Raw genomic sequence first — 72,089 nt, forward strand, 5'->3', positions numbered from 1 at the left:
CAGTTACCTCAGGAGTACAGGGGGATAGGAAGAAGCAGCTGTCAGCAGTTACCTCAGGAGTACAGGGGATAGGAAGAAGTACCTGGCGGTAGTTATCTTAGGAGTACAGGGGGATAGGGGGAAGTAGCTGTCAGCAGTTACCTCAGGAGTACAGGGGATAGGAAGAAGTACCTGGCGGTAGTTATCTTAGGAGTACAGGGTGATAGGAAAAAAGAGCTGCCAGCAGCTCTTCCCTGTGTATGGGGCATTGGTAGATATAGCTGCCAGCAGTAACCTCACGGCTTCTCATGTGTATGTGGTCTCTGGAGAACAGCCTTCTCCTATATATGGGCGCCTATATGGTCCCTGCAGGTTGCCCGGCTGCCCAGGTCATCTCTCCAGTCCCCACAGCCCCTCTCCCTTGAACTGTGCAGTTACTGTAGTGGGAGTTGTTGCTCATCAGCTGGTTTCCTCCCCTGTTATAAAGCTTCAGCTCTCTGTTCCTCTCTCTTCTCTTCTGCAGTTCTGCTGATTTCACCTGAAGCCAACAGTAAGTACCTGCATGGTGTGTGCAGTGAGCTCCCCTCCATGCCCGACCCTCAGCATGTGGATGAAGCCATTGTAGCCACATCTTGCAGTTTTACTATAAGTGGGATTGTTCTTGTGACTCCATTATAGCTGCACGTTAGTTCTGGAAGGATTTATTCTGTGCAGACTTTTGTATGATTACTTTTTCTTCTTGCATTCCCCTGCATGGATTATGTCTGGATGAGCTGTAGTGGTGCTAGTGCTCTCTGAGATCAGCTCACTAGAGTGCACCCCCCCTGTAGACTGTAATGTCAGGTGTTGTCCTGTCCCTTTATCCGAGCTCCTCGTTCTTTGGCTGTGAGGTGGGGTGCAGTGATTCAGGATGGTCATTGCGATGGAACGGAGACTTTGCACGTTACCACGGGATTGTCATGCGCTATACCGTAATACGGCTCCATTAACCTCTGAGCTATAACACAGCACCTATAGAATTGGTGCACTATCGTACCTCCAGTTTCATGCAGATTGCCAACTGCAACCGTATATATGGCGGTAGTAAGAAACATTGCTTCCAGGGGAGAATAGTTCTGTAGTAAAAAGTGATCACAAAAGTCGCAAGTACTCCAAAATGGGGCCAATAGAGACTACAGGACGTCCCACAAAAAAGGAGCCCCAATGTCAATGGAAAAATAAAGTTATGGCTGTTAGAAGATGGTGGCAGCAAATAATTTTATTTTTTCGAAAGGTATTTAAAAAGAGAAGAGCTATATGAATTTTGTAACTTCGCTTCCGTATCAAGCCATAGAATAAGATTATCATGTCATTTTTTGCTGCAGTGTACACCGTAAAAGCAAGACGAAAGATTGCGGTATCGCATGTTTTTTGTTTTTTTTTACAACTCATCCCGCAAAACATAACAAGTCCTTAGACAGCAACATGGATGGATAAATAAGAGTTATGACTTTTTGAAAGGGGCAGGAAAAACCGAAAACGATTAGAAAAAAGGGTCAGTCCTTAAGGGGTTAAGCAGAAAACATCAGCCTCTCCCAGTACTACATATGTCTACTGACATGATCCAAGCGGCAGTGAAACCAACATTGCTCCAGGCAGCAGAGGAGATGGCTTACCCAACATACATTAGCACTAACACAGCTAGAATTCGGGTGGTTTTATATTTGCGCTGGGACTCTGGTTTCTTGCTCCATTCAGGAAGATGGAAATGGGAATCCCCGTGTTAAACGGTTCTGTGTCTGTACAGACCGAATTGACTATAATTGGATCCGTCAGCTTTCTGCCCGGCTTTTGGATGGAAGAAAAAGCGCTGCATGCAGTCAGCATAACCCAGGATATAAGCACAATAAAATCTTGATACTACAAATGCCAGCATAAACTACAACTCCGACCGGTTTGTGAGCCTGCACTACTCGCTCTCAGCGGGCCGGGACATGGTGCTGTCCCCGTGTCTGCATATCCTCCACAAGTAAAATTCAAAAGACTGTTATTTGTTGTTCTGATTTTTGGGTACATCGACGCGACACAAGATCGTTTCCTAGTAAGGAGGTTCGTAAACCCCGCCTCCAGGAAGGGATGGATCTGATTGGCTCAGCCGTAGCGCTCGAGAACTAATCAATGCAGCACTGGATGAACCAATGCGATGGCTGTGATTGGTACTTTAAGAAATGCATTGATTGGCTGAGCTGCGGCAGTCAAGAACCAATCAGAGCCACCGCTTCCTGGAGGTGGGGTTTACGAACCCCATTACCAGGAAGCAATATTCTGTCGTTGACTGAGAACTGTAAGCAAACATGCCGAAACTCCGGAGACCAGCAGGAGGACCCGTACTATGCCTAAGTAAGTAGCACACTGATGTTTTTTACCGTGGTGTTACAGAAGGTGAAAGTGAAAATAGCGGCACTCTGCCACTGTATAAGACATCCCCTGGAAATAAGACCCAGTGTCTCTGTTGTGGCAAAAATTAATATAAGACAAGGTCTTATTTTTGTGGAAACACTGTATCAGACATTTATGACATACAGTATACTGTCAATGTGTCATTAAAATCTTAGACCAGATTACGTCTAACGTTTATTGTAGCCTTTGGGTAGTATCTAACAGTGTAACCTTCAACCCAAAGATAATAAACCTTTTACAAACCACATGCAGCATGGCTCTACTTTGTGCTGCAGAGCTGGACTTCACCATAAAGCTTAACACCTGTTGTATATGACCATGGTACTTGAGCCAAGAAAGGTGTTATATATATATATTCTAGAGTTTCATATATCAAATAAAAAACTATGTATCTGTTTTATTGTAAAAGCCAATTACGCAAACATATCTTTTTATGAAAGCAAAGTCTAACTTCAAATTGCTTTATTCCTCCCCGTCCCCCCCTTCTGCTATACTTTCAACCTTGACCTTGAATTCCTCTTAATTCCTCTATGTAAGAGCCAAACCACCCGCATATATGTTTTAGCAGAGAGAGAAAAGTCAAAAATATATATTTGGACAGAAAAAGGTAAGGTGGTGTATGCGTGAGCCTTATGACTTCTCTCACACATGTGACATGAACACTACATGTTAGCAGCCACTAGATGGTGCTCACACTTCCATATCATACACTGATCTTAGTGATCAGTGCAAGATGAGGGAAACAGAGTTGCTTCTAAAGTATGACACTCCATTCTCCACAATTATGTCTTCTGAAGGATGGGGGTATAGAAAAGCTTGGCTGCTCAAAATTGCATTGTGGGTTAGCCACCCCTCACTCAAAGCTGATGCCAAGTTTGAGTAATTATATGATACCCTGCTGCCACTGCTTCACACTATTGGAAGCTCTAAACAGCAAGTGAGGAACCTGCAAGGGTCTAGGAGCCACAAGCGTCTCCTGAGGTTGGTGAACATTGCAATGAAGCAGTAGCCACTGGCAGCTGAGCATGGGCCCGAGGCCAATCTGCTCATTATGGCTGTCTGCCCACTTGGGTGGCTTCTTCAACTGTTGTCTTCTGTCTGCATGATATGAGAGCTTTCGCAGTGAAATGGTTAGCATTAGTATTAGGGGTCTTTCCTATGGGTGCTATCCCACAATGCCGTTACTTGCTGGACCGTTGGTGTTGGTTACATTCCCTAGCGCTCCTATACACATGTTTACAATGGTTTCTAACTTGTTTTCTCTCTTCTTCCTCCCTCTTTAGTGCCTGAATATTGCATAACTTATTTTAATGCTAGAGGTAAGTAGAGATGTTTCTTAAAACAAAAACTTTTAGAGGGGTTTTCCGGGTGAGAGGAAATAACGCCTGGTGACCGTATGTTTAGAAGTGCTCTGCCTGAGGCCTCCCTCACACAGACGTTTTTGTACAGCGTTTAGTGCTGCATTTATAGCGCTGCGCTGTACAGCGCTCCCATTCATTTCAATGGGGCGGCTCACACAAGCGTCAAAACGCTGCGCTTCAAAACTGTGCTTTGACAGCGATGCATGTTCTATTTTAGGCCATCAAAATTGGGATTATTTACTCTAGAAAAAAAGACGGCTAAGGGTTGATCAAATAACTATGTATAAATACATGAGAGGACAATAGAAGGATCTCTCCCATGATCTGTTTATACCCAGGACTGCGACGGTAACAAGAGGGCATCCGCTACGTTTAGAGGAAAGTAGGTTTGATCACCAACATAGAAAAGGGTTATTTACTGTAAGAGCAGTGAGACTGTGGAACTCTCTGCCTGAGGATGTGGTGATGGCAAAATCCATAGAGGAGTTTAAGAGGGACTAGATGTCTTTCTAGAGCGGAAGGACATTATAGGTTATAAATCTAAGGTTATTTGTTAATCCGGGTATACAGGCAGGTAGGAACTATTAGGGGTTGGTCCAGGGAACAGTCTGATTGCCATTAGGGAGTCGGGAAGGAATTTTTTTCCCCAAAAGGGCTAATTGGCTTCTGGTTTGGGGTTTTTTTGCCTTCCTCTGTATCAACAACACAGGAGGCTAAGAGGCTGGACTAGATGGACATTGTCTTCATTCGGCCTTACGAACTATGTTACTATGTTTTTAGCCCTGCTTCACCCATTAAAATGAATGGGCAGCGTTAGCAGTGCTGCCAAAAACATGGCACAACTTGAGTAACACGTTTCTGGCAGCGCTAGCAGCACAAAAAAAAAATTAATTTAATACTTGCCTAACCGGAGCCCTCCAAGACCCTGCCGCAGTGCTCCATCGCTCCAGGCAGACAGCCATCAACTGTCAGCAGTGATGGAACATGTTTCGCTAGTGTTGGGATTTGAAAACCCCGCCTACAGCAAAAGAGTCCTCTGATTGGTCTGTCTCTCTCTCTCCATCCATTCCTCTTTGCATCCATCTGTTAATCCCTCTTTCCTTTTTGCATCCATCCATCCTTCTTTCACTCCATCCATCCATCCCTTTTTCAGTCCCCCTGCTCAGGTTGCTATGCCACCAAGTCTGAGAGTCATTTTTTTCCTTCTTTCCGTCCTTCCCCCTTTGGCTACTGGCTCACACCGTACCAATCCCCCCTTTTTTTCCCATTTCACTGAGTACTAAAAACACTAGTAATTCTGAGCCTGCAGCAGTCATTAAAAGTTTTGTTTTGTGTTTATTATTGTTTAGTGTAAATTCAAAAAAAATGCTCACTATTCCTTTGCGGTTGTTTATTGCTGATTTTCAGTCAGTGAAAGAACAATCACTGGCTTCTTTTTGCGTATAAACGCTCCCGATCAGCACTGCACTTAGAAGGTGAAGCCCTGAGCGAGAAGCCAGCGATGTCTCTCAGTCTAAACGTTCTGCACGAGCGCCGACTACCTTAGGGGTGACATCAGCACTCATACAGCACTCATAAACGATGATGTGAAAGGGCCATTACATCTAAATGTGTGTCATTTGATCTCCTTATCAGGTCGTTGTGAAGCTATGCGAATGCTCATGGCTGACCAGGGAGTGGAATGGAAGGAGGAGATTGTAACGCATGACACTTGGCAGAAGGGAGATCTGAAACGAGATGCGGTAAGATTTACCCCCTTAAGGGTACATTCAAATGAAAAGTCGCGCCCGATATTCTTGGACATCCCGCCATGTACTATTCCCATTGGATGGAAAGAGGCCGTGTGCATGTAGCCTCAGGATACAGACCTTTAAATGTATTCATCTCCTTCCCCAAAAGGCAGTAAGGATGTATCGCTTCTGCATCAGAACCTTTGAAGCTTCCATCACGATCCGGACCAAAATACTGGGAAAAAAAGCGCTGCATGCAGTGGTTTCTCTTCTGTCCACTAGCTGGGTCAAAAGCGGACGGACTCCATTCTAGTCAATGGGTTCATCCGGCGCTGTTCGGTGGTGTTCAGAGATGGAACTGTTTACCCACAGGGATTCACCTTTTCTGCTTCCCGAATGGAGCAGGAAAGCAGAATCGCCAACACGGGTGTAAAACCACCCTAAGGCCTCCCTCACACAGACTTTTTTGTACAGCATTTAGCGCTGCGTTATCACCACTGCGCGAAACGCTGTACAACGCCTCCCATTCATTTCAATGGGGCTGCTCACACAAGCGTCAAAACGTTGCGTCTTCAATGTTGCACTTTGACAGCGTTGCATGTTCTATCTTTGGACGTTTTCAGCCCTGCGTCGCCCATTGAAATGAATGGGCAGCGGTTTCAGTGCTGCCAAAAACAGAGCACAACGTGGTACCATGCTTGGCAGCGCTAAATGCAAGCGCTAGCTGCATGACAAAAAAAAAAGGAATACTCACCTAGCTGGAGCCGTCCGGGTCCCTGCCGCTGTTCTCTGGAGCTCTGTGCAGGCTGCTGGACACTTGTCAAGCTGACAAAGCATCTAATGGTAGTGAAGGGGATTGAAATCCCATATTTATAAGTAAACGGCAAGCCTTGACAAAGACCATACTGGTCAAAATGTTGCCAGACCACTTTTTTAAGTATGGAACAATAAAGACTTAGATTTTATCCATCTACCATCTATGCTGCCATTTACTTATGACTATTGGATTGATCTTGGGGCTTTTTTGGTTAATTGTCCCCACCTACGGGTCTGCATTGTTTTTCCTCCCCACCCTGGCTGGGTTGAAATAGAGTGGGTGCTGCTGGACCCTATACTGGCGCATTGAAATCCCCACCTCCCAGAGAGAGATTGTTCTGATTGGTTCAGGAGCACCGGCTCCGCTAATCAGAACCGGCACTCGATGCACCAATCACAGCCATTCAATGTATGGCTGAGATTGGTGCATCCTGCGCTGGCTGTGATTGGTTAAGCCTTCTGACAGTAAGCGGGCTCACCCTATCAGAGCAATCTCTTGCTGAAGGGGGGGGGGGGGGAGGGTCTTTAAACACCATCACTAGCAAAAGATCCTCTATTGGCGATAACAAGTGTCCAGCAGCCTGCATGGAGCTCTGGAGAACATCGGCAGGGACCAGGACAGCACCAGCTAGGTGAATATTATTATTATTATTTTTTTTTGTTTTCCCCAGCATCCTTGGCTGCATTTTCAGCTCTTCTTTTATTTTCCTTTCTCATTTATTCTCCCCCCCCCCCCCTTTAAAAAATCGTAAGTCTTTTATTTAACCATTGACGTAGATATCTGAGGGCTTTTAAAAAAACTTTTAAAAAATTCAAAGTGGAGTGAAATGGGAAAAAAAGCAAAATTGCACCATCTTTGGATGCGTCTTGTCTATACAGTGCACACACTGCAACAAAAATGACCTGATAACTTTGTTCTATGGTGGCTCAGTCACACGGGTGAAAAATAATAATAGTGAAGCAAAAACAAACAAAAAAAAAACTATATAAGTTTGGTATCGTAGTAATCATACTGACCCAGGGCTCAGTCACACGGGTGCATCCGGGTGCCGATGCGCCCGTGTTACTGCACGAAGAAGACGGCCGCACTGCAGGTGCGGACGACTCTCCGCACCGCCGGAAGAAAGAACACATGACAGGCAATGGAGCCGGTCATGTGTTCTTTCTTCCGGCAGTGCGAAGGGTCGTCCGCACCTGCAGTGCGGCCGTCTTATCCTACAGTAACACGGGCGCATCGGCACCCGGATGCACCCGTGTGACTGAGCCCTGGGTCAGTATGATTACTACGATACCAAACTTATATAGTTTTTTTTTTGTTTGTTTTTGCTTCACTATTATTTTTTTTTCGAAAGCTATTTCATTTTTTAAAATTATTTTCTACCACCTTTTTCTGACAGCTATGACATTTTTTTTATTTTTCCGTCGACACAGTTCTGCGAGGGGTTAATCTTTTGCGGGACATCCTGTAGTTTTTATTGGTATCATTTTAGAATACATAAGACTTTTTGATCGCTTTTTTTCTTGGAGACAGGGTGACCAAAAAAGCGCAATTCTGGCATTGGTTTTTTTGACCATGTGCAGGGTAAATAATACATTACTTTCATATATAGGACTTTTATGGACACAGCGATACCCAATATATATATTTTTTTTTAGATTCTTTTTTTATAAATATGGCAAAAACTTAGGTTTTTTTTGTAAAAAAAAAAAAAAAAAAAAATTACCTTTCATTTTTTTAAACTAACTTTTACAGTTGTTTTTTTTTCTACCAATAAAGGACAAGAAATTGTGACGCTTTGATCGCTCCTGCAGTATGACATAATGCTATAGCATTACATCATGCCGTGATCTGGCATGGCTTGATAGGCACTCTGCAGTGGCAGCCCTGTGGCCTTTCATCTTAACGCGGTGGGCAGTGCAGGACCCCCGAAAATTGATCGGGGCATTTAAATGCCACTGTCAGAATTGACTGTGGCATTTAAAGGGTTAACAGCTCAGATGAGCAGCACAGCTTATCGGAGCTGTTGTGGGCGGGTGTCATTTTATTGAGTGGGATTGCCCCACGATTCCCCTCCATACAAATCCTAAACCTGCAGGATGTAACTGTACATCCTGTAGTGTTAAAGGGTTAAAAATAAAAGGGATCCTCGCCCCCACTGTCGGATCTAGGAGTTTCACCTAAATGCAAGACTGTCCAATTTTCCACGTGCTCCTCACAACCAGGACTATTTGAAACACCTCATGGATTTGTATTCTCTGTTTTACCCCTTTTTATTCACTGTGTGGATCCCTTCAAATATAACTTTTATTAAATAATTTCTAAAATTGTAATGCCTTACAGACACAACAAGGAACAAAAGGACAAAAAAGAGGACAAGATTAAATGAAAACAAAAAACTAAAGCCCACTAAGTGGCAGCCCCTAGCCCGACTGGACGAGCGAAACTAGGGGTATTGAGTTACAGAATTCTCCTGACCACCAAAATCTTTAATGTCCCCGTAACGGATGTATGTTACACTTTTGGAGACCGATTGGGGGGAGAAATTGTAATATATACCCCTAGTTATGCGATTCGGGGTTTGTGACCCAATGATGGTCACCTAAAGGGGCTAATTCACAACAATGACTGACTTGTGGTTAGTCGGTTGGGGCTTTGGTGTTAAAGGGGTTGTCCCGCGCCGAAACGGGTTTTTTTTTTTCAATAGGCCCCCCGTTCGGCGCGAGACAAACCCGATGCAGGGGTAAAAAAAACAAACGGATAGTACTTACCCGAATCCCGCGTTGCGGCGACTTCTTACTTACCTTGCTAAGATGGCCGCCGGGATCTTCACCCACGGTGGACCGCAGGTCTTCTCCCATGGTGCACCGTGGGCTCTGTGCGTTCCGTTGCCGATTCCAGCCTCCTGATTGGCTGGAATCGGCACACGTGACGGGGCGGAGCTACGAGGAGCAGCTCTCCGGCACGAGCGGCCCCATTCAGAAGGGAGAAGACCGGACTGCGCAAGCGCGTCTAATCGGGAGATTAGACGCTGAAATTAGACGGCACCATGGAGACGAGGATGCTAGCAACGGAGCAGGTAAGTGAATAACTTCTGTATGGCTCATATTTAATGCACGATGTATATTACAAAGTGCATTAATATGGCCATACAGAAGTGCTAAACCCCACTTGCTTTCGCGGGACAACCCCTTTAAGTTCACTTACGGTTAGTACACTGACCGTAAAAATGTGAATTTTGCGATGGAATTCCGCACCGTGAGCATTGTGCTCAATAGAACCTAATAGCTGCGGGCAACGCGGCGGATTCTCGCCGCTATTACGCAGCGGAAATGCGTCCGTGTGCAGCTGTCCTTACTCTGAATTTCTTTTCTCCAAACCTCTTCATATTTATATCTCTTTTTTTCTTTATCTCTCTCTCTTCATATGTATATGTCTTTTATTGTTCCTCTACTCACTGTTAAAGCTGCTTCTCCTTCTCTGTTACTCACTGTTTCCCTGATTTTTCTCTTGTTTCTCTTTCTCTTGCTCCTGCTTGTTCGGCTGTCGCTGTGACTGCTGCTCTCTCTCTCTCTCTCTCTCTGCCTCTCCTCTCTCCTGCCTGGCACTTTTTTTCCCCTTACTCTTCTCTTTCTGGTGCTTCACTTTCTTGTCACTACTCTGCCTCCTGTGACCATTGTCCGGCTATTTATTACCTCTGTAACTTGACCAGTTTGTCTGCAACCAATCACAACCTATTTAGTTGCTAGGCTACTTGCATCAGCTGTGTAAAATGACTCAGATTAATAAACCCCTAAGGGCTGGTTATTATATTACCGGTCCCCACAGCTAAACAGCGCTATGTCGTGCCTTTTTTCAGGCCACCACACAAACCCCTCTTTACTCCGCCAGATAACATGCTCCCTGTCCTACTGATTGCGGCTAGCAGGGATTGCAATTAACCGCCCCCTTCCGTCACATTGATTCGGCCACTACACGACTCAATTTGACTATTGTCTATGTGTATAGCATCCCTCACACTCCACCCCGCCATACTGTGCACATCTCCAGGCCTTTACCTTCTGTATCACCCCATTACTTGTAGTATGTAAGCTCGTTGGAGTAGGACCCTCACCTCTACTGTCTCCATCAACTGATTACTATGTAACCGTGGTTTTGTTTCTATTCCCCCTGCTTTGTAAGCGCTGCGGAAGATGTTGGCGCTATATAAATAAAGATTATTATTATCATCATCATGTATATTTTTACCTAAGCACTGCTAATCCTTTTTAGAATAAAGCTTAAAACTTGATTAGTTGTCCTTGGGCTTTAAAAAGTAATCCATAATCCCTGATATGTGTTAATTGTGTGTCGGCTGGTGGAGACCGAGGAGCCTCGTATCTACAAAGTAAGCAGAACCAAGGTGGCTGACTGACCTGCCAGAAATAGTCAGTGGTGGCAGCAAAGTGTTTTGCCGTGTGCCACGCCATGTTGACTTTGATTTGGGCTCCACCTTGCAAGATCTGAGGAGCTGAAAGTAAGTCGACCCTGCGGTCTGCCCCAGGGTCCTATATGTCACAGGTTGGTGATTGTGGGAACCATATAACTCTGTATCAGTGACACCTCACAATACAAAAATTCATCAATAATGGAATGAACGGTAAAAAGTATATAAATCTATCTATAAAGTCATGGACTCTAAAATATTAGATCTTAAAAAACCTAACACAGGATAGATGTATATCTCACCTAGTGGCAAAAAGAATTACTACCTTTAAAACAACTACATAAAAACGTGTGATAAAAATATGCATCCTATAGATCCTAGATCAGGGATGGCGAACCTTTTAGAGACCGAGTGCTCAAACTGCAACCCAAAACCCACATATTTATGGCAAAGTGCCAACATGTCAGGGGGCGGAGCTTATCTCGACATATGATTTTTACCCCCCGTCGTTTTAAAAAGGACAGGGCCGCTTTAAGATAGGCAGCGTGCAGATTTTGACTGCTTTTTGGATGCAGAAATGCTGCAGAATGTCCTCAGCGGAAGTCTCTGTGGAAAATTCAGCAGCATTTCCACATGTAAAAAGCAGTCAAAATCTGCACCCTGTCTATATTGAAACAGCCCTGCCCATTTCTGCCACATGTAAACATACCCCAGTGGTAATAGTGACAACCCCTCAGCAATAATAGTGACCCCCCCACAGCAGCCCCAGTGATAATAGTGACCTTCCCCACAGCGGCCCCCAGTGTGACAGCGACATCCCACAGCGGCCCCGAGTGTGACAGCGACACCCCACAGTGGCCCCCAGTAGTAATAGTGACACCTCCCACCCCCCTTCCCCGAGACCCATATACTTACCCACTCCTCCTCTGCACGGCGTTGCTACTGGCACTGATCCTGGTGCACACTGTGACGTCAGTGTGCTGCCGGACGCCTCCTCCCCCTGCTCTCACGGAACCAAGTAGTAGGAGACGTCGGGGAAGGAGGATCCCGGCTGCACACTGACATCACAGTGTGCTCCGGGATCAGCGCTGCTAGCAGCGCAGCTGAGTGAATGCTGCCAGGGGAGCCGCAGGCCCTGCCAGTATTCACAAGTGGTGAGCAGGCGATGGCGGTGCGTGCCAGCAGGGAGGGCCCTGTGTGCCGCCTCTGGCACGCGTGCCATAGGTTCGCCACCACTGTCCTAGATGAACAGAAAAATACACAGCGTAAAGCTACATTCACACAGGCGAGCTCGTCAACAGGCGTTTTACCTGCGGATGCGAGGCGTTTCATGCAAAGACGATCTGATCCAGACATGTGTTTCACTAGCGATACAAGATCGCAAGTGTTTCACATTGATTTTGATGGGAAACCTCACACTTGCATCCACATCGCACGGCATACACGTGCCACACAATGTATCTAAGGTCCCATCAAAAACAATTGACAATGCGTTCTGAGGAACGTGAAAATATAGAGCGTGCAGCAAATTATTATTTTTATATGTTTTTTCCTCGCAGAATAGCTGTGCGGGGGGAAAAAAACCACGTGTCTGACTCCCTTCAAAAGAATTGAGTTCATATTCAAGCGTCTCGTGAACATGAGCAAAACTAAAGCTGATCCACTCTTACATGAAGTGACCTACAGCAGCCAGAATGACATGAAAAGAGAAGAATTCTTCAATTTTGTATTGCACCCTATGGATGTTTGATGCGGGCGCTGTTGGTGACATTCGACGACCTAAAACTCATCTAGGCTGCAGTGGAATCTACAACACAAGATAAGCTGGACGCGTCTGGGCAGGACTGGAGGACAGACAGCCACGTGTCACCCGTGCTGTTCACAGCGAACCTCTATAACGTGCATTAAAACTTGAAGAATTCTTCTATCTCCGCATGTAATTCTGGCTGGTGCAGATACATTTATGTCTGAAGAAATCGGTTTTACTTTTGCACCATTCTTTTTGAATCGCCCCGTATGTAGAAGAAAAACATATGTAGATCATTATGAAAATGAGAAGCAGTGAATGGACTGTTGCTGTAAGTCTTTTATGTGGAATTGTAAGGGTGCGTTCACATATGCAGTTTGTGATCAGGGTTTTTTATGCAGTTTTTGAAGCCCAGCAGTGGATTAAAAAGAAGTTGTATCCGCCCTTTATTCTTTCTCTCCATAGAATGGTAGAGTTGGAAGGGACTTCCAAGGTCATCTGGTCCAACCCCCTGCTTAATGCAGGAGTCACTAAATCATCCCAGAGAGATATTTGTTCAGCCTCTGTTTGAACACTTCCATTAAAGGAGACCTCACCACCTTCTGTGGTAACCTGTTCCACTCATTGATCACCCTCACAGTCTAATATCTAATTTGTGTCTCCTCTAGAGATGAGCGAGTATACTCGCTAAGGCTAACTACTCGAGCGAGTAGTGCCTTAGCCGAGTATCTCCCCGCTCGTCTGTTAAGATTCGGCTGCCGGTGCGGGTGACAGGTGAGTTGCGGCGGTGAGCGGGGGGGAAGAGAGGGAGAAGGAGATCTCCCCGCCCCTCGACTCTTTAGAGACAAGCGGGAGGATACTCGGCTAAGGCACTACTCGCTCGAGTAGTTAGCCTTAGCGAGGATACTCGCTCATCTCTAGTCTCCTCCCTTTCAGTTTCATCCCATTGCTTCTAGTCTCTCCTTTTTTGATCCTCACTTGGATTTGACATTAAAAAATGTCTTAAAATACCTGCAACCTAATAATTGAACTCAATATCCATAAATTACTTTAACCACTTAGTGACGAAGCCTGTTTGCCCACATAGGCCTCCCACACACAGGCAGGTCTGACCCCGCATGCAGGATTCCAGCAGCGGAGTTCGACCCGTGCCTGATCACTGTCTTCTTCCTGCGCTGCAAATGTGCCGTCACGCAAATGCAGTAGGCGCCGGCACTCGGTGATGGCGCGGATCCCACGGCACTTCAGCAGTGCTCACTGGAAGTGCCGTGGAACGGACAGCTTCCATTGACTTCAATAAAAGCCGCCTGTATGTAGCCCACACAGAATTGCAGCATGCTGCGATTTCTTCCCCGCGAGCGGAAAATTACAATCGATTTCCCCTCCTGGAGATGAAATTTGTTAGAGATGGGGTTTCCACTAGAGGCGCCGGTGTCCGGGTGAGACGGAAAGCTTGTCCTGGAACTGCAGGGGACCAGTCTGGCGGCCGTGTCAGAGTTTCCCCGCTCTGGTGGTTGGTCGGGGCGGTCGGCGCACTTTCCTTTCTGGTTCGACCCGGCCTGTTTCCCGACCTTTCTTTGTTTGCTTATTTGTTTACGTTTTGTCTGCTACACGGTACCCATCTGCAGGTCTCCCTGTCCCTCTTTTTCCTTGGGGTCCCTGTCCCTAGTGCAGTGCAAGGACAGTTGCCCAGGGGGACAAGTAGGTAGGGACTCGGGAGAGGGCTGGCGTAGGGACCCCCTGTCCACCTGTCCTGGCCAGCCGTAACAAAATCGTGATTTGCCATAGCATGCTATAGGGCAGTATTTGCTGTAGAGTCTGGAGGCGGATGACCACCACGGACTCCGCAATGCAAATCCGCCTATGCGCTGCTGGCCTTGTTAACGGAACCAAATTTTGGAAATCTGACATGTCCGTAAAGGTTTTGTATATCCAAGTGATTATGAAATTGTTTTTTGCCACATATTGTAATTCATCTAGGTGGTAAAAATAGACCAATAGAATTTGTGTATATTTATTAAAAATGGCCAAAATTGGGAAAAGTTTTTAGAATTGTAATTTTTTTTCACATTTGCAATTGTAATATCTCAAATATGTGGAAACGTACCATACCAATTATTCATAAGTTATATATTTTCATCTCTTTACTTTATTCTGGATACACATTTATGAAACTTGAGGTTTTTTTGTTTTTTTTAACCATTTACGGGGGTGAGTACTTTTGACTCCCCTCATAGATCCGATCAATAAGTGGAGCTGAATCTTTAACTTTTTTAACCCTTTTATGCGATCACCGGTGGATAGCGGTGATCGCGTGACCGTTATTCTCTGTGTCAGCGCGGGAAGCTGCCGCTCGATGCATTGAGTGGAGCTGCTAAGTAGTCTACCCCTTCTAATTTTATAATGGGAGGACTACTCAGCAGTGCGCGATACATTCCTGTGCAGCTCTTTGAAGTGGGTGGTGACTGTGTAGTAGGAGCTGCTCTCTGCTACACTGATGTATGGGTGCCACCACATCCTTCTCCCTCAACCTCCACCCTTCTCTGCTGGTGAGTGCGGGTCCGTGTCCTCTACAGTGTAAACAATTAGGTGTCAAGTCCCACTTGTTGAGCCAACATATAAATGTCTTAGCATGTCATGTGGTCATTCAACCACATGGTGGCAGTATTTTAATTACAAATTGACAGGACATGCTGAAGCACATATATATTAGATAGAAAAGACAGGACATGCTGAAGCACATATATATTAGATAGAAAAAAAGAAAGCAAAGTCACAAATCTGGAGACCGCAGGATAGATTTACTAATACAGTCTAGGGTCAGTTTAAGGGTGCGTTCACGCGAGCGCATAAACGTTGCGTTTTTGCGCCCAATCGTATATACGTGACCATCTGAGGCGTTGGTTTCCAATGTATTCGTTCGCACGGGCGATTTTACGGCGCGTAAAAACGGCAACCCAAAAAAAAGACGGAACATACGCGACCGAAATACGCGCCAACGCATATTCGATGGCTGAAAAGATAGTTTGCAAAGTAGGAACAAACGATAATACGCTTTCTAGCTCTGGTCATGATTGCCGAAAAACGTTCTTTCCGGCGATTAAACGCTGCGCACATGCGAACGTAAATACGCCTACGCTCGTGTGACCGCACCCTTAGATAGACATATTTTAGCTCCATATTTGGCCAATGTTATAATAAGGAGCTAATATAAACTCTAATAATAATCTTTATTTATAAAGCGCCATTATGTTCCACAGCGCTTACAAGACAAGGGAAATAAAAACTTTATGAATGTATTCACATGGCCTTATTTTTCACATCTTTTTTTTTTTTTTTCATTTCTGCCTCCATATTGCTATTTTGTATTGGGCACATACGGATCAGTAGCAAGTAAAAACAGTATGGAGGCAGATGCTGATAAAAAAAATAATGACTTATAATGTCATCTGTAATGTGTCCGAAATACGGATCCGTATTATGGACATGTTACAAGATACTTATCTGAAGCTGGCCTAATAGTTATGGCAGACGGGATTAACCCTTTTCCAATCCACTGTCTGACGTCTAAAGACATTATGATGTAAGGCTGTACAGCTCTGATGATGGAAGACGTCCGTCGGGGTTCTCTTACTGCATATTGTCAGCCTCTCTGCTGTTGGAGCCTATCCAACGTGTCATCTCATGCAGTACTTGCTTTAGCCAGCAGATAGCGCCGTTGTATTACGGCAGAAAAAGAGTAAGCGCCCTAGGAAAACCAGGATCCAAATTGGATTGGTAAGGGTTAAAATCTGTCACATTTTAGGGCTGTCCAGTCTAACCTTATACCACCTATAATTGGCTTAGTTTATGACAAAAATTGTGCCCTTCTTTGGGCGCAATTTTTGGCACATGGTGTCGCATTTAGGCCACGTCCCCTTTCCTTTGAAGGATTACCATTTTATCGGCTCAACAACGTGTCCAGATTTGTCTAGAACATGTAATAAATGTGGTGCAAAGTACGCTTGACAGTTTTCTGACGGAAAACTGACGCTCTCTTAATAGTAAATCTGCCCCCGTGTCTCGCTATAATATGTTTAGTTTGTCCATCTGCTATGTTATTTATATATTTTTTTATCTTAAGGTACCTTTACCCAGAAACGACGAGTTCGAGCACCGAGCGACAAATCTGTCACCTATCAGTCATTTGGTTTTTAGCTCGCCTGAAAACCAAGCGACTATCGGCCCATGTAAAGGGGCAGTTGTCCATCTATGAACAACTGGGACATTGTATATAATGTATCATATGACCTTTTATGGGGGAGGAGGGGCAGGGTTATATTTTATCACATTTTATTTTTTATTCACTGTTGATGGAACTGCAAGTGCTTGTCTTTTGGACGACGAGCTGTAGTGTTTATTAACCCAAGTGGGTTTTGTGCCCGCTATTTTTGAGTAGTGTTCATTGGCACCATTGTGGGGTATATAAGACTTAAAAGTTTGTTTGATCTCCAGTACAGGTTGTTACGGATAAGGCAATACTAGATATGATTATGTATGTATAATTATTTTTTTAACAAAAAAAATTAACTTAGAAAATGCAAAAAAAAAGCTTGTTTGTTTTTTTTAATGCCTTTTTCAATTTCCCTGTAGAGGACTTGAGCCTTCTATATACTTCAATTGCTCAGGTGATATACTGTATTACCCTTCTCTCTCTGACAGCACCGGCCCTGGCAGACCATTGTCAGGCCTTAAAGGGGTTGTCCCGCGAAAGCAAGCGGGGTTATACACTTCTGTATGGCCATATTAATGCACTTTGTAATGTACATCGTGCATTAAATATGAGCCATACAGAAGTTATTCACTTACCTGTTCCATTGCTAGCATCCCGGTCTCCATGGTGCCGTCTAATTTCAGCGTCTAATCGCCCGATTAGACGCGCTTGCGCAGTCCGGTCTTCTCCCTTCCGAATGGGGCCGCTCGTGCCGGAGAGCTGCTCCTTGTAGCTCCGCCCCGTCACGTGTGCCGATTCCAGCCAATCAGGAGGCTGGAATCGGCAATGGAGCGCACAGAGCCCACGGTGCACCATGGGAGAAGACCCGCGGTGCATCGTGGGTGAAGATCCCGGCGGCCATCTTACTAAGGTAAGTAAGAAGTCGCGGGAGCGCGGGGATTCGGGTAAGTACTGGACTTTTTTTTTTTTACCCCTGCATCGGGTTTGTCTCGCACCGAACGGGGGGGCTATTGAAAAAAAAAAAAACCGTTTCGGCGCGGGACAACCCCTTTAAGTTGCCATGGTAACCCTTTGGCCCTCTGCCATTGGATGGCGGAGGGCTAATGACGTCACAGAGGGAGCTCCCTCCCTCTGTTAACTTTGATTGCAGCATGTAAGAGGTTCTCTCGAGTCCTGGCCATTTAAGCAGGATCCTGGCTGTCCATTGCAGCTGGCTCCTACTGCGGATGGCGCGTGCTCAGCTGCTGACCTGCACCATTTATATGCCGTAAATATACAGCATTCTGTGCTACCCCCTCCTACTGATATACACGTATGTCATGGGGCAGGAAGGAGCCAAACACAAATGTGTCTCAAACAAAAGGTGGCAAGATTAAACAGCCCCGAATGGAACAAAATGTACAGGGGAAATATTCAATGTGTCTACCCACCAATGAATAACTGAGGGGTCCCTTCTATATAGAGGCCTTTCGTTTCGCCAAAAAGACACATTAAACGAATTTGACCTACTAGTTTATTTCAACACAATCCTGAGAAAACTGACATTAAAGGGGTTTTCCAGGCCCTGCCAGCTGGCAGTACTAGGTTACACCAGAATCTGAGGGAAGGCCGCTGCTCTGACCCATGTGTGGTAATGGCAGGCGCAGTTGTCATTGAGACCAATGGGAACCACACTTGTAATTGCAGACTGGGGTCTTAGTGATTTGAGTGAGAGCTGCATCGGCCACTACACAAGGGTCAGAGCAGCGCCTTCTGCTCCGACCCGATGAATTCCTGGCGCTACCTGGAAAATTCTTAAAGTAGAAACTCTGCAATTGCAATGGGAGATCAAAATCAAACTGACATTCAGGTTGATCCCATAGATGAAGGTCCATTATATTTACCAGAATCAATTCTGGCTGAAAACCCAAAGCTGTGTTCAATCCAACGTTTCACAGAAACATATATAATATTTTTTTATTTTTTTTCCTAGCGGGCAGAGATTTTAGGGCAGCGATCAAGGCTTTACTTGTCAAGACAACCTCACAAGTGAGGAAAGGAAAGCATGGCCATCTCTAATGTCCAACTATCACATAATGTCAAGAAGGGAGATAATAGGGTAACTACAGTAATTCAGGACGGAGTAGTATACATTAAAGGGGTTTCCTCACTACCTAAAATTGTCTCCCAGCCACTTTGTCCTTCCTGGTTGCTGCTGACCAGTACATGTGACTGCTGTAGCCAATCATTGGCCACGGCAGTGACCTCCTATCTTTAGGCAGTGATTGGCTACAGCAGTCATATGTCCTGGTCAGCATCAACCAGGAAGTACAAAGTGGCTGTGACTTTAATGAGGCATTATGTATATTGTCAGATGAAAATTATTATGAAGTTTAAGCTACAATTTCCTCCTCCTGGTATACTGAGTTGTTGAAGAACTTGTTTCATGGTGCGGAGTCAAGTTTGATTCGGAGTAAAAAAAGAAAAATACATCACTAATGGAGACGCAGTTTTACTAAATTTGTATCATTTGCAGAAGATCCTTAACGGTTAGGTTAATCTCCCCAGTGGACCGATTACTTGGGGCATTTCTTCCTTAACATACGACGTTAAGCATTATGTAGATGTTCTTCTACAAAAATATGTAAAGCCTTAATTCACATTTTAAAACCTTCACTTTATATTCAGCCATAATGCTGGAGCCTACGGCCGCCAGCTCGCCTCCTGGTGGTCACGCCACACGTCCCGCTCCTTCCTGCAGCAGCTGGAGGGCGCATGTGCTTGTTCTCTTAGGGTTCATTCACATGGGCATCTGTGTACTCATGCCCCAATTTTGTGTATGCAGCTTATTCACCTGAAATACACAGTTGCCTTGTGGGTTTCTGCCTATTGGCAGTTTTTTTACGCCCTCCAAAAAACACCACAGAAAAATGTATGAAATTCCATTGATTTTCTGCATACGTACACAAGGGATACGCAGGTTTCTTGTATATTTTCTGCGTATTTACGGACGCCCATTAAAACGGGCTATTACTGGGTGTAAAACGCACCCAAATAGGACATGCTGCGTTTTGTTTTTCTTCACGTGACCGAAGGTTGCATGAAAAATACACAGTTGTGATTGAAGTCATTGAGCTCCATTCACTGCACATTACACATTTAATGTGCTGTGTATTTACTCTCGTTTAAAAGAGCCCTTCTAATGTAATAAAGCCTACAGGCTTTTTCGTGCACCACACTTTGCCCCCTTTGCGCTACCTTTGGTGGATGATTTTGGTGTCATTAGATTTCTGACATCCTCACCACTGCCGTAAAGTCATAAAATTTGAGTTTGATACATGAGTGTCTCGTCAGGCCGGGTCAAAGTTCCTATGTTAAGTCTAGCGGCGCGGTTGTGAGTCAAGCGTTACTAAGTGACGTTCATACCAACGTGGAAGACAAGTGCTAGGAAATAAAGAGTTTGAGGTGGCCAGAGATCCCGACGGCAACTAAACAAGGTGGAACTTCTGTCCCCCAGAAAGGGGGCGGGGGGGGGGTTAGTGCACAGGTTTGTGCAGGGAGGCTCTTAAAGCCCTAGCCGAGCCCATATAGTACACACCAGCCGAAGGGCCAACACTGCAGTAACGAAGCCCATCAGACGGGATGCCAAGATGTGCCGCAGCGGCTACTTCAGAGGTCACATGACAGCTACTAACACAAGTCCATGAGAAAAGACCGTCACAAGACCAACATCCTCCACCAATAACCACAGTATATAAAAGGGGCAGCTGTAGCAGAGCCAAGGTGGTCACGGCTGTGTGCACCAACTACATGTTACAGGCTGACTTATGACAAGCCAGAGAGCATGGACGCAATGCCTTCAGATCTGCTATATCTGGTGTAGCAGGGCTAAAGTGGTTATTGTCTTAAAGGAATTGTTTACAGTCAGGATTGTTTATATGCGGTCCTATGTAAGACTACAGAAAAGACATCACACTTATCTCTACGCAGGTATATACACTTAGCTCTGCTACACGCAGGTATATACACTTAGCTCTGCTACACGCAGGTATATACACTTAGCTCTGCTACACGCAGGTATATACACTCAGCCAAGACGAATCCTCGGTTCAACATTTGCAACCATCTTACCAAACATTTTATGTTCACGTAGCGAACATGGCATCAATCTAGTTTTACAAGTTCTCCTGCCAGTCATGAAGTACCTTCTGCTATATCAGACCCTTTCCCCCTTATGGAAGAGTTTGTGGTCTTTTGGTCCTGCTTAAGGAACTATTCAACTGTATTCTGATTCTCTGGTTCCTGACTTCATTACTTTCTACATTTAATGTATTGCGTTCTGCTGCGTGGGAGATAACCCCCTGAACAATGCTCGTGTAAGAGCCCTAACAGGTAAAAACTAAAGGTACATTTCTTCCACAGATCACTGCTAGCTCTAGATGTGATCACAACCGGGGCAAGTGATGTAGTAAGAATCAACACAGTTAGGCCGGCTGCACACAAACTAGATGCGGGATCCCGCATGCGAACTATATTGCGGTCGTGCAAACAAAAACGCACGATCAGTTAGGAGTTTTCTCTCCTCTGCACTGCCGCCAATATTTACTGCTAATTGATGATGAGTGCCAGCGGAAACTGCTGCTCCCCTCTCTCCACCAATCAGCTTTTTCCCTTACTGATGTCATTGAATGGCTTTGATTGATTAATCCAGTACCGCCTCTCATTGGCAAAAATTAATATAAGAAAGTGTCTTATTTTCAGGGAAACACGATAATAAGCTACTGAAGAGTTAATGCAGGTGGAGCGGGATACCGCTGCTATAGCTTCGAGAACAATGCAGCTGTTTTGTATTTTCAAACAGCTGCTTTGTTCTTGGGGCTTTCAGCTGGTGTCCCGCTGAGAACTGCCAGCGGGATACCAGCTGAAAGAATGCTATGAGCACCGCCCGCTGAGATATCAGCGTTTGGTGCTGATAAAGCTCATTGCTAATTTCTAGCTGGCTAGAAATGAGAGATGAACGAACAGTGCACGATGACCGTGCGTTTAGACGCAACGATTATCGCTCAAAAGACGGATTTTGAGCGATAAATGTTACATCTAAATGGGCCTTTATGAACTATTTATAGTGAACAGTTTTGCACCAGCTGTTAATTGGATCTCTCCCAAGGGGGAGTACTGACTGATCACGGCACCGGACAGTATAAATTCATTGTATGCAGGGTACTTGACACGTCTACCACCTCTGAAACATGAGAAAGGAGCCCAGAAATGTGGTTGTAGCATCGTTCTAACAGAGGTTCTAGTATAGACTTCTGAGCCAGCTAATTCTTGAAGCCCTCAGCACCAGCATGCGCTGCTCCAGTTATCTGCCTGACAGCCTGAGGAATCTCATCCCAGAAGAAAAATTTAGTCTAGCAGCACACAATCAATCAAAGCAGGTAGTTAGCTGCGGCCATTCCACATATGTCAAAGGACGCCACTGAGAAGCAGAACCAGCACTTCCAATAATTATGAAATGATCATCAAAAGACTGCTTGACAAAGACTGCAGAGGTCGAAACGTTGTGTTATTTATGGAGGGCTAAAAGACTTTTATACTTTTTTGCACCTAACTATGCTGCCACTCTTCTTTTGATGATCATTTCATACGCCAGAGGAAACTCGGCAATCTACATTATTACTTCTGACAAGGTCAGCACCTTCATTTAAAGGATCGTGACCATACATTGGCAGCGCCCTTGTAGTGACCTGGACTGCCACTACTGAATAGAAGTACTTTACCTGCAAGTTAAGAGCAACTTTTCTAACTACTAGTTCATTTAACAAAGGGTAATTATGCTGGACTTCATTTTTAGTAAGAAGAGGGAGTCGATAGAATAAAGAGTTAATGTTGTTTAGGCACCATTGTAAATCAGTTAGTTGGAAATGAGCTGGGACAAGCCCCTGGAGTAAGGAAAAAAACAGGAGGGGGCTTCTTCTGGCCCATTTTGTATTGCGCAGTTAGAAATTTATAATGGGGTTAGAAGATGACAGTCAAGGGGGGGGTATGGAGTGAGTAGAGGATGAGTGTCAGAGAGAGGCCAAGATGGACACAGAGGAAGCTGAGAGCCATGTGAAGCCCTAGCACACAGCTTCTTGCTCTCCTCTGTCCTGCTGTAATTAGAGACCTGCTATGTAAACTTTAAAGCAATCCTGTGTGCAGCAGCTAATAAATCACCTGGACCCTGAGAAACTGTTTGTTTTCCCAAACCTGAAGTCTATTCAAGCCAGCTCTGCTTTCTACCAGACAGTAAGACAGACACAAAGCTTCAGACAAGCAGTAGAGAATCTTCCGAGGAATTTTGTGAGTACTAAATAAAAGTTGAGCACAGTGTTTCATGGTGGCCAATTTACTTCTTAGTCAGAAGAAAGAGGTATTTTCTCATCAGTTTTCTCTGTATATAACTCTCCCTTAGCTCAGATGCTGCCTCCTTAAAGTTTGTTTATCTATGTATAAAGTGTCAAACTATATATATATATGCAATTTCTGGTGCTTGATGTTAAGGCAGACAACTATGTGCCTGAAAGTAAATGGTGTGCCTGTCCTTTACCTACATACGTGTGTTAGCCTTGTTTCACTACCAAGTGCTTTTAATCCAGGCACTGGCGTCACGATCACCTAATTCCATTAGTCGTCCAGATCCTGTTGTATATTTTCCAACGGTGTGCGAGATTACAAAGAGTGTGCTGCACTTATTGCCACTGTGACATGGCTCCTCAGCCACATATTAGAAACCGCTCCTAGATTGCAAGCCTCTTCCCGCTTGTCACACATTGCACCCTTATATAACAGCAGTAAATGTTGGGCCTACTACTCGCACAACCACCTAAGGTAAAACAGTTTGCACTGTATTGGAATTGTGCATCATTTAGCATATTAACCCTCTGAGCGCCTTCTCTTTATAATACTAATCACTGTACGGTGTATGGCCAACATTTATTCTGGGGTGTTTTTTCTTTTAATAAATTTCTCTTTGTGTTTGATAATCCAGAATATCTGATAATCTGCACCTATCGGGTCCTTTTCATGCCCAATTTGAAAGACTTTTGTTGTAGTTAACCATTGCATTCATGAACTTACAATTCTACGGCTTCTTGATTTCTTTGTAGGCGTTTGGCCAAATTCCAAAATTTCAAGATGGAAACTTGACTCTGTATCAATCCAATGCCATTTTGGGCTACCTTGCCAGGAATCACGGTATTACAAATTAAAGCATTACTCCTATTGTCTTACGATGCTCACAAAGAGAAACACATATCCAGCATCCGTAGGCAGTAAAAACAGCTTTACTGTAGTTCCCACTGCAGACCAGTTTGCACAAGCTCACGATGGAGACTTCCCTGCCATGGTGGTAGTGCAGGTTGTAAAGGTTAATTGCTGTATTAGAGGCTGGGATGACCTAAAGTTACTCAGCAGAGAAGCATTTTGGATTTTTATGCTTGGAACATTTGTATGTTTTGAGTTAGATTGCAGACATGATCTTGGGCTAGATTCACACTAGAGTTGAGACTTTCCGTTGTTCCGCTCCACCCTCAAAGCTGAACTAGAAAAAACAGAAATGCCAGATGTGGCTTACTCCAGACTCAGGCGGACCCCATCAACTATTTGCTGCATATCTTCATCCAAGATTTCATGCTGCCTCTGACACACATGTGCATATAGCCTTATTCTGACCTAATAACAATGTCCAGTCTGTATAATCTGTGGTCTGTACTGACAAATCTCGCTATGCACTTGGACTGTTATATTTCATTTGAAAATTCATTGGGACTTGTGTTTTGGGGGTCATGTGACTGGTCCTTATCACCCAATTGGTCAATGTTTCTTTTTTGTGTATTTGTAATGATTTTGGCATAAGATGAAGAGCTGTATCTTCTGTCTTGGGTCTTGCGGGAACTATAATGAAGCCATGATATTACTGCCTCTACATAGAAAAGAAACATGTTTCCAGCATTTCATTTGTGTGCCTCCCTGTACATCCAGGCATCCTTATGAAACTGCAGTGTGCTGACTTTCTTTCTATTAGTAATACATTGTGCTCTGTAGAGAATTATACACTTCTTGTAAAAAATGGTTGGACTGTAGGACTCTATGGAAAGAATCCTCTGGAGGCAACACTCATAGACATGGTGAACGATGGAGTAGATGACCTCCGGGGAAAATATCAGCGACTAATCTACCAGAACTATGTGAGTGGAGCTCATAAATGTGTCCGATAAATGTCTTAAACTTTGCTACAGATTTGATTTGTGATTTCCTTTTTGTTTTGAAGGAAAATGGAAAAGATGATTACATTAAGGCTCTGGCCACTGAGCTTGGTCACTTTGAGCGTCTGCTTGCCTCCAATAAAGAGGGACAAGGTTTCATGGTAGGAGATGAGGTGAGAACCATGCCAGTGGTCTACTGGGATTGTACTGTGGAGCTCTACTACGGCCTTGGCAGGGGCGGATTGGGAATTTAGAATGGACCTGGGAAAAAAAATCTAAAAAAGGGGCCTTATCATGTAGGTGGATCCAAAGTACTAGCAGAGGAAGCCAACACTAGAATTACCTGATGAGGATCTGTGCTTTGAGATATCATCCATTTGTTGCTTATTTCTCTGGGTCTAAATGAGCCAATTGCACAATTGCACCAGCTCAGCTCTTTATTTTGTCAAAAAGAAAGCAGAGAGGGATGTTTTATATTAGAAGGGAGGCCGCAGCAGCCTGACGACTACACAGGCGCTAGCACCTCCTCCATGCTACACAGCCACACTGCCTTCTGTAATAAAAGTTCCCCCGCTGCAGCTGGCTTGCAGCTCCCTGGGCCCCCTGAAACAGCAGGTGAGCAGGTTCTGTAGCCTATGCTCCATCTTTTATCAACCTTGATTCAGCAAATTGAATCAGAGCTTTCACAGATGAGTGATGATCACTCAGTGAATGGAGGCGAAGCAGGACATAGATCTCTTCCATCCCGCCCCGCTCTCTTCAGAGTAAACAGGCAGTTTTTCATAAACAAACAACTGCCTGTTTTACAGTCTGATTGTGGTATTCGTTTTATGTCTGCAGAAACTGAATGACAAATGAATTATAATTTATCATTGAGTCGCTGCCAGCATTTCCACTTAGCAATCATTATTCAGATTCCCACGATTCAGTGAGAATCTGAATGATTATTGTTCAGCGTAAAAGGCCCTTATCCTATAGCACTGTAAAAACACGGCACTGTATAATAAGGCCCTTTAATGCCACAGGACGTAAGTTTACGTCCTGGCAGGGTGGTAGTTATTGCAACAGGATATAAACTTGCGCCCTGTGTGTGGCATTAGCCTCAGAAGTGAGCCAGCATCACCCCACAGTGGCAGCCAGCTGTGACTGATAATTGGTCTACATTAGCAGGGATTGATGAGAATACTGATCCCCCATGATCAATGTACATCGTGGCATATACAGTAAATGGTTCACATATAGAGGCGCACTGCCTCTATATCAGCATCAGCCCACCACGATTACATTGCAGAGGGCCAATTGAATGCCATACACTTCAATATTCAGCAATAACACAGAAATCCAGTGCAAACACATCAGCCGCTGGCAGCACATACACTTAAAGCTATGAAAATAACAAAATGTGATTGTGCCTAGCAAGAGAAACCACATAATCTTGTAGATATGATACCTTTTTACTGGCTAACAAAAATACATGATGTTATAGCGAGCTATTGGACCTTTCAGGGTTCTTCCTCAGGCTAAGGAAGAATGCCTGAGGAAGAATCCTGAGAGGCCCGATAGCTCGCTGTAACATCATGTATTTTTGTTGGCCATTAAAAGGTATCCTATCTACAAGATTACTTGGTTTCTCTTGCTGGGAACCATCACCGTTTTCTCTAGTAGCTAACATGGTACCAAACCTTTTTCATTATGAAAATAACAAACACTTGCCCGTCAAGGCGCTAACTTTACTGTACTTCTCTCACTCACTAGCGTCACTAACTATACCCAATAGGGTGTCACTCTGGAGACGTCCTTTCCCCGTCAGGCTGGTTACGTTACCACAGCCTGGTCTCACACAGACGTCAGGCTTTCAGCCTCCTCTTAGCCTTCCACTCAGAGAGTAGCTCCAGTTCTCTCTCAGAGCCTGGCACAGCACAGCCCCCTGCAGGCCTTTCTATGTATAGCCTTGCCATAATACGTACTTCATGCAGATGTTGTCCATAACATTGTTCAACAACAAAATTGTAAATTGAACAAAAGTAGCTAATTAGTACTGAATTGATGGTGCTAAAAATGAAAGACAAAATTTATAATTAGCTCTAGTATTTACTTATGTAAAGAAAAGTTATTGCTCTTCTATTGCAATTGCAGTTGGGATATGTCAAGTATTGTTGCTTCATTTGTGAATGGGACAGCAGGGCTAGTGATCTTCATTACATTAACCCCTTAGTGACCAAGCCTGTTTGCGCCTTAATGACCAGGCCAAAAGTTTTGCATATCCAAGCGATTCTGACATAGCTTTTTCGCCACATGTTGTACTTTATTTAGGCGGAAAAATTAGACCGATATAATTTGTGTTTATTTATTAAAAGCGCCAAAATTGGGAAAATTTTGAAAAAAATCATCATTTTTTCACATTTCCAACTGCAATATCTTAAATATGTGCAAACATAATATAGAAATGTTTGCTAAGATTTATATTTCCACCCGTTTACTTTATTTTGGGCGCACATTGGAAAAACTTTCGTTTTTTTTTTAACCATTTAGGAGACGTACAAATTTAACATTACTTTGTAGCATTTTGAGAAACACTTTGTTTTCCTACACCAAGCCAAGATTGGAAAGGCTCATGAGTGTCAGAATAATAGATACCCCCACAAATGACCCCATTTTAAAAACGACACCCCTTAGTGTATCCACTGAGGGGTTTCTTGAGTATTTTGACCACACCGTTTTTTTTTCAGGAATTAATTCAATTTAGAGGAGAAAAAGTAAAATTTCATATTTTTGCAAATCTATCATTTTAAAGACATATTTCTTCCTATAGTTTACATGAAAATGAGGATTTACACCCCAAAATGGATAACCCTGTTTCTCCCGTGTTCAGAAATATACCCATTGTGGCCCTAATGTTATATCTGAGTCCACAACGGGGCCCAAAATGAAAGGAGTAGTAAGTGAGCACACATGTAGAGTTCTTGAGCGCCCAAAACCATAGAAAACCCCCACAAATGACCCCATTTTGAAAACTAGACCCCTTAAGGAATTTATCTAGGGGTGTACTGCATATTTTGACCACACAGTTTTTGAATGAATTCAAGCCAACCAGAAGGAAAAAATTGTGATTTTCGTTTTTTTGGCAATTCTGTCATTTTAAAAACAGGTTTTTTTGTACAGCACACATATGAATGAAGACTTGCACCCAAAAATGGATACCCCTGTTTGTCCCGTGTTCAGAGACATACCCATTGTGGCCCTAATCCTATGTCTGGATGCACAACAGGGCCCAAAATGAAAGGAGTAGTCAGTGGCTTTCAGAACATAGATTTTGCTTGAAGTCCTTTTAGGCCCCATTGCCCACTTGTAGAGTTCTTGAGCGCCCAAAACCATATAGAACCCCCATAAATGACCCCATTTTGAAAACTAGACTCCTTAACGAATTTATCTAGGGGTGTATTGTGTATTTTGACCCCACAGTTTTTGAATAAATTCAAGCAAAGCAAAAGGAAAAAATTAGAATTTTCATTTTTTTGGCAATTCTGTCATTTTAAAAACAGCTTTTTTCATACAGCACACATATGAAGGAAGACTTGCACCCCAAAATGGATACCCCTATTTGTGCTGTTTTCAAAAATTTACCCATTGTGGCCCTAATCTTATGTCCGCATGCACAACGGGGCCCAAAATGAAAGGAGTAGTCGGTGGCTTTCAGAACATAGATTTTGCTTGAAGTCCTTTTAGGCCCCATTGCCCACTTGTAGAGTTCTTGAGCGCCCAAAACCATAGAGAACCCCCACAAATTACCCCATTTTGAAAACTAGACCCCTTAACGAATTTATCTAGGGGTGTACTGTGTATTTTAACCCTACAATTTTTGAATAGATCTAAGCAAAGCAGTAAGAAAAAATTATGATTTTCATTTTTTGGGCTATTGCGTCAATTTAAAAACAGTTTTTTTTGTACAGCACACATATAAATGAAGACTTTCACCCCAAAATGTATACCCCTGTTTGTCCCGTGTTCAGAAACATACCCATTGTGACCCTAATAGACTTACAGGACACATGGCTAGGCCTACAATGAAAGGAATACCCGTTGGATTTCAGGGTACAACTGAATAAATTCCAGGCCCAATTGCCCACTTATAGAGCTATTGAGCGGCCAAAACTATAAAGAACCCCCTCAAATGACCCCATTTTGAAAACTAGACCCCTTAACAAATTCATCTAGGGGTGTACTGTGTATTTTGACCCCACAGTATTTGAATGAATCTAAGCAAAGCAGAAGGAAAAAGTTACGATTTTCAATTTTTTTGTCAATTTTTTAAAATTTAAAAACAGTTTTTTTGTACAGTGCACATAGGAATGAAGACATTCACCCCCAAATGGATACCCCGTTTGTCCCGAGTTCAGAAACATACCCATTGTGGCCCTAATTTACTTACAGGACCCATGGCAAGGCCTATAAAGGAGGGAACACCCGTTGGATTTCAGGGCACAACTGAATAAATCCCAGGCCCCATTGCTTATTTGTACGGAATAAAAATTGACTCCCTAAAAATCCCCCCCCCCCGCACCCTTTTTGGTGTTCGCAAATCTTAGATAAAAGTAATAATGTGAACTGTGTGGTATTTCTGAAGACAGGGGTAATTACGGAGGCTGGTTGTAATGGGCCTATGGGGCAATAAAACCATGTATCCTCCTCTCATGCTTTTTTGGGGTATTTCGTGACCTTAGTGGCTGGGACGGGGTGTGAAAAGTGGCGTTCCGTGAGTCTCCGTAAGCTTGATGAGGTGCGGCGGTCTCGCAAAGAAAGGCGCTCAACAAGCTGCTCCTGGAACTGCATGAAGGCGAGCGTTCCTGGGGCTTCTTGTAAAATACGTATTACAGGTAGCGGTCTGAATAACGCCGGGCTCACGCAGCCATAGGTGGAATCTGCTTGCGGAGGCCCACAGCGGATCCCATCTGTGAGCCCAGCTGTGACCCTGCATACGGCCGCGTAATGCACTGCGCATAACTGCGTACTTACACGGGCGGTCATGCGCAGTCACCTTTTTTTTGTTTGTATTTCCTGCACCGTCGTTTAGCGATGACGGGGGTACCCGCAGCCCGTATACAACGTAGTTGCGAATGGGCAGCGGGTATATCTGCGACCATGGAGCACAATGGGCTCTATGTTGCGGATATCCACGGTAAAATAGAACCTGCTGCGTTCTGTTTTCTGCGAGTGGATTACACAATTCCGAGCCGCTAATGTGAGCGAAATTGTGTAATCCAATGCGATTGATCCGCGTATTAGCGCGGATCAAACGCATGCGGAATCCGTAATTCCTATCCAGTCATGTGAGACCGACCAATGTTAGAGCGCTACTTTTTTATTACGTGACCAGGGACCGCTCAACGAGGCCACCCGTCACTGCTCCAGGCTTTCGGCGACCGTTGGTCGCCGAGAGCAAGGAGTTTTTAAGTTTCCTGGGCTCCCCGACTCCTGCGCATGTGTCCGATATTTTGCCGGCGGTCTCATGTGCAGAATCCGGGGAAGTTCACGGATGAGGATCGCGTCGGGGTGCAAATACGGAGGCCTCCGGTAAAAAGTTTCATCTCCGCTCACCGATCACATAGGTGAGGGGAGATGAAACTTCAATTTTTTTAAAAAACTTTTACGTGATCGCCATTATCCATTGTATAACGGCGAACACGTGACCAGGAACCACTCACCGCGGCCCCCCGTGAAATCTCCAGGCTCTTGGCTCAGTTTTGTAGCCAGGGGCAGGGAGAATTTCAATTATCCTGGCAATCCACAGCTTTTGTGCATGCGTCCGCCATTTTGGCGATGGGCGTGTGCGCAGAAGCTGGGGTAAGGTCCGCGGATAAATCTGGGGGCCTTATGTACGTACTTTCATCCTCCCTTATGGATATGATCCGTGAGGGGGGATGAAACATACGCTTTTTAAACTTTTTAAAAACTTTTTTACACTTTTTTTAACTTTATTCTTTTTTACTTTTTTTTTACTTTATATGATCACTGTCATCCATTGGATGACAGTGATCATGTTCCCAGTGACATCCCTCTGCTCTTGGCTACACATGGCAGCCAGGAGCAGAGGGATTTTGAATTTCCCGGGGCTCGAGCCCCTCTGTGTGCGCGCCCTATGTCAATCATCGGGCGCGCATGCGCAGAGGGGGACTTTGGGTCTTGGGACACTGGGGACATTGTGGGACCTGAGGTGAGTATTTTCACCTCCCCTCATGTATCCGATCCATGAGGGGAGGTGAAACTAGCACTTTTTAAAAACTTTTTCGCGATCGACGCTATCCAGTGGATAGCTGCGATCGCGGGCCCGGGGACCGCTCACCGCGGTCCCCGGTAACACCTCCTGGCTCCCGGCTACCTTCAGGAGCCAGGAGATTTTGAATCTGCCGGGGGCTCCCGGGCTTCTGCGCGTGACGTCATCGTCTGGCGCGCATGCACAGAAGAGTGGCGGCGGGTCCGGGAGGACCCTGATGGATCCGATCCATCAGGGCAGCTGAAACTTTAACTTTTTGGGCACTTTTCTTTACTTTTTTGCGATCGGCGCTATCCACTGGATAGCGCCGATCGCAATGCCGGGGGGGGGGGGGTCCCCGCAGCTCGGGATGACAGCTCCATGCTGTCGGCTACTATGGGCTGGTCGTTAAGGGGTTAAAAAAGACTGCACTGCAAGAGAAACACTTCAACCTGGTACATAAAATGTACAAAATGAACCATTGGTTGATTCTAAGAAGATTTTACTCCCTCTGCAGCGTCTGAGGAGCGGGCCCCAGCCTAGGAGACAGCGGGATAGAGTTTGGGCCTTGTCACAGTGGCTCTACTGTCTACCACTCGGAGGGTAACCAGGGAGACGTCCAAGGGGCCGAGGACCGGCTATTAAAGGGAGGTTAACCTAATTACGGTTTACCTTAGTCTCTTGTCACATGTAACGCCACCATTCCGTCCTCTGCAGTGAATTCCAGTAGATGCAATAAAGAGTTCACGCACACAGAGGTTGCTTTTAAAAGGCTGAACCGAGAACGTTCGGTAAAACCATTTACTTGGAAAATAAACCTGTACAAAGTAGAAACCGTCCAAAACAAATTACAGCCACAGCCAGGACACTGGTGCAGGAGCATTGTGGTGTGACAGGGAGGAAAACACGGGAGAGCAGATGAATCCACAGACTAGTTACCGTATCTGTGGGGATCTGTTCCCGGACACTCTTTTTCTCACTTTCTCAGAACTCTCTACCAGTGCACTCTCACGGTTTAGGAACTGCACTCAGCGCTACAAGGTGAACTCAGACGGGCTCTTGGTGTTCAGCATAAAGGCCTGGGTAGGTTAGGCCCAGAACACACACTGCATCCTCTCTGCCTCTTCCATCTTCTAGGCCCACAGACGGAAGGTGTCTATGTGCCAACAGGCTCCCAGAAAGCAGAAGAACACTCAGTAGGAGATGGGACAGGAAAAGAAGACCCCGTCATGCACCTTACAAACACATTTGTATGTCATGTGACCTTGTCATATATAAGATACATTTCCAGACATAACCGAGACAGTAACCCATTCAGTGCTGCAGCTATGCAATACACATCATATTCACTCACATTGAAGACACTGACAACACATAGGCACAAGACAAACATAGACCATTCAGAAACATCTAGAAAGTTTTGTAGATTGACTTCTGTGCACTACACCTCTGATACACATCAAACTAGGAAATGGTGAAAAAGTTTGTAAAGAGCCTGAAACAAGAAAGTGAAGGTTTCAAGTTGTTGGCCCACAGAAGGGAGCTTTTCAAACAAAATATGTTCCATGTCATTCTTCAGGCTGACGAGAAGGCAGTGTGGAATAGTTTTAAGAGTGTTTGTTCAGGATTTGGGGGAAACAAGTGTGTGTCCAATTACAAAGAACTGGTGGATGAGATGCTTATGTGCTACCACAAGATTGGGGTTTACATGTCTCTGAACTGTTTCCATTGTTACAGACTTTCCCTATCTAGTTTGAATTTGCAGTAATACCTACTTTTTGTCACATACTTCCTCCTAAACTACTGAATTTAAGGGACAAAGGGAAGAGTGTCACAGCAGGACCAAACTACATGGAGTTTGTTTGCCATTTGCTACCAGGAAACTAAAGTTGGCGTGAAGTGTAATATAGTAATGCAAATCCAAGTAACTGATGTCTATTTCTGATAACTGCATTGTTCCTCTATTGCTTTGCAGATTTCCTTTGTTGATTATAACTTGCTGGATCTTCTGCGCATCCATCTTGTTCTAGCACCAGACTGCCTTTCGGGCTGCCCACTCCTTTCTGCCTACATCAAGCGCCTTAGTAGCCGTCCCAAAATTGAAGCATTTCTTTGCAGCGCTGCCCATAAGAACAGACCGATCAACGGCAATGGCAAGCAATGAGCAAAGAAAAAAGGCCAAGAAGAGAATAGCATCAGAAGCTAGGAGTGAATGTGGAAGGGCCTGTTGCTATCCCTCTTCTTGCATTCATGTCACCTGCTGATACCTTTTATTGGCACCTCTGATAGCTTTGTTATGTTGCTACTGCCTCTGTTCTTTGTGTATATCTAGGTCCTAACTAGATGTAAAGCCTAGGAATAGTTAATACAGAATTCTGACCATGTTTTTTTAAAAATAAAATATTTTAACAAAAGTTGTGTTTCTTACCCTCTGATGTATGATGGTCCCCTGGAGTGACTTCCCCTCTGCTGGATAGGAAATCTGTATGGATAAAAAGATACACCTGTTCAGACACCAATTGAGGTTTCCAGAATTCTGGATGACACAACTTGCAGAATTTCAACAGGTCTCTCATATCAACAAGAGGTTGAGTTCAATTCTGATGAATTTTGGTTGGAACATAAATTTAAAAGGATTGCGTCTGCCCCCTTCAGAGAAGTGTGTGGTTTTTGGACTGTACGATTTAGATATTTATTCTGCCATTCAGAAAGATTTAGACTCTGAAAAGGAGTCCAATACAATCTCTTTTGGGCTAGGGCTACCCGGAGACTTTGGCTATGACACAGGTCACATTGCCAAAGATTGCAGTTTAACCTTGTGATCTACTAATCTTATTGAAGTCTACGTGGATTGCGCTGCGACTTGCAAGGTGTTGTGATTTACAGATCCCACAAAAATCCGACCTTGCTGGAGTTTTTGCGACCTGTGGATCACGGGGACTTGTGAGTTACAATGAGACCTGCATTGTCTTCTATTAAGATTAGTAGATCCCAGGGCTACATGATCTGTTTCCTGGTCAAAGTCGCTGTGTTGCCCTATCAAAGTGGGCCTGAAATCACAAGATCATTTGGCGGATAGTGGCTGAATGGGGATCTTCCTATGTAGATCTATTTGCCATTAGGGAGAACAGAGCAGGAGATTTTTCTTCCTAAAGACCAAAGATCGTCCAGACATATTAGATGCTGTAGCTCATTGCTGGAGTCCGGAGGAAAGCTATGCATTTCCCATTCTGACAAAGGTAATAAGATCATGGAAGACCAAGCCTGCATCGCCTTCTGGCCAAAGATCAAAGTGTCAGCTTACAAGCCATGGATCCTTCCAAACACACTAGATATCCTGTTTCAAGGCCCACTGTTTGATCCTCAGGCATCTAACTTTCATCTCACAACCTGGAAACTATAATGGTATTACTTAAGCCAGGGTTTTCTTAGTCTCATTTCTATGCAATAAGTCAGTGGGAAACAAGTCATCTTGATATCTACTGGCATATATGGAAGACCTTTACTAGGTTTGCAGAACTTCATCAGGATCCCTTCAGGATCACCCAATATTGCATTGATTCTAGAATTCTTTCAAGCAGACCTAGATAAAAGTCTAAGCCAGCACTCGTAATGTCCAGGTGTATACCTAGATCATCTTTTTTTTTATTTTTAGGTTGGCAAATCATCCTTGGGCTAAGAGACTTATTAGTGTCCTCTAGACTGAGATATTAACTTAGATCTAATATTCCACCTTGGCCCTGAAAACCGCACTCTTGGCCATGACAGGTCCTCCCTTTCAAGCTATTAGATTCCATTTCTATCTCTTTCTTGACTTTCGAGGTGACTTTCTTGCTGGCTACTGGCTGTAGGACTGGAGAAATTTGGAATCTGTCCACTTTCCCTTCTCAATGTTGCATTCTACATGATAGTGAAGAAGATAAAAAAAAATGCGGAGAATTGGAGATATAGAATATCGGTTAGTGAATGTAGCTTGGTTAGATAATGAATGTATGCTCACATACATATTCAGAGGGAGGAAATTTGTCTCTTATCTCTATTTATCCTGATGAAGGGGACATTTTTTCCCAAAACATGTTGAGCTTTTGTTTGGAACCTTTACTGAAGAGGCTGCTCACCCATTGAAATTTATGGTCACTCGCTCTTGGACAAGTGTAAAACCCTAGATACATCCTTAAGATAGGATAAAGTGTAAAACAATTTCCAGCACTGCAAGGAGTACAAGTAGCTAATTTAGTCCACAATATGAGAAAAAACAATTCACTTCAGAGGAGGCCATGGAATGCAACAGGTCTCCTCAGTGTCCAGGTTCACCTTACAAAGAATCGCGTCGTTGTCCTTTCCACATGATCACGGCAAAGGTCATTTTCTTCCAGCCTGTTGCTACATGACCGTATGATGGCAGCACTCTACTTCTGGCCGAATGAAGTAGCCCAAAGAGGGCAGCCACGTTCTTCTGGTGAGTGCAGACCAATTAGCTGTGCCACCATTTCCACACTCGCTTTCATTCTTTTAATAAATTCTTCACAGCGCCTGGTTTCTTATCCCTAGAAGTACTTGATAAAGGAGGCCCAGACCTCTGAAACGCGTTGTACAGCTGAGGTGTCTTTCCACTGTGTATGTAACTGATGCATTTAAGGAATAAAGTTTCCAAGAATATTTCTCCAACAGCCTCTTGGCGATTCTTTGTAAGATGAACGTAGACACTGAGGAGACCTATTGCATCCCATGGTCTCCTCTGAAGTAAGTAAATTGTTTTTCTCTCTTATCGGGAACTAAATTAGCTACTTGTACTCCTTGCAGCGCGGGAAATTATTTTACACTCTTATTTCTACGACCGAGGTATCCTGTACCCTGGGCCATTCCGACGACACTCTCCACATGTATCTGGAACAATACAGGGCTTATTTGCATTTAGCAGCATCCCATTGAAGGCACACCAGGGCAAGTGTGAGACCCAGTTGTTCTGACGACCCCACACCAGCTGAGTCCATCCCGTATCTCTTTTTGTCTTTTCTACTGTTATACAATTATCCATCTTTGGAGCACAGCCGCACACATTATTTTTTTTCTCTGTTTTCACAGTTCTTAATGCAAGGTAACCAGTATTACTTTTATGGCCCTACAAACCAAAATGGAACAATTGAGGAAATGGCAAACTCTCCCTGAAAGGTTGGCCAAATCTATCCAGCTGACTGTCAACTTGCAGATGCTCTTTGAGGATGATCCGAAAATGGCAAACTTGTGACTCAATTTTTCCATCTCCATCAGCTATGAAACAAGAAGTGAAGGATTATATGAAGTCCCTGTGATGCCATACCCTTGACTGGCTATTTTTACATATATATATATATATATATATATATATATATATATATATATATATATATATATATATAAAAAACTTAGCGCCACGGGGCCTGAGGATCCCTATTTGATCTGCATTTCTAAGTCACCCGTTATTTACAGGGGAATGGGACTTGAAGCTGGGAACAATTTCAAATCTAATCTTTGAAAAATTAAGCTCTAAACGTAAAACATTAACCTCTCCTTATCTAAAGTAATTACAAATCCCACGTACTGTGATACTGACACTGTAAAATTTGTTCTTGGCTATACGTACTCCTTAGAATTAGATATAATTTTTAGAAAAATTAGAAAACTCATGAGATATAGAAGGCTATCAAAAACAACTAAAGTTTCTTTGTGAATATAAGAAGGTCAAACAACATTCTACCCTCCCGCTTTAATTCTACTAACCACTCCTATCCACATATTCAAGCTCATCCAACATGGACAGGTCAAACCAAAAACTTCTTAGTCACTTTCTAACTAATCACTCTTCAAAGACTTCCACTTAACCATTTGCTTCAATTTCTACCAGTTTATCACAGCCACTTCCATCTGTTTCCTCCTCCAATACTTCCCAACCATCAACTATTTTCCCTTCCTTCTGTTGACCAACTTCAGGTCTCGAATATTTCAATAGACATTCCTCCTACGGACAATAACTCTCTTCGCTTTCCTCCTTCTCATGTATCATGTTCTCTCACCTTTATTCCTTGTTCTAACACTTCCCCTTCAACTGCTATTATTATCAATACTGCTGAACTGATGGCTTTTTTAGAACAAAGCACCAAAAGCCAAAACCCTCCTATCAAAACCACAATTAAGTTCCCTGAAGTCCTTGAAACCAACATTCACGCTTACTTCACCTATCCTCCCCCCTTCCTTTTGAAAAATCACACACTTTTTCCAAACCAAGCCTATCAATACCAAAGAAAACACTACACGGAGAAGAAGAGGCAAACAAGGGGAAAAAACAAAACAAGTAAAGCCAAATATCCATCAGAGATAGTGTCCAGTGAGGAAGGCATCTTCAACCTTTCTGACCATTTATTGAAAACACAAGAAATAGATCTATTGAGTTAAAGGGGTTTTCCAGTGAGAATACTATTGATCGGCTGGGGTACGTTGCTCGAGACCCTAAATCAACCAGCTGAGTGGGCGCATGCTGTCAGCGCCGCAAATACACAGAGGTCAGAATAGAAGTAGTGGAAGTCTCCACGCCGACCTCTGTGTAGTGGCCAGCGCTTGTAACTGCAGGCAAGGCTCCCATTGATATTGTTCAAATTCCCATGGGAGCGAGGGAATGTGAACAACTCTGAATGATAATCGTCCCATGTAAATGGGCCATTACACTACAAAGACACTTTGCAATAAGAAATCTCGAGGGTCTCTCACTCACAGAGTAAGTCCCCAGAACCCCACCCAACCAGTATCCCGAGGGTGAGAACCTTGTTCATTTATTTCTTCAGTAGCCCCTTGTGATCCACCTTAAACCTCAAAGCTTCTTTTACCCAGTAGAACATAGGGGACCATTTTACCAAAACATTTTACAGCAAAGTAATAAATTACTTTAGTCTAACTATGTTGAAACATGGGCCTTCCAACAATCTGAAGAAAACCCAGAAACTCACTTTAAAACGTTATCGAAGAACAACCTAATCCATTTAGCAGCATACGATTGAAGGCACACCAGGACAAGTGGTGTGAGACCCAGTTGTTCTGACGACCCCACAACAGCTGAGTCTATCCCGTATCTCTTTTTGTCTTCTACTACTGTTATACAATTATCCATCTTTGGAGCACGGTCGCACACATTATTTTTTTTTCTCTGTCTTCACAGTCCTTAATCTATGGCACGTGTGTCAGAGACGGCATGCAGAGCCCTCTCTGCTGGCACACGCATTGGCAACTGCTCACCACGGTAGTAAATACCGGCCGGGGTGCCGTGGCATGGTCGCATCCTTTTGTGTTGTGTGCTGTGGCCGGGGAATCCACACTGGAGCGCCGGCTTTGCCGCAACAGATTGGCCATCCCGTGTGGATAAGATTTTTGACAAATCTCTTTCACACAGCTAGCTAACGCCGAGATTAGTGGCTACAGGCGGATTTGCCGCACAGAATTTCCGCGGCAAATCCGCCCTGTGTGAACCAAGCCTAAAACTACATATAGTATAAAATGAATCTAAATTAACATGTACCAATATGAAAAATTATATACATAATGCTAGGATTACAAATGTTTAAACATTGCAGGCAAAACAATATATTTAGGTTTTTAAGGTACATGCTTAAAAATTAAAATTAGATAGAATTATGAGGTATGAAATTGTAAAAGATATATATATATATATACACACACACACACACACAGTATATAAATATAATATATATATATATATATGAAGTATAAGATATAAATGGTGTCAAAAATAAGTATGTAATATTGTGCATATAATATGAAGAGAAGATATGAGTAAAATATGTCTGACAAGAGCTTTGTGGGAGAGTCCAGAAGAGGTTGGTTGAGTAATCAGAAAAAAAGCATATTAAAAAAAAATGTTTAAAAGTTTTCAAGAACCCCTGGAGGGAAACAAAAGGAACCCATATGCTATTTTATACTCCAAATATAATGTAAACCCTGATAAACGGACACCAAGGTGTTGTCGGTTTGCTTAAGACAGTAATTGGTTCTGTTTGTTTCCATTCGAGGGTTCTGCCATAATGCTGTTTTGTGCAGCTGTAACATAACCCTCAGATGAAATCTCAGTCTAGTGAAAAGCTCCGTGGGAACACTCCCTTACTGATGCAAACACTATTTAGTCATGAGACAGTTTTGAGTTACTCCTCTTGAAATGCTTACGGGCTGCATAAATGTCCATCTGAAGATCAGACATAATTCTACAAACACATTACCACCCCCAAAGTAATGAATGTTTATCACCATTTGGCCAGTCTCACATGAGCGTAATACTGCCGCGTATTACGCGTGCATTGTCCGTGCGTGTGATATGCAGTAATTCACAGGCAATCAAATAGATTGTCTTTAGCTGTCTAGCTCAAATATGCATGTAAGCATTGCGTAATACGCAAGCACAAAAAGAGAACACAGCATGTTCTAGTTTGACACGTATTACGCATGAGAGAGCTCATTGTACTCAGCATGTAATCAACTCCCGGGATTATTTAAGAACGTAAAAGTCTAAGTTGCCTGAGTGGAGAGACCCCGATAACCTGGAGGACTTCATACAGTTATGCATCCGGATTGACCACAGACTTTCAGAGGGGTGAAGGGAGAGATTGCGGGGTTCAAGCACCAGCATCCCATACTCTTTTAGTCAACCCACATTTAATGCCCACCCAAGAACTGAAGCCACCCCCGAACCCATGCAGGTGGACGTCATCCGCGCATCACGGAAAAAGAAAGGCGCCGAGCTGAAAATCTGTGGGAACTCGGGACATTATGCCCTAAACTGTCCAAGCAAGCCCCAAAAGACTCTCCCCTTGGCCCACGCCAAGCCAATGGCCAATCCAGCCATCACAAAACAAGGGGATGCAGTCCAACACACCTTTGTACCAGTAATTCAGGACGGTGTGACAACCCTTCCCCCACTCCTCCATTTTGTCCACTCAATTGAGATTATAATGGGTGATCAGAAGATATAGTGCTCAGTGATGTAGGACTTGGGAGCGGAGGGGGAAACTTCATGCACTTAACATTCGCTTGTGACAAAGACATTACAACCAGATCCATACCGATAGATATGGAAACCGTGGATGGGTTACCTTTGTCTTCAGGTCCCATCAGACAGAAGACAATTAAATCGAAGCTCCACATAAACCCGGACCACCACGAGATAATAAGCTTCCAGCTCATCTTATCCCCCAAGTTTCCAGTCATTCTCGGGATCCCTTGGTTTTCTACCCATAATCCCTCTATCAACAGGGAAACCAGGACCATTGCCTTCCCCTCAGAATACCATAAGGAAAACTGCCAGATGGCACTATCCAACCCTAAACCAGTAGAGGACCTCGAGGATGAGCAACAGGACTTAGAGAAATTACCAGTACACTAGCGCATGTTCAAGGATGTTTGCAGTAAGAAGAAGGCTGACCGGTTGCCACCTCACCGGCCGTATGACTGTCCAATTGAGCTGCTCTCGGGATCTTCTATTCCCTTTGAACGTATCTTCAACCTCGCCGAACCTGAGTTAGGGGCCCTTTGGGAACATTTTGGTGAAAATCCAAGAAAGGGCTTCATTCGGCCTTCTTCCTCTCCGGCAGGAGCACCCATTTTCTTTGTTAAGAAGAAGAATTTGACTCTTCGGCCGTACATCGACTACCGAGAGCTAAACAAGATCACCATTAAGAATTGCTACCCTCTCCCATTAATCCCAGAACTGCTATAGATGCTTTGGGCAGCCAAGGTCTTTACAAAACTGGACCTGCGAGGAGCATAGAATCTGGTGTGGATCCGGCCTGAACACGAGTGGCAGACAGCCTTGAGGATAAGATATGGACACTTATAATCTCTAGTGATGCCATTTGGTCTTTGCAAGGCTTACATTACAAAACGCAATCCTATGCACACAGCCGCCATTTTTCTCCGCATGAAAACACGCGTGAAAAACAAATCGCGGCATGTTCTATTTCTGTGCAGGTCTCGCAGAGGCCCGCACAGAAATGTCAGTAGTGACAGCCTGGCTCCGCTCTGCACATGCGCCGGCTGGCTGGCAGCCGGCGCATAGCAGAGACAGAAGACGCCAGGAGCGGGTAAGCCACAGGCCTCTGCAGGGGCATGGGTCCGCATCTCGGTGTGAGAATTCTCGCAGCGGGATCCGACCAGGCCGTCTGCAGGCGGCCTTTGAGAGAGAAACTTATCAAGGCACGGACAGAATAGCGCATGTGACCCTCCACTCAATAACTGTGTGTGGCTAAAGGAGTAAAACAGAATCTGACTGTTAAAACCAGAGGGGTGATGAGTTTCCACCACTCCCCCCCTTTCTTTTTGAGTGTTTACAAAAAAACACTGGGTTCGGGCTCATGCACGCTTTGTAGCTAGTCATTATGGGGGGGAGGGGGGGGTGTCACGGGAAGGATAGGCCCAAATGGGAATAGCAGACCACCTCAGGTCCTCCTCCATGTCTCCCTTCTCTTGCAAGGCTCTCCTCCCTGGAACTCCCCAGCTTCTCCTTTCTGAGACCGAAACCCCTAGAACTCTCTGGGCTCCCACTTGACTACACTTTTATATGACACACAAGATAAAACGATACATTTTCCAGACATGACTAGACATTAACCCATTCATACCTGCAAACATCCAATACACATATATCTGATGCATACCTCATACAAGACACTGCACAATACAAACATAAAACATATCTTTTGAGGTGCTGGAGGGGACCCCTAACTCTTGGCCACTACACCATCTCATTTGCAGAGGATAAATGTCACTATAGACTGTATCCCTTCTGAACAAAGTGTGAGTGAGTGAAAGTTCCAAATCCCGGGACAACATATCACGTTTTTTTTCTTTAGGTCCCACTAATATGTATGACAACCTATATTATTATCCGTCTCATCTTCTGCTGTATTCCACTTATTTTTAAGAGCCACCAAGCCCCTGTGGCAAGAGAGTATATAAATCTCTTGCGTATTTTTGTTCCTAAGAATAGAGAATACGCTAACCTTGCATAAGATATTCCTCTCTAACGTGTGTAGATTGTGATACACTTCATGTCACAGACTTCCAAAATACATAGGAGCATTCCAGGAGACTAGGGAAAGATAAGGCGGCATGGCCCTCTCTAACATCAAGGGACATCTCCATGGCAAAGGTATAAGAAACGCCTATTTTAGAAGTAGAGACAGACCGTACTTCTGGATACTGAAGTGCTCACAAAGGGGGGGGGGGGGAATGTAAGATATGGCAAAAGGGGGATGATTTAAACTTTTGTTACTTTTTTCTTTTTTTTACAACTAAAATAACCTGTATTGCTCTTTTTTTCACTTTACTTTTAAGTCCCCCTGGGGGACTACAACATGCGATGCTTTGATCGCTCATGCAGTATGACGTAATGATATAGCATTATGTCATACTGCATACTGACAGGCAGCCTATCAAGCCACCCAACGGGGATGGCTTGATAGGCAGTCTCTCAAGGCAGCCCTGGGGACTTTCAGAAGGCCCCCGGCAGCCATGACACCTGCACGGCTTCCCCGATCTCACCGCGGGCGTGGGGGCAGAATTGACAGCGGGATTTAAAGGGTTAATAGCTGCAATCAGCTAAATGGCCGATCGCGGCTATTGCCCGCAGGTGTCAGCTGTACTAAACAGCTGACACCCGCGCTGTATGAAGAGAGGTCGCCCTGTGACCTCTCTTCATACATACCCCGACGCTCCAGGACGTAAATGTATGTCCTGGAGCGGGAAGGGGTTAAGGCGGGCTTCACATGGGCGAGAAAATTATGCCACATTTGTGCGTGGCAAGACAAATATGAACTCCATTCTTTTGAATGGGTCATACACATGAGTGGTACGATGCGAAAAACAAATCGCGGCACGTCCTATCTTTGTGTCTTCCATTGTTTTCAATAAGGCCGGCTGCAGCATTGCATCATGTGATAGGTGCACATGATGCGATGTCTCCCCATTGAAAACAATGGGAGAAACTCCATGGTAGTCAGCCGCAGCGGAGGATCGTGACTTCCCCGGAGTGATGTGAGGCGGTGTTGAGAGAAAAAACATCTTGTATCAACAGAGAAAATGCACGTTGGCAAGCGCCATATCGGGTTGTGTTTCACGGCCCAATATCGCGCTCGCCCCTGTGTGAAGTTAGCCCAAGTGTGATCATATCAAAAACCTTGTGATTTTACATAACAAGAGCGTTCCAGACATATTTTAGTTTTGCAGAAGTGGTGGGAATAACTGTTGGTGATTAAGCAACTTGTTACAAGTAAGTCCGGGAACCTGATGAGGGAAGTGATGACCAGTTCTGCAAGACAAGAGACATATTTTATTTGTACATGTTTCACAACTATATGATTACTATATGGTAGAACTATACATGTTTACATACACTACTGTTTTAGACCACATCATGGCTGCTCAGGGGGGATGTATCAGATAATAGGACCTACCTGTTGCCCACAGAGATAGGGTTGCCGTGGAATGACGTATAACTACATCCCATAGATGGCTCAGTAATTAAGCTGGCTGTGACTGACAGATGGCCCCCAGCCACAACAGCAGGAATCCATGAGAACATCAATCCCCACTGTTAACCGCTTACATGCTGCTAGCAACTTTGATTGTGGCATGTATTGTGGCTTATGTCCCCCCCATTACTCCTGAGGTAACTGCTGACAGCTACTTCTTCCTATCCCACTGTACTCCTGAGGTAACCGCCGACAGCTCCTTCTTCCTATCCCTCTGTACTCCTGAGGTAACTGCTGACAGCTACTTCTTCCTATCCCCCTGCACCCATGAAGTAACTGCCGACAGCTACTTCTTCCTATCCCCCTGAGGTAACTGCCGACAGCTACTTCCTCCTATCCCCCTGTACTCCTGAGGTAACCGCGGACAGCTCCTTCTTCCTATCCCCCTGTACTCCTGAGGTAACTGCCGACAGCTACTTCTTCCTATCCCCCTGAGGTAACTGCCGACAGCTACTTCCTCCTATCCCCCTGTACTCCTAAGGTAACTGCTGACAGCTACTTCCTTCTATCCCCCTGTACTCCTGAGGTAACTGCCGACAGCTACTTCCTCCTATCCCCCTGTACTCCTGAGGTAACTGCTGACAGCTACTTCCTCCTATCCCCCTGTACTCCTAAGGTAACTGCCAACAGCTACTTCCTCCTATCCCCCTGTACTCCTGAGGTAACTGCCGACAGCTACTTCCTCCTATCCCCCTGTACTCCTGAGGTAACTGCCAACAGCTACTTCCTCCTATCCCCCTGTACTCATGATGTAACTGCTGACAGCTACTTCTTCCTATCCCCCTGTACTCCTAAGGTAACTGCCGACAGCTACTTCCAACTATCCCCCTGTACTCCTGAGGTAAGTGCTGACAGCTACTTCTTCCTATCCCCCTGCACTCCTGAGGTAACTGTCGACAGCTACCTCTTCCTATTCCCCTGTACTCCTGAGGTAACTGCTGACAGCTACTTCTTCCTATCCCCCTGCACTCCTGAGGTAACTGTCGACAGCTACCTCTTCCTATTCCCCTGTACCCGAGGTAACTGCTGACAGCTACTTCTTCCTATCCCCCTGTACTCCTGAGGTAAGTGCTGACAGCTACTTCTTCCTATCCCCCTGTACTCCTGGGGTAACTGCTGACAGCTGTTTATTCCTATCCCCCTGCACTCCTGAGGTAACTGCCGACAGCTACTTCTTCCTATCCCCCTGTACTCCTGGGGTAACTGCTGACAGCTGTTTATTCCTATCCCCCTGCACTCCTGAGGTAACTGTCGACAGCTACTTCTTCCTATCCCCCTGTACTCCTGAGGTAACTGCTGACAGCTACCTCTTCCTATCCCCCTGTACTCCTGAGGTAACTGCTGACAGCTACTTCTTCCTATCCTCCTGAGGTAACTGCTTACAGCTACTTCTTCCTATCCTCCTGAGGTAACTGCCGACAGCTACTTCTTCCTATCCCCCTGTACTCCTGGGGTAACTGCTGACAGCTGTTTATTCCTATCCCCTTGCACTCCTGAGGTAACTGTCGACAGCTACTTCTTCCTATCACCCTGTACTCCTGAGGTAACTGCTGACAGCTACCTCTTCCTATCCCCCTGTACTCCTGAGGTAACTACCGACAGCTACTTCTTCCTATCCCCCTGTACTCCTGAGGTAACTGCTGACAGCTACCTCTTCCTATCCCCCTGTACTCCTGAGGTAACTATCGACAGCTACTTCTTCCTATCCCCCTGTACTCCTGAGGTAACTACCGACAGCTACTTCTTCCTATCCCCCTGTACTCCTGAGGTAACTACCGACAGCTACTTCTTCCTATCCCCTGTACTCCTGAGGTAACTGCTGACAGCTACTTCTTCCTATCCCCCTGCACTCCTGAGGTAACTGTCGACAGCTACCTCTTCCTATTCCCCTGTACTCGAGGTAACTGCTGACAGCTACTTCTTCCTATCCCCCTGTACTCCTGAGGTAAGTGCTGACAGCTACTTCTTCCTATCCCCCTGTACTCCTGGGGTAACTGCTGACAGCTGTTTATTCCTATCCCCCTGCACTCCTGAGGTAACTGCCGACAGCTACTTCTTCCTATCCCCCTGTACTCCTGGGGTAACTGCTGACAGCTGTTTATTCCTATCCCCCTGCACTCCTGAGGTAACTGTCGACAGCTACTTCTTCCTATCCCCCTGTACTCCTGAGGTAACTGCTGACAGCTACCTCTTCCTATCCCCCTGTACTCCTGAGGTAACTGCTGACAGCTACTTCTTCCTATCCTCCTGAGGTAACTGCTTACAGCTACTTCTTCCTATCCTCCTGAGGTAACTGCCGACAGCTACTTCTTCCTATCCCCCTGTACTCCTGGGGTAACTGCTGACAGCTGTTTATTCCTATCCCCTTGCACTCCTGAGGTAACTGTCGACAGCTACTTCTTCCTATCACCCTGTACTCCTGAGGTAACTGCTGACAGCTACCTCTTCCTATCCCCCTGTACTCCTGAGGTAACTACCGACAGCTACTTCTTCCTATCCCCCTGTACTCCTGAGGTAACTGCTGACAGCTACCTCTTCCTATCCCCCTGTACTCCTGAGGTAACTATCGACAGCTACTTCTTCCTATCCCCCTGTACTCCTGAGGTAACTACCGACAGCTACTTCTTCCTATCCCCCTGTACTCCTGAGGTAACTACCGACAGCTACTTCTTCCTATCCCCCTGTACTCCTGAGGTAACTGCTGACAGCTACTTCTTCCTATCCCCCTGTACTCCTGAGGTAACTATCGACAGCTACTTCTTCCTATCCCCCTGTACTCCTGAGGTAACTACCGACAGCTACTTCTTCCTATCCCCCTGTACTCCTGAGGTAACTGCTGACAGCTGTTTCTTCCTATCCCCCTGTACTCCTGAGGAAACTGTCGACAGCTACTTCTTCCTATCCCCCTGTACTCCTTAGGTAACTGCTGGCAACTCCTTCTTCCTATCCCTCTGTACTCCTGAGGTAACTGTCGACAGCTACTTCTTCCTATCCCCTTGTACTCCTGGGGTAACTGCTGACAGCTGTTTATTCCTATCCCCCTGTACTCCTGAGGTAACTGTCGTTAGCTACCTCTTCCTATCCCCCTGCACTCCTGAGGTAACTGTCGACAGCTACTTCCTCCTATCCCCCTGCACTCCTGAGGTAACTGCCGACAGCTACCTCTTCCTATCCCCCTGTACTCCTGAGGTAACTGCTGACAGCTACTTCTTCCTATCCCCCTGTACTCCTGAGGTAACTGCTGACAGCTACTTCCTCCTATCCCCCTGCACTCCTGAGGTAACTGCCGACAGCTACCTCTTCCTATCCCCCTGCACTCCTGAGGTAACTGCTGACAGCTACTTCTTCCTATCCCCCTGTACTCCTGAGGTAACTGCTGACAGCTACTTCTTCCTATCCCCTGTACTCCTGAGGTAAGTGCTGACAGCTGTTTATTCCTATCCCCCATATGGTTCCGTGTATTTGGGCTCTGGAGAGCAGCCGTCTTCTGTATATGAGTGCTTCATACTTTACACGGTCCCTGCAGGTTGCCAGGCAGCCGCCACACGTCATCCCTCCAGTCCCAGCAGCCCCTCACCCTTGAACTGTGCAGTTGCTGTAGGAGGAGTTGTTGCTCATCAGCTGGTTTCCTCCCTCCTCATAAAGCTTTGGGCCTCAGTTCCTCCCGCTCTCTCTTCTCTTCTGCAGTTCTGCTGATTTCACCTGAAGCCAACAGTAAGTACCTGCATGGTGTGTGCAGTGAGCTCCCCTCCATGCCCGACCCTCAGCATGTTAATGAAGCCATTGTAGCCACATCTTGCAGCTTTATTATCAGTGGGATTGTTCTTGTGACTCCATTATAGCTGCACGTTAGTTCTGGAAGGATTTATTCTGTGCAGACTTTTGTATGATTACTTTTTCTTCTTGCATTCCCCTGCATGGATTATGTCTGGATGAGCTGTAGTGGTGCTAGTGCTCTCTGAGATCAGCTCACTAGAGTGCACCCCCCTGTAGACTGTAATGTCAGGTGTTGTCCTGTCCCTTTTTATCTGAGCTCCCTGTTCTTTGGCTGTGAGTGGGGTTGCAGGGATTCAGGATGGCCGTTGGGATAGAACGGAGATTTCGCCTGTCACCACGGGATTGTCACGTGCTATACCGTAATACGGCTCCATTAACCTCTGAGCTATAACGCAGCACCTATAGAATTTGGTGCAGTACTGTACCTTAGCTCACTGCAGATTGCCAACTGGCAGTAGTAAGAAGCATTGCCTCCAGGGGTATATAGCTCTGTGGTAAAAAGTGAGCAAAAAGTTGTAAATACTTCAAAATGGGGCCAATAGAAACTACAGGACGTCACACGAAAAACGAGCCCCCACACAACTATGCTGATGGAAAAATATAAAAGTTACGGCTGTCAGAAGATGGTGGCTGAAAACAATTTTATTTTTTCCAAACATAGATTTTATAAAATAAATACATTTTTATATATATACTTAAAACTGCCGTTTGCGCTCCCGTTCAGAAGGCCCGGGCCCAGTGCGTATGTGCTGCTAAACTTCGAGAGGACAGCGTTTAGTACGGAGCCCGGATCTGCACCGAGCGGGGGATTGGGGGGAAAAAGTCACACTGATGTCAGGATCCCGGGCACGTGCAGTACCTATTGCAGCCCTACGCAATTTCTGCCGACACAGCGTAGGCGATGAGTAGGAAAGTCTATCTAGGATACAAGCGCAATAAAATCTTGATCCTACAACTCCGACCGGTTTCTGAGCCTGCACTACTCTCTCTCAGCGGGTCTGGACATGATGCAGTGCCCATGTCAGCGTCTCATGCCCAAGTGAAACTGTAAATTGTTGTGGCTGACCGTTTTGGTAGCAATCCAGAACTCTGACCTATAACTAGACATATTTATAGTCTGGCGTTATATGCTAATTTGTGAACCTGTTGCGCAACATTATGAACTTGTATGTGCAGCCAAGTTCCCAAACCTTTCTTGGCTCGAGCACCATGGTCACATACAACGGGTATTGTTAGGCTGCGTGCACACGGCCGGGTCGGATCCCGCAGCAGAATCCGACACTGTGCCCGACCAGGGCCCCCTGCGTACCTGTCCGGATTCTTGTTATCTGGGCTGCAGACGTGCCAGGCTGGTGCACATGTGCATTGCAGATAATGTCGTGCAATCGCTAGGCGATGACACTGATCCCGCTGCCTTTCTGCAGTGATTGTAGAAGGGCTATGGGTCAGACAGCTTCCATTGACTTCAATGGAAGCCATCATCCACATGAAATCCTGCAATTGATTTCCGCTCGTGGGCATAAAAACCCGCTTTTACATTGCATGCTTATGGCAGGTATTTGCTGCAGAATCCGGAAGCGGACGCCCACTTCAGATCCCACAATGCAAATCTGGCCGTATGAAGTCCAGCTCTGCAGCACAAAGTAGAGCCATGCTGCATGTGGTTTGGAAAAGGTTTATCATCTTTGGGCTAAAGGTTACACTGTTAGATTCTGCCACTCCCAAAGGCTGCAATAAAAGTTAGAGGTAATCTGGTCTAAGATGTTTATGGCATATTGACAGCATACTGTATGTCATAAATGTCTGATAGCTAGGGATTGAAACCACCTAATGGCGTTTTTCCCTCCTCTCCTGTTCATTGCTCCAATGTAAGGGCTTATTTACACAAGCGTATATTGGCCGCCGTTTTCACGGACGGCCGATATACACTACCATCTGATGCAGTGGATTCCAGTGCATTAGATCACACGGGCACATTCCCGCAGTGTAAAAGTGCCCAGCCGGCCAAGATGGGTAACTTCGGCTAGGCGCTTTTACGCCAACTAGAAAAGATAGTTCAGGAACTATCTTTCCTGGCCAGAATACGGTCGCTGCCATAGACTCCTATGAAAGACATTGGTCCCATCTTGGAGTATTTACAACTTTTTGCTGTGATTGGATCAAGCGCCAGCCAATTAGAGCCGGCACTCAATCATTGACATCATTTAATGTCTGTGATTGGGTCATCGAGCGCCGTCTCTAATTGGCTGAGACAGCGGCGCTCCTGATCCAATCGCAACACTCGCTTGCTGGAGGCGGGGTATTTAAAGCCACATTACCAGAAAGTGTGTGACAGGTCAGCGCAGAGGACATGGCAGCCTTTGCCTCTTTTGGGGCAAAAATTAACATAAGACAGTGTCTTATTTTCAGGGAAACATGGTACTAATAGAAACTACAGGACATCCCACAAAAAAGAAGACCTCACATAACTTATGTCCACAGAAAAATAAATTTAACGAAGATGTCCACAGAAAATAATTAAAAAAAAATTTTCTTTGGAAAATAAAAGTAGTATAGCGAAAAAAACCTAGTGACCCATAAAATAAAGTTATGTCATTTTTGTTGCAGTGTGTACGCTGTAGAAACAAGATGCACGAAAATATGGCAGAATTTAGTTTATTTCTTTTTCCATTTCACTCCAATTAGAGTTTGTAAAGTTTTATTTTTTAGTACATTATATGGTACCATTGAGAAATGCAACCCGTCCTTTCCTTTTGTAAATGTCCCCCCCCCCCCCCCCTACATGTACATCGATGGTTAAATAAGTTATGATTTTTTTTGAAAAAGTAGGAGGAAAAAACGTAAGTAGGGGTGGGGGGAGGGGGGGATGGCGTGACGTTAAGGGATTAGTTATTTGCTGGGCTGAGCCTACACTGGCAATTATCATGAAAGTGCAGGTGGTGGTGACATCCGCCCCTATAATTGTGCCCTGCATGAGTTTACTATGATTTCTAACTTGTTTTCTCTTCTCCCTCCCTCTTTAGTGCCTGAATATTGCATAACCTATTTTAATGTCAGAGGTAAGTAGAGATTTTTCTTAAAACAAAAACCTTCTAAGGGTTAAGGGGGTTTTCTGGGTGAGGGGAAACGACTAGTGATGAGCGAGCGTACTCGGAAAAGCACTACTCGCTCGAGTAATGTGCTTTATCTGAGTATCGCTGTGCTCGTCCCTGAAGATTCGGGTGCCGCTGCGGCTGACAGGTGAGTCGCAGGGGAGAGCGGGCGGGAGAGAGGGAGAGAAAAATCTCCCCTCCGTTCCTCCCTGCTCTCCCCTGCAGCTCCCCGCTCCGTGCCGGCACCCGAATCTTCAGGGACGAGCACAGCGATACTCAGATAAAGCAAATTACTCGAGCGAGTAGTGCTTTTCCGAGTACGCTCGCTCATCTCTAGAAAGGACGTTTGTTGTCCCGAGTGCTGCGCTAACCATGGTACAACACTATGATTGATCTTAATGGTGCTTCTCAGACCGGCGCTCAAATTTCTAACACCACGATTTTTGAGCGTTGAGTGTTCTATTTTCACGCTGTTTAATACCTCTCATCACCCATCACAATGATGGGTTGCGTATAAAGCACTGTCAAATGCCGCCAAAAAATCGCAGTAAGAATGCCCTGATTTCTGAACGCATGTATGAAAGCGGCCGTAGAGTGTTTTTGGAGCGTGGGAGGAAACCATACAAACTTCATTCATATGTTGCCCTTGAACTTGGGACCCCAGTGCTACAAGGCAACACAGATAACCACTGAGCCACCTTTCAGAAGTGGTAAAGCTACTTCTTAGCTCATCTACCTCTCCCCATTAACCCCCATACACATGTATGCTTGGCTTGGTTGAGAGGTGACAAAGGGCGGGGAGCAGCAATTTGTACCAGTGATAAAACCGGGTGTGTCTCCGTGAACCAATGACGGGATGGGGTGTGTCTCAGACTACTTCAGACTTATATATACTGTAGTCCCAGATTACAGCTCTGGACTAATGTGGCTGAGCTAAAAAGCAGCCAAAGGATAAGATCAATGGCAGGTAAGAATCTTTTGTATGTGGATGATTGTTCAGATTTCCATGATCTAACAAGAATCTGAACAATAATCCTTCAGTGTAAATGCTGCCAGCGACAGACAAACAACAATTCGTTTGTTCATCATTTGTCGTTCAGTTTCAGCAAGTATAAAAGTCAAGCAAAGATCAGCCCGTGTAAACAGGCAGTCATTAATCTATGGACAACTGCCTGTTTATGGTGAATGGAGGCAGGTGGCTGGAACCATCCTACTGACTGCTTTGCCTCTATTCACTGAGGCATCCTTCCTCCTGTGTGAAAGCACTGGAGCAAATATCTCTAGGACAACTCAAAAACCCTCAAGTGACTGCAAAAGAACTTCAGCAACATTTGGTGACTGCAGCACTTCAGTTTCCATTCGCAGCGTAAGATGCATACCAAAAACTGAAGGTCTTCATGCCTGAACTCCAAGATGTACTCCTCTAGTATCCCCAAAACACAAGAAAAGCCATCTCTAATATCCTCAAAACCACAACCGTTTTGGAATTCTGCTATTTGGAGCAATGAAACAAAACTTGCAAGGTGTCACTTCCTCCTTTGGTTGCAAACCTAAAGGGCAGATCCTTACATTCTTAAATTGGGGCACAAGAATGGACCGGCTACCTACCCTACCTTCTGAAACATCTTTAGCAATTTTTTTTCCTCAACTGCTCCAATATTTAGTCCAACTGATTTAATGTTATCAACAAGATGACAGTCTTCACCTTTAAAACCAGGAGCAAAACATCCCGTTCTAAAGCTCTCCAAAACTAGCCGAGCCGTCTCCTTGTCGGGAATTATGGTCCATTTACACGGGACGAATGTTGGGCAAACGATGCCTGACTCTCGTCCCTGTGTTTCCTTACTCCCGTGCTCCTGCACAGGAGCTAGCAGAGCTGGCTCTCTCACGGAGTGGCCAGCAGGGGGGCAGTGCAGGAGATTTCTCTCCTCTTGCTCTCTCGCCCCTCTCAATTGAGATAACCTAGCGGCTGTTCGCTACTGAATGGCCGCTGTTTAAACTTAACGATGAGCAATGAGCTCATCGTCCATCGTTTATGCTGCTTAAAAAAAGTGGTGACCTCATCGCTCAGTTTAAACAGCGGCCGAATATTAGACAGTGAGGGTGATGAATGAGTGGAACAGGTTGCCATGGGAGGTGGTAAGTTCTCCTTCAATGGAAGTCTTCAAATAGAGGCTGGACAAATATCTGGGATGATTTAGTGAATCCTGCCCTGAGCAGGGGTTGGACCCGATGACCCTGGAGGTCCCTTCCAACTCTACTATTCTATGATTCTTGGAACTTATTTGGGCCTATGGATCAGTGGTATATTTGGAGGAGGAAGAATGGGGCATACACAGAAAAGAGCACCCTGCCTGCACTGAAGCATGGCGGTTGCTCGTTGATGCTTTGGGTTGGCTTTTCTTCTGGCACTGGAAACCTGCAGGATAGAGCCAATCCAGTATCGTGAAATCTTAAAAGAAAACTCCTATGATGAAGCTTGGACATCATTGGACCTTCTAACAGGGCAATTAACCCAAGCATATCTGAGTCCACCAAGGCTTGGTTTCAGAATAAGTCCTGGAAGATTTTGGAAGGGCCATCACAGTTGCCTGATAAAAAATCTTTGGGATTTCAAAAAGCCAGTTGCAGCACACAAACCCAAGAATACTAGTGACCTGGAGGTCATTGTCTATGAGAAATGGGTGAAGACTCCTCAGGACCGTCAGAAGCTGCTGTCTGGCGATGCGTCACATTTGCAGCAGGTCATAACAGTAACCGGTCTCTTAAGTACTAAACAATTTTCATGAAGGGGTTGAATAATTCTGAGACTGCAGGAGTCACTAAAAATGCCATTTTGTGGTGAATTTGGAGAAACCACTGTTGTGTTGAGCTATTTACACTGTTCTTGTTTGTTCTTTTTACAACCAGATGAAAGCTTGTATATTTGGCAAATTAACTTAATTTGCAATTGAGGAAGAATAATTTTGATTGCGACTGTAGATCGTGCCTTGCATGCTTATCACATTTGTGGTCACAACTGGACAGAGAAAAGCTTGTGTTACTTCTAAACGTGTGTCATTTGATCTCCTTATTAGGTCGTTGTGAAGCTATGAGAATGCTCATGGCTGACCAGGGAGCAGAATGGAAGGAGGAGGTCGTAACGCATGACATGTGGCTGAAGGGAGATCTGAAAAAAGACGCGGTAAGATTTACCCCTTTAAGGGCACATGAACAAATAAAAAGTTGTGCCCAAAATTCTCAGGCGCATTTCACATTACACTTTTATGTGTTCGTCTCCCTACTCCAAAAGCAGTAAGGTCTGTTTCACATCTCCTTTGGAAACCTCTGGCCGGAGGATCAATCACGATCCGGCTCAAAATAACGGAAGAGAAAGCTGGGTTGAAGGCGGGTGAACCCCATTATAGTCAGAGGGCCATCTGCCACTGTTCAGTTCCGTTCAGAGACTGAACCGTTCGGCTGCGGGGATACTCCTTTACTGCTTCCTGAACGGAGCAGGAAAGTGGAATTCCCAAGGCAGGTGTGAAACCGCCCTAACTTGTTTAGCATTATTTTTAGTCCTAAATCATGGCATCCTTTACATGCTGAGCCAGATGATGGAAAAAATATATATGCACAATCTTCGTGCAGCTCCCCTTTATCCTGTGCTGTGCTTCCTGACAGATAGTCCAGGTATACCCATACACATGAGATGGTTGCCCTTTTAGCTAACCGCTATCTCTCCCCATTGCATCTTCCATACACTCATACTTGGCACGGCTGAGGGTGCACGCTTGGAGGGGGAAAATGCCGCTTTTGGATCTCAATTGTCAAATCCTTCTTCTTCCAACTACTCAATGCCAACTTCCCCCTGCCATTGGGGACAGCTAGGAAGCTGCCATACACATTAAATGAAGATTTAGGCTCCGCCCCACTCTTCCCGTCGGGTTCAGACAATGATCTGTACTTAATGTAGATTGGTGAGATACCTCAAACTGTCGGCGGACCAATCGATCGGTGCACTCCTGTCTGTTGGCTTGCAGTCTATATTAGAATTGTGATAACACGTTTTTGGGCTCAGAGACCCCTTTCTCAAGGTGCAGAGGTAGTAGACATGTCAAATGCCCTGCATATTAGGAATTTAACCTATTTTGGCATCCGGTGCCATGATCTCTCAGTACTGACCATGGCGGGAATCCAGCTTGACAATTGGTGCAAAAGCAGTCACTATAAATCGTCAATGAGAAAAACCAATGTAGCACTATGATCTGCGATATTTTGGTGGCTTAGGACCGTTGTCTTAAAGGGGTTGTCTCGTGCCAAAACGGGTTTTTTTGTTTGTTTTTTTTTCCCCATAGGCGCAGGACAACCCCAAGGGATGTGTTAAAAAAAAATAAAAAGTATTACTTACCCGAATCCCCGCTCTGCGACGTCTTCCTTCCTTCTTCCTTCACCAAGATGGCCGCCAGGATCTTCACCCACGATGCACCGCGGGTCTTCTCCCATGGTGCACCGTGGGCTCTGTGCGGTCCATTGCCGATTCCAGCCTCCTGATTGGCTGGAATCGGCACACGTGACGGGGCGGAGCTACGATGACCAGCTCTCCGGCACGGGCGGCCCCATTCACCAGGAAGAAGACCGCACACCGCAAGCGCGTCTAAAAAAGCAAGAAGACATCAGAATTAGACGGCTCCATGGCGACGGGGACGCTAGCAACGGAGCAGGTAAGTGAATAACTTCTGTATGGCTCATATTTAATGCACGATGTATATTACAAAGTGCATTAATATGGCCATACAGAAGTGTATAACCCCACTTGCTGCCGCGAGACAACCACTTTAAGATCCTCTTGCAGGCATAGATAATCTTTCAAACGGCTGAAAGATTGAAAGATTCAGGAATGTATTTCCATAAAGGGTTAATGGCTTTAATGGCCATTAATGTTTTAAACCCTTAATGCCACAGGATGTAAGGTTATGTCATGTTGCATTAAGTACCCTGCTGCCGTGATGTTATACGCTATGTGGATAGCGTGGGCTCAGGAGTGAGCCTGTGCCATCTGGCAGCAGGAGCCAGCTGTTACCAATAGCCCTCCTCCCGCTGCAACATCAGGGGTACATGAGGACCGCTATGTGGATTGTGGCATGTAAAGGGTTCACAAAGGGAACGCGCTCCCTCTGACATCGGACTCCCACATTGTAATCACGGAGGGCCGACAGGTTACCATAGCAACAGGATGCCAGATACAGGCATCCTGCTTTGCCACTGCCTATGATCACTATTACTAGCGATAAGGCATTAGAATACATAAGTCCTGCAATGCTTTATCATAGCGATCATAGATGCTATGGCTCTGGTCCGCTACCAGGACATAAACAGTGTAAAATCTAATTGTATAAAAACAGTAAGAAAAACCCTACATATATTTGGTATCATTGTGTCCTCTATGATCTGTACTATAATTTGTGCATACTTTTAATCCTGGGCAGCAAAAACCTAAAAAAAAGAGGCAAAGGCTTATTTTGTCCATTTCACCTCCCAAAAAGTGCACTAAAAGTGATCAGAAAAGCCATATGTACCCCAAAATGGTACAACTAAAAACTACAGATCATGTCCCAAGAAATGAGCCCTCACAGAGCTCCGTCCATGGAAAAATAAAGTTATGGAACTTTGAATGCAGCGATGTAAAAAAATTATAATTTCCAAAAAATGGATTTTCATTGAGCCAAAGTCGAAAAACCTAAAACTATTATTATTTTGGTATTGTAATCGTACCAACATGCAGAAAAAATGTATTGTCACTTATGTTGCATGAATGATGCTGTAAAAAAAAACCCAATGGCATAATTGATGATTTCTCTCCCTGCTCTAAAAAAATAAGTTTTACAGTACATTATATGCACATAAAGATAGTTTTATTAGTACTATCATTCGCCATGTATTTGCTCCTTCTTTCAGCTGCTGAACTATGGATTTTATGCGGTGCTAAAATCCATCGATCAAATGAAAAGTGCACGGTGCCCACTTTTACATGCGACGATTAATGCTCATTTTTGGCCGTTTGCATGAATTGCATGTAAAAGGGCCTTGAGTATATTTCCTGCCAAGCTCCTCAAATTCACAGATAGGCCTTTGATCCTATTTGCTTCTTTTGGGAGCAGCAAGGAAGCCCTTTGTTTCATCATCACTAAATTAGCATGTCACTGGAGATACCATTGTCCTCTTGCACCTTAAGTCACATCCTCACAGACTTGCTGGCTGCGACTTCCCCAAGTACAAAGAAAAAATTACTTGGATTTTGCATAATCTAGGAATTTTAGCCAGATGCCAGGTTTTATCTTCGGGAGCCTTTTCCAAACCTTATGCATCTACTCGTGTTACTGTGTGATTCCCGGGACTCGTGGAATCGTATACCTGACAAACTAATACCTCTGTACATATGGTGTTTGATATCGAAGCGTGGGTAAATTTAATCTATGAAATATGGCATCCATAACTTCACTACAGGAGCAACCCCTAGGGAAACATGGCCAAAAAATATTAAATTGGGTTTCTGAAAGATATGTGCATATACTTAGCTGGCCCTTTAGGTGATGTCACAGAAGGTCAGCGGGGGTGGACCTGGAGGGACTTAAAAACTAAAAGGGATCCCCCCCACCCCATTGTCAGACCTAGGAGTTGCATCTAAATGCAGGTCTGTCCACCTTCCCATGTGCTCCTCGTAAACAGGACTACTTGACACACCTCAGACTTGTATTCTCTATCTTCTTTTTTATATTCATACTGTTTTTTTTTTTTTGGTTTTGCATGTATTTATATGCTGTTTATTTCCTTTTGTATATTTTTACCTAAGCACTGTTAATCCTTTTTAGAATAAAGCTTAAAACTTTATTAGTCGTCCTCGGGCTTTAAAAAGTAATCCATAATCCCCAATGTGTGTTAATTGTGTGTTGGCTGGTGGAGACCGAGGAGCCTCGTATCTACACAGTAAGCAGAACCGAGGTGGCTGACCTACCTGCCAGAAATGGTCAGCGGTGGCAGCAAAGTGTTTTTTGGAGTGTGCGAGGTCATGTTCAGTGTGGTTTTATTTATTTTTTTTGAGGCTCCACCTTGCATGCGTGCAGGATCAGGGGAGCTGGGACTGCAGTGTCTGAGGAGCAGACCCTCAGCTGAGGAGACAGCGGGGTAGAGAGAACTTGTCACAGGGCTCTACCATCTCCTCCCTAAGGGTAGCTCAGGACCCGACCTCGTTACTGATGGGGGGGGGAGATCACCGGAACAGTAACCATGGTTATCTGTAGTCCAACTTGTCACTCATGATGCCAACGTTCCATCCTCTGCAGTGGATTCTTCTGAAGTCAATTCCAGGAAATAAAGTAGTCCACGCACAAAGTACACTCTTCTGAGCAGGAATCGGGAACATTCGGTTCTGCTCATTTACTTAAACACTGTTATCAATGATAACAGTCCAACAATTGTTAGTGGTGATGCAGGGAGGATTCACTGGGTATTTGTAGCTCTACAGTCCGTTATCTGTAGGCATTAACTCACCCAGTAATTTTCTCTCTCCTGCCACTCACTCGCACTTCTCTTGCTTGCTCTTTTCTCCCTCTCCAGACTCATGCAATTTCTATGCATTTCTTCCAGTCCCTGTACCTTCACTTCTTTCAGAAATGAAGGCCAAGAGGAGTTCCTTTGAAAGGCTTGCCCCCAGGCGGGAACCACACACCACCTCTCGGACTCTTCATTTTTCCTACTCTTGCGGTTCTCTCACTCAGGCTGACTGGCTCCTCCACAGACTCTTTCAAACAATGGAAAACACTTGCCGTAACACATGGCTGACCAGAGTGATGGGAGGCATCTGTGGGGACATTGCGATGTCAGGCCCAGTTTCATGGCCCAATATTGCATTTGCCCGTGTGAAACGGGCCTGAGGAAAGACCTCACAGCAACAAGAAGGAAGGAGATCAGCCGCCATCTGACCAGAAGTGTTTCTGATGCTCATGTTCTGTAGCTGCATGTTTTGGATGCCTGTAACCACTAAGCTGATGAAACCAGTAAAGCGTGAGTTATGTTAATCTGCCTGATTCCCTGGACTCTTCTCAAGGGGGGCCACCACACCACGACCTCTCGCGGGAGCGGCAACCAGCTCGGACCATCAGCCGCAACCTTTCACTATAATGTACCCTGATGGGAGTTGTAACTAAACAGCCACCGTGATCCACACCTCCCACTCTGCGACATTCTATATAATATATTGCTTTTTTTTTTTTTTTTCCCACCCTGAACATCCATCCCCACCCAAAAGGAGAAAAAAACAAAACACCTGACTTTTTTTTTCTAGTTTTCGTTTATGGTGTTCACCTAACTTCTTTTTTTCTGCGTGTTTGTACGATTATGCGGATGCCAAAATTATATACTCACATTTATGTTCTTCCATTTTTGCACAGGAAAACACCCCTTTTTATTTTATTTTAAGAGGGGGGGGGGGGGGGGGGAAGTAATTTTGTCTTTGTCATCACTGCATTCAAATACCCATGACTTTTATTTATATTTAAATAGACGACTTGAACCTTCTATTCTGTTATCACTCAGGTAATATACTGCAATGTATTACCCTTATCTCTGACAGCTCCAGCCACGGCAGACCCGGAAACCACTGTCAGGCCTTTAGTTGTCATACTAGGCTCTCTGCGATTTGGAGGGCTGATGATGTCACGGATGGAGATCCTGCCCTCTGTTAACCTCTTACGTGCTGAGCTCAAAGCTATCTCCCATCCTGGCTGTCAGTTGCAGCCGGTTTCTGCTGCAGATGTCGCGGGCTCAACTCCTGAGCCTGGCACCATCTGTATGCCATAAATGTACAGCTTTTGTGCTACCCCCTCCATCCCTTCTGCTGCTAATATACACGTATGTCATGGGGCAGTAAGGGGGTTAAATCCAAATGTGTCTCAAGAACTAGAGGTGGCAAGAGCCCCGAATGGAACAAAATGTACAGGGAAAATATTCAACCTTTCCACGCATCAACTAAATAAAGGTTTTTGTTACATTATTTTTATCTTTTTTTACACTTTTTATGGGGGACTTGCACCATAACTCCTGTGATCGCTATGATAAAGCATTGCAGGACTTCTGTCCTGCAATGCCTTATCTCTTGTATTAGCGATAACATGAATTCGCAAGCAGGGTGCCTGTATCTGGCATCTGCCATGGCAACGCGTCGGGCTTTGTGATTTTATCGCGTGAGTCCAATGATGTCACAGCTGTGAACTCTTTACATGCTGCGCTCTACATAGATCGAGGCAGGGAAGGGGTTGACAGCAGAAGGCTGGCTATCAGTGACAGATAGTTCCCGCGGCCGGATACTGCGGGATCTCTTCTGATCTTGCACTATCCCCAGGACGTAAATGTACATCCTGTTGTGTTAAGTGCCCCGCAGCCAGGACATACATTTACGTCCTGTGGCGGGAAGGGGTTAAGGTAGAAAGCAGGCTGGTCCTTATGGAACTATTCAAGTGTAGTCTAAGTCTGGGTTTCTTGCTTCATTGCGTTCTCCACTCCTGACCCTGGCTTACTTCTGTCTGGACTGGTCTAACACGCTGAACTTGTTCTCTGTGTTTCTTCTGAAGTTGTGCCGCCTGCCCTGACCACGATTGTTTGTACTGCTAGTTGTAGATGCGCTCACAACACCTGCAAGCAATGTAGTAATACTCAATACTGTTATTTCTTTTAGTAACAATTATACAGGGGAGGTGCTTCAGACTTCTTTTTTTTTTTTTTTCTCAATTGTTCATCTTTAACATATTAGTGTTTTTTGCGGATTGCAGTACATCGGTCGCACTATTTTCTCCCTACATACTAGGATAAATATTTGAGTCAGAAACGCTCTCTTCTCCTTAGGGAGAGCAACTATATACTATAAACTAAGTGAGGAGACTCAAATGGCCACGCACGCTCCTCTGGGTAATATGCAAATAAATATTTGAGTAACACAACAAATGGCTACATAGACCTAATATATCAAGACATGGTCTCCAGATCACTGCACCGGACGCCGAACAGTATGCATCATTGTATGCGGGGGACTTGACATGTCTGCTACCTCTGTAACTGCCGAAAGGAGCCCACAAATGTGGTTGTAGCATCCTTCTAACTAAGGTTCTTGTATAGACTTCGGAGCCAGCTAATTGTTAAAGCCCTCAGCACCAGTGTGTGCCACTCGACGTGTTGGCCTGACAGCCTGAGGAATCTTGGCAATCTACATTACTACTTCTAACAAGGTCAGCACCTGCATTTAAAGGAGCGGGACCATACATTGGCAGCGCCCTCATATAACAGCAGTCAATGCTGGGCCTACTAGTACTAGCACCCATGGTAAACCGTTTGCAACTGTATTCGAATTGTGCACCATTTAGCATATTAACCCTCTGAGCGCCTTCTCCATGCCGGTAAGCACTGTACAGTGTATGGCCACCCCAACACTTTGTTCTGGGATGTTTTGTTTTTCTTTTTTAATTTCTATTTGTGTTTGATAATCTACAATATCTGATAATCTACACCTATCGGGTCCTTTTCATGCCCAATTTAAAAGACTTTTGTTGTAGTTAACAATTGCATTCATGTACTTACAATTCTACAACTTCTTGATTCTTTGTAGGCGTTTGGCCAACTTCCAAAATTTCAAGATGGAAACTTGACTCTGTATCAATCCAATGCCATTTTGCGCCACCTTGCCAGGAATCACGGTATTACAAATTAAGGCATTACTCCTATTGTCTTACTACGCTCACAAAGAGAAACACATATCCAGCATCCGTAGGCAGTAAAAACACAGCTTTACTGTAGTTCCCACTGTAGACCAGTTTGCACAAGCTCACGATGGAGACTTCCCTGCCATGGTGATAATGCAGGTTGTAAAGGTTAATTTCTGTATTAGAGGTTGGGGGTCACATAACGTTACTCAGCAGAGGAGCATTTGGGATTTTTATGCTTGGTACTTGCAAAAATATAAAAAAAATGTAAAAAAAATCTTATTCGTATAGCACCAACTTATTCCGCAGCGCTTTCAGGTAATTTATTTATTACCCCAGCAAGCTGGGCACTTGTTTTAACAACCTCGAAACGTTGGAAGACTGAGTCGACCTTGAGCCGACTACCTGAACCAAGCGGGGATTGAACTCGCAACCTTCAGCTCGTGAGCAAGAGTTTAGGACTGCATTTCTGCTGACTTAACACTCTGCACCACACAAGGCTCAAGTACTTGTGTACTTTTTGGGTTAGATTGCAGACATTATCTTAAGCTAGGCTAAGTTCACACTAGAGTTGGCACTTTCTGTTCTGCGCCACCCTCAGAGTTGAACTACAGAAAAACCAGAAGTGCCAGATCTGGTATACACCAGACTCCGGCAGACTCAATCAACTATTTGCTGCATGTCTTCAATCAGGATTTCATGCTGGCTCTGACACACGTGCATATAGCCTTATTCTGAACTATTAACAATTTGCCATCAGTATAATCTGTGGTCTGTACTGACAAATCTCATTATGCTCTTGGGATTGATTGTATTTCATTTTACAATTCCCTGGGACATGAGTCTTGGGGGTCATGTGACTGGTCCTCATCATCCAACTGGTCAATGTTTCCTTTTTGCGTGTTTGTAATTATTTCGGCATAAGACTTGGGTCTTATTGGAGCGGTAATAAAGCCATGATATTACTGCCTATAGATAAATGAGATGCTGGATACACGTTTCTCTTCTGTGTGCCTCCCTGTACATCGGGGCATCCTTATGAAGCCGCAGTGTGCTGACTGTATTAGTAATGCATTGTGCTCTGCAGAGAATTATACACTTATATACTCCTTGTAAACAATGGTTGGACTGTAGGACTCTATGGAAAGAATCCTCTGGAGGCAACACTCATAGACATGGTGAACGATGGAGTAGAAGACGTCCGGGTGAAATATGCGCGGATGATCTACCAGAACTATGTGAGTGGGGCTCAGAAATCTGTCTGATACATGTCTTACTTTTCTACAGATTTGACTTGTGATTTCCTCTTTGTTTTGAAGGAAAATGGAAAAGATGATTACATTAAGGCTCTGGCCACTGAGCTTGGTCACTTTGAGCGTCTGCTTGCCTCCAATAAAGAGGGAAAAGGTTTCATGGTAGGAGATGAGGTGAGAACCATGCCAGTGGTCTACTGAGATTGTACTGTGGAGCTCTACTACGGCCTTGTGCCTCAGGCAGGGGCGGATTGGGAACTTAAAATGGACTTTTGGGGGGGGGGGGGGGGGGGGAGAGAATCTAAAAGGGGTCTTATTTGGTAGGTGGGTCCAAATGCTAGCACAGGTGTTACCTAATGAGTATCTAAGGTTTGAGATCTCATTCATTCCATTCGTTGCTTATTTCTCGGGGCCTGGATGAGCACATCGTAGGGCACAATTGCACCAGCTCCGTTCTTTATCAAGCCAAAAAGGAATGCGAGAGGGATGTTTATATTAGAAGGGAGGCCGCAGCAGTCTGATGACTACACAGGCGTTAGCACCTCCTCCATGTTACACAGCCACACTACTTTCTGTAAAAAAAAAAAAAAAAGTTCCCCTACTGCAGCTGGCTTGCAGCAGCTCCCTGGGCCCCCTGAACCAGCAGGTGAGCAGGTTCTGTAGCCTATGCTCCATCTTTTATCAACCTTGATTCAGCAAATTAATCAGAGCTTTCAGCAGAGCTTTCACAGATGAGTGATGATCACTCAGTGAATGGAGGCGAAGCGGGATGTAGATCTCTTCCATCCTGCCCCGCTCTCTTCAGAGTAAACAGGCTCCATCTTGTATCAACCTTGATTCAGCTGCAGGGAGTCTGCTGGAGTGAAGTGAAAAGATTAGCTTCGATAATGTACAGTGAAGCCACCACATTTCTTTCTTCTCTAGAGGAGAAGAATAATAAACACAAAGCGAATATACATCATGCAGATGTGGTCCATCGGCTGTGAACCTACAACCCCAGTGCTACAAGGCAATACTGCTACTGCTGAGCCACCAAGCTGCTTCCTTCTCCTTCTTATCCTTTTTTTTTTTTTCTGTTCCTACTGCTTCTTCTTCACTTTCTTCTTTTCTATGAAGGAGGAAGAACAAGCATCGATGTCTCTGTTAGCACTCCTGCTTTGTAGTGCTGGAGTTCAAATCCGATGAAGTGTCCATTGCTGGTATTCTCCTTCCTTCAGGAGTGTTAATAGCCTAGCAGGGATCACCGAGCTGTTGCCGAGACTGCATGTGCGGGGTCTTGCTGCAATAGTTTATGAACCCCCGCGGCAAGACAGCGTGTATGTGCAGTTTCAGCAATAAATCGGCATCCCTTTCTAGGCAGTGAACGCTACGTCACTAGTGATGTAACCTACTGACCTGTAGCAAGAACGATGCAGAGAAAGGACGCTCCATAGCAAGAAGAGGATCCGGCCGGCTTGCGGTGACTTGACTTCAGGGACTGGAGAAGATCAGTGAAGAGGAAATGCGGTAAGAAGACTGCCTGGGGAGGAATAGGTAAGTATTTTTTTTTTATTTTTTTTTCTTAATTACAAAACCCCTTAAGCATTCCCAATCTGGTTTTATTTTTCAGTAATGCCTAGTTCTTGTTCACATACGTCCTCCTATGGGACAAGGGGAAGAGTGTCACAGCAGGACCAAACTACATGGAGTTTGTTTGCCGTCTGTTACCATAATATGTTGGCGTGAAGTGTTATATAGTAATGCGAATCTAAGTAACTGATGTCTATTTCCGATAACGGCATTGTTCCTCTGTTGCTTTGCAGATTTCCTTTGTTGATTATAACTTGCTGGATGTTCTGCGTAACCATCTTGTTCTAGCGCCAGACTGCCTCTCGGGCTGCCCACTCCTTTCTGCCTATGTCAAGCGCGTTAGTAGCCGTCCAAAACTCGACGCATTTCTTTCCAGCCCTGCCCATAAGAACAGACCAATTAACGGCAATGGCAAGCAATAAGCAATGAAAAAAGCCCAAGAATGCCGTTCACAAGAAGAGAATGGCATCAGAAGCTAGGAGTGAATATGGAAGGGCCTGTTGCTATCCCTCTTCTTGCATTCATGTCACCTGCTGAGACCTTTATTGGGACCTCTGATAGTTTTGTTATAATGTTGCCACTGCCTTTGTTTATGTATTTCTAGGTCATAACTAGATGTAAAGCCTAGGAATAGTTATTGCTAAATTCCGACCACCCTTTGTCTATTGAAAAATAAATGTTTGAAGAAAAGTTTTTGGTTTTTTTTTTTTGTGTTTTTCTCTCCCTTTTTCCCCACATATGATGTTTCTCCAGAGGGACTTCTCTGTTGGATAAGAAATTTGCGGAGATAGAAAGACATACCTGTTCAGATCCCAAGTTTGTTTCCTTGACTCCGTATGGGATAATCTGTCTATCTAGGGCAGAGGTCACATTGCCAAAGATTGCAGTACAGCCTTGTGATCTATAACTTTATGAAGTTAATGCGGATTGCGTTGTGACTTGCAAGTTGCCATGACATACAGATCACAAAAAAAATCCCACCTTGCTGGAGTTTTTGCGACCTGCAAGATCACAGAAATTTTGTGAGTCACAATGAGACCTGCATTGACTTCTATTAAGATGCGTAGCTTGCAGGACTACATTTCTCTTTGGTCACATGACCAGTTTCATGGTCCAAGTCACTGTATTGCCCTAGCTTTAGAGAGGTGATGTCCATTCTTGGCGTTCTGCTGTCATGTATTCAAGTGGTAAAGTAAGTTCAATAATTGGTGTATAGGGACATGTAAAAAAATACTTTACTTTGCAGAACAGCATCTTTTACCCCTCTTCAGCAATTTCACCTCCAGGGACAAGGGTAACCAGGACTGAAATCGCAAGGTCATTTAGATGATAGTGGCTGAATGGGCATCTTCCTATGTAGATCTATTTGCCATTACAGAGAACAGAGCTGGAGATTTTTCTTCCTAAAGACCAAAGATTGTCCAGAAGCATTAGATGTTGTAGCTTTATGCTGGAGTCAGGAGGAAAGTTATTCATTTTCCATTCTGCCAAAGATAAGATCAGGAAAGACCGATCCTCCATCCTTGGCCTCCCCTTCTGGCCAAAGAGAATTGGCTCAAAGGTGTCTACTCGTCAGCCATGAATCCCTACAAACACGCCGGATCTCCTGTTCCAAGGCCCACTGTTTCATCCCCAGGCATCTAACTTTCAGCTGATGTCCTGGAAACTAAAAAGGGTAATACTTAGGCCAGGAGTTTGCTGTCCGATTTCTAGCCTATAAGGCCTCATGGCCACGGGCGGATCAGACTTCGCATGCGGGAGCCTGCAGTGGAATCAAACCCTGCCCACAGCCAAGGTCATTGCAGGTGTTCTACCTACCCGTCCAAGTCTTCATTTTCTTCACTGCGGAAGTCCGCAGTGGAGTTTTTAAATTTTTTTTATTTTTTTTTAACTCCTGCTTTTCCATGGAATTTGCGACCCGTCCTTGAATAGGAAGCTGTCTGTACAGAAACCGCACTGAAATGGAGAATGCTGCATTTTATTTTTTTTCTGGACCAAAAGATCCGCAAATCAAATCTGCATGCTTTTATTTCATTTGCTGTTGCCCATGATCCCTATGGGTGGCTTGATTTGGGGATCTTCTGCATTGGGCCTAAGTCAGTAGGAAACAAGTTGCCTTGATATCCACTGGCATATCTGGAAGACCTTCAGGAAACTCAATATTGCAGTAGAATTATTTGAAGCCGACCCTATTTAAAAATCTAAAGCAGCACTCAACATCCAGATGTGCATCCAAAAGATTTTTGTTTTTAGGTTGGCAAATCGTTCTTGGTCTAAGAGACTCTTAGGAGCGTCCTCTAGACTTGCATGTTAAATTAGATCTAATATTCCACCTTTTGGCCCTGAATACATCACTCTTGACCATGACACGTTCTCCTCTTTGAGCGATTAGATTCCATCTCTATCTTGACCCTCAAGGTGACTTTCTTGCTGGCTTTTTGGCTGTAGAATTGGAGAAATTTAGAATCTGACCGCTTTCCCTTCTCATTGCTGCGTTGTAGACGATAGCGAGGAAGGTAAAATAAAAGGCAAAGAACTGGTGTGCAGAAAGGTATAGCACAATGATCGGTGAATGTAGCTTGGTTAGATAATGTTCACATATCCAGGAGGGTGCAATTTGTCTCTTAACTTGATTTTTCCTGATGTAGGCGTCTGACATTTTCCCCCAAAATTATGTTAAGCTTTTGTTTGAGACCTATTAAAGAGGCTACTCACCCATTGAAGGTTATGGTCATTTGCCCTTGGAGAAGTGTAAAACCCTAGATACATCTTTAAGGTAGGATAAAGTGTAAAACTATTTCCAATCACGGCAAAGAGTACAAATACGGTAGCTTATTTAGTCCCCGATATGAGAGAAAAAACAACTTTCTTACTACAGAGGAGACCATGTGATGAAATGGGTCTCCTCAGTATCTAGGTTCATCTTATGAAGAATCGCCAAGCGGCTGTTGGAGAAATCTTCTTGGGAACTTGTTATTTAGGGAGTAATGAGTCAGGTTGTTATGAGACTGGGTCAATTCACTCATTTTGTTCTCGATGTGACTAACTCCCCCAAATCGGTCATGGAGGTGCTGAGAGGTCAAAAGCTTATGTAGGTCACTTTGGATAGACCCTTTGAATGCCAGCACCATTTCCTTTGCTCAAGAGTAAATTTGCAGATCTTGAAGATTGTAAGAAGAGGACTAACTTGAAAATTTAGATATATCCCTTAAAGTATCACCCCAGCAGAACTTAAAAGGGGTTGTTCCGCGAAAGCAAGTGGGGTTAAGCACTTCTGTATGGCCATATTAATGCACTTTGTAATATACATCGTGCATTAAATATTGGCCATACAGAAGTTATACACTTACCCCCTCCGTTGTTGGCGTCCCCGTCTCCATGGCGCCGACCGAAGCCGCATTCTGCCTGGATTAGACGCGCTTGCGCAGTCTGCCCTCTTCTGTCCCGCTCTGGCATGCTCGCGCCGCACAGGTCTTCTGCGCATGTGCAGAAGACCTGTGCGGCGCGAGCACGCCGGAGCGGCCCCTTCAGCGGGACAGAAGAAGCAGACAGCGCAAGCGCGTCTAATCCAGGCAGAATAAGGCTTCGGTCGGCGCCATGGAGACGGGGACGCCAACACTAGAGGGGGGGGGTAAGTGTATAACTTCTGTATGGCCAATATTTAAAGGGGTTGTCTCGCGAAAGCAAGTGGGGTTAAGCACTTCTGAATGGCCATATTAATGCACTTTGTAATATACATCGTGCATTAAATATGAGCCATACAGAAGTTATTCACTTACCTGCTCCGTTGCTGGCGTCCCCGTCTCCATGGCTCCGTCTAATTTCGGTGTCTTCTTGCTTTTTTTAGACGCGCTTGCGCAGATGGGTCTTCTCCCTTCGGCTCGGCACCATTGGCGTTTTGGCTCCGCCCCCTTGTACGCGTCATCGCGTAGCTCCGCCCCGTCACATGTGCAGATTCCAGCCAATCAGGAGGCTGGAATCGGCACATGTGACGGGGCGGAGCCAAAACGCCAGTGGTGCCGAGCCGATGGGAGAAGACCCATCTGCGCAAGCGTGTCTAAAAAAGCAAGAAGACACCAAAATTAGACAGAGCCAGGGAGACGGGGACGCCAGCAACGGAGCAGGTAAGTGAATAACTTCTGTATGGCTCATAATTAATGCACGATGTATATTACAAAGTGCATTAATATGGCCATACAGAAGTACTTAACCCCACTTGCTTTCGCGAGACAACCCCTTTAATGCACGATGTATATTACAAAGTGCATTAATATGGCCATACAGAAGTGCTTAACCCCACTTGCTTTCGCGGGACAACGCCTTTAAGGACTTCCTGCCTCAACCGAAGAAGACCTAATTCCTTTCAAACTCGCATCATGAGCTTACTATTGACCACTAACGAAGCCAAAACATCTTTCTAATATCATGCCACGTGATGTTATCAAAAGGATAGCTCTACATGTGTCACCAAGAAAGCTGAAGATAGCAACATGCTGCTATCCTCATGGGGTATACATGTTACAGATCAACAATCCACCCATCGAAGCTCCACAAAAAATGGTCTCAGAAAACCGCTGCCTGCTGAGGTTTTATTTCTCATCTACTCAATGAGGAGAATATCCCTTTCCAGGTGAACTTTTTACCCCAAAGAAAAAGCGGGTTTACTTAGTATCCCTGCCATCTTTCTATTTCTCTGTTCTTATGTGTTCTAGTTGCTCTCACTTTTAGAGATGATGCTTGAGTTAGCGTTTATGAATTTGTGAGCAACAAATATTTTCTTATTTTCGGTGGTTCATTTTTATGCCAATAACTTATGTCTTCAAGGGTCCTTCTCATATGCTTTTTGATATTTTTGTTTCATGTATCTTAGAATTCTTTCACTTAATACGAAAGGGCTTAATTCCCCATTCAAAAGATCTCTTGTATGGAAGGAGGCTACAGCTAACAAAACTGATGTCCTCTGCATACAAAAGACACACTTTTCCTCACTCGCCTCTCCTAACTTCTCACGCAAAAAATATCCAAAGATCTATAAGGCATGTTTGGATAGAAAGAAAGCAGGAGCTCTGGTAGCTAGCCATGAATGTGTCGCTTTCCTTCTTACTGAATCGGCAATTGATCCCAGAGGCAGATTTATTATTTTGATTGGATCCATAAGCAAAGTCCCTTTTATTATTGCTAACATTTATGCCGCAAATTCTTCTCACAGCCGGTTTTAAACAAATTAATTAAAAAGATCCGTAATCTCCACTCGAGCAAACTTATTACGGTGAATGTGGAGACTTCAACATTGTCACTGACAGAGATTTAGACTCAACAGGTTATAGAGTTAGGACATCTCCCTATTTATCTCCCTGGCTTCATAGAGAGGCCCTATATAATACCTTTCGCTATCTAAATGCCTTTTCCAGAGAATATACGTTTTATTCCACTCAGTACAAATCTTTTTTTACTAATAGACTTATTTTTGGTTGATAGAGGGACACTCCCCTCGATCACCTCCTCTTCATTTGGCACCTCTACCTGTCTGATCATTCGCTTACTTCATTAACCATATCATTAGACACTGCACTAAATTATGTTCGCTCCTGGAGAAATAATATCCTCCTTATGAAAATTCCCCACTATAATAAATTGATAACTGAGAAACTTAACCCTTTCCAATCCACTGTCTGACGTCTGAAGACATTACGATTTAAGGCTGTACAGCTCCGATGTTGGAAGATGTGCGTCGGGGTTCTCTTACTGTATATTGCCAGCCTCTCTGCTGTCGGAGCCTATCCAACTTGTCACCTCATGCAGTACTGGCTTAAGCCAGCAGATAGTGCCATTGTGTAACGGCACAAAAAGAGTAAGCCCCCTAGGAAAACCAGGATACAAATTGGATTGGAATGGGTTAAAGAATATTTCCTATTTAATTACCTTTTTTAAGACTGATTCGTTTTCAATTTGGAGTGCTCCCAAGGCTTTCATACGTTATATTTTGGTCAAAGTTAGCTCACAACATAAGAAACTAAAGTAAGCCCGTATTAGTCACCTTCTTATGCAAATGAACAAAATCGAACGAGTTGCACATTTTTCTGGCCACAATGAACTTCTTGCACTACGTAGGAGCTTGGAAAGTTACTTTTAGAAGACTGCAAAAAATATTTAAAAATCTTTCGGGCCTCATTCTATTCCTCTTATAAGAAACCCTCAAAATTTTTGGTGACTACAGTAAAAATTCCATATCTTTACAAAGGTGGGAGTTCAGTTATTAAGCTCACTCATCCCCAGCATATTGCAAATGAATTCAGCAACTTCTACTCTAAACTGTATAATTTGAAAAACGACCTCGCTACTCCCCAACCTACACATTCTCTGATTAACGAATTTCTGCAAAAATCAAATTCCCTATTATTCCCCTAAATCGACTGACACAGTTGAATGTTCGCATTCTCACCTTAGAAGTTTCCAAAATAATTAGTTCTTTTAAAATTCCCACAAAACTGCATGTCCAGATTGATTCGCTAACAAGTGCTAGAAAATACTCTCCTATAATTTCCCCGCATCTAGCTAAAACTCTTAATAAAGCAGTTTCTGGTGGTCGTCTACCAGAGCGATGCTCCATGCAACCATAGTTAGAATCTCTAAATTGGGTGAATCATTAGACTCCCCATCTAACTTCAGACCAATATCTCTGCTCAACTGTATACAAAAATTTACACTTCTAGTAGTACTTCCTGATTTAATTCACAATGATTAGGTGAGGTTTATGAAAGGAAGATAGACCCCGGACGCCACTAGGAGAGTGATAAATTTAATTTCAGCGGGCAGTCGCTCATGCTTGCCTTTCCTGCTCCTGCCTTTGCCACTCTACATAAATTTGGCTTTTACGGCAATATCTTTAAGAAGATTCAGGCTCTATATGGTGTCCCAATGGCCAGGTGCTGGTAGATGGTGGGGTTTCCAAGTCCTTAAAAATCCCTAATGACACATGGCAAGGATGCCCCTTATTTCCTTTATTCCTCTCCTTAATAATAGAGCCTCTTTCAGAAATCATCAGGTCAAGCGCCAACATTAATAAGATAGTGGCTGGTCTTAGGCAGCATAAAATAAACCTGTTTGTGGATGATGTACTTCTGATTCTTTCAGATCCCCTTCCCTCTTTAAGAGGGTAGCATGTAATTTTCTGATTTATTTTAGCCAAATCTCCTACTATAAACTTAATATTAATAAAATCACTAATTTTTGGTATCAATATTACAGAAGAACTTAAAGGGGTTGTCCCGTGGCAGCAAGTGGGGTTATACACTTCTGTATGGCCATATTAATGCACTTTGTAATATACATTGTGCATTAAATATGAGCCATACAGAAGTTATTCACTTACCTGCTCCGTTGCTGGCGTCCCCGTCGCCATGGTGCCGTCTAGTTTCAGCGTCTAATCGCCGGATTAGACGCGCTTGCGCAGATGGGTCTTTTACCTTCGGCTCCCTCCGGCAGCAGCGGCGTTTTGGCTCCGCCCCCTTGTACGCGTCATCCCGTAGCTCCGCCCCCGTCACATGTGCCGATTCCAGCCTCCAACATGTTACATTGGCTGGAATCGGCACGTGTGACGGGGGCGGAGCCAAAACGCCACTGCTGCCGGAGGGAGCCGAAGGTAAAAGACCCATCTGCGCAAGCGCGTCTAATCCGGCGATTAGACGCTGAAACTAGACGGCACCATGGCGACGGGGACGCCAGCAACGGAGCAGGTAAGTGAATAACTTCTGTATGGCTCATATTTAATGCACGATGTATATTACAAAGTGCATTAATATGGCCATACGGAAGTGCTGAACCCCACTTGCTATCGCGGGACAACCCCTTTAAAAATATATTCAGCTTAAATTTCTCTTCATTTGGCAACAAGATAATATCCCGTACTTGGGGATTA

General features: G+C 44.7%; 2 protein-coding genes across 4 annotated transcripts; both read left to right on the forward strand.

Annotated features, from left to right (window-relative positions):
• Positions 1-460: 460 nt before the first annotated feature.
• Positions 461-33,598, forward strand: LOC136587992 (glutathione S-transferase P 1-like). 3 transcript variants are annotated; one of them, XM_066586858.1, is made up of 7 exons: positions 461-529; positions 3,702-3,737; positions 5,415-5,521; positions 23,837-23,924; positions 24,774-24,916; positions 25,000-25,107; positions 33,160-33,598. In XM_066586858.1, coding segments are annotated over exons 1-7 (672 nt in total). In that variant the 5' UTR covers positions 461-528; the 3' UTR covers positions 33,349-33,598. The 3 variants fall into 3 exon arrangements, with proteins under 3 accessions (XP_066442955.1, XP_066442952.1, XP_066442954.1); XM_066586855.1 differs by lacking the exon at positions 461-529 and adding an exon at positions 2,298-2,358; XM_066586857.1 differs by lacking the exon at positions 461-529 and adding an exon at positions 2,298-2,358 and having other exon boundaries at positions 24,813-24,916.
• Positions 33,599-47,343: 13,745 nt separating this feature from the next.
• LOC136588345 (glutathione S-transferase P 1-like) lies at positions 47,344-64,861 on the forward strand. Its single transcript, XM_066587477.1, has 7 exons — positions 47,344-47,464; positions 50,551-50,586; positions 53,697-53,803; positions 61,256-61,343; positions 62,484-62,587; positions 62,669-62,776; positions 64,405-64,861. Coding segments are annotated over exons 1-7 (633 nt in total). The 5' UTR covers positions 47,344-47,463; the 3' UTR covers positions 64,594-64,861.
• The last annotated feature ends 7,228 nt before the right edge of the window (positions 64,862-72,089 follow it).

This window comes from Eleutherodactylus coqui, chromosome 13, assembly GCF_035609145.1.
Source record: "Eleutherodactylus coqui strain aEleCoq1 chromosome 13, aEleCoq1.hap1, whole genome shotgun sequence".
In the NCBI taxonomy this organism is placed as follows: domain Eukaryota; kingdom Metazoa; phylum Chordata; class Amphibia; order Anura; family Eleutherodactylidae; genus Eleutherodactylus; species Eleutherodactylus coqui.

Excerpts from the sequence above, each read along its gene's own strand:
- LOC136588345 (XM_066587477.1), top strand. Across the intron at positions 53,804-61,255 it reads GAGATCTGAAAAAAGACGCG|GCGTTTGGCCAACTTCCAAA; the intron begins GTAAGATTTACC and ends GATTCTTTGTAG. Across the intron at positions 62,588-62,668 it reads GGATGATCTACCAGAACTAT|GAAAATGGAAAAGATGATTA; the intron begins GTGAGTGGGGCT and ends TTTGTTTTGAAG.
- LOC136587992 (XM_066586855.1), top strand. The coding sequence starts at position 2,313 with ATGCCGAAACTCCGGAGACCAGCAGGAGGACCCGTACTATGCCTAA. Across the intron at positions 23,925-24,773 it reads CTACCTTGCCAGGAATCACG|AGAATTATACACTTCTTGTA; the intron begins GTATTACAAATT and ends TGTGCTCTGTAG. Across the intron at positions 25,108-33,159 it reads GTTTCATGGTAGGAGATGAG|ATTTCCTTTGTTGATTATAA; the intron begins GTGAGAACCATG and ends ATTGCTTTGCAG.